Below are 72,089 nucleotides of genomic sequence, written 5' to 3' on the forward strand. Positions count from 1 at the left end.
TTCTGAATGTACTGTTTGTTCTTACTGATTTTGCCCGTTGTATCACAGCTTCAGTTTTGTGTTCTGTATTTCTAACCTTAGTAGAAAATACATGTAATGTGTTATTTTCACCACATTAGACATTGATTAGCCATGTCTCTGAGAACACAAGCTCAAGGTGTGCTAATTTGTATTTTAAGAATAGGATTTATTCTTTATAAAGAGATTTTTATCTGAGAGGAAAAATGTTTTAATTACTGCTGGGCTACATAAGGGAAATGGGCACCAGCCCAGTCTTTTGAAACTTAATACAGTCACAACAAGGTCTATTTTAACTAGGTAACCAAATTCAGCATAGACATTATCCTACATCAATACTGAGTTTGAACTAATATGAACTTGTGGCGCTCAAAGAGTTGAGCAAAGAGAATGCTACCAGGCAGTATTGTGGATGCTGTAATCAGGAGGAAACAAGCCATTTAAGTAATTTCACAAAAACTTTGCCACTTTCAGTGATTTACAGTAATTTAAAAAGTTTAAAAACCTGCTTTTTAAGCATTGCAGTTTTTGTCTTATGTAGATGTGTGTTTTGGTTTGGAAAGACAGGAGTCTGCTAAGGAAGGCAGGAGCCTCCTCTGAAATGGAGAATGTAAACTCTCTTCACTTCTCCGAATTGCTATAATTTTAAATTAAGGGGCTCTCAGGCAAAAATATGGGAGCAAGAAATAACAGTTCTTTAATAGGGAAGAAATAAAAAGAATAAAATAAACAATGCAGTCCACTAGAACAACACTGACAGAGTCAGAACCCAACCTGACACCCTGTTGGTCAGGGTGTTGGTGGTAGTCCGATTAAAAAGGTGACTGCAGTCTTCTGAAGTATCAGGTGTGGTTCTGTTGGAGAAAGGAGGATCTGTAGAGAAGGATGTATTCTTTCTTCTGGAGATCTAGTGGAGGAAGAGGCAGCTGCTGTTCTCCTGGGGAATCTCGTGGAGAAAAGCTGTGCTGGAGTTTCAGAATCTCAGAGTATATTAGGGTAGCAATGCTTGGCTCTTTTCTCTGGGCGGAGCATCTCACAATGGGATGTTATAGTTTTTATCAGTCATGCAGTGCTATTCAATAGTCTGTTATCAGCAGAGGTCCCCTCTCGAGGGAGGTGTGAATGTGGTCACTCAAAGAGAGAGATAAGGCAAACTGCTCACTTGACAAGGTAATCTGCGATACAGATGGTAATGGAAAACATCTTGCATGCAATCTTCAACAATGTGTCAAAGATCTGCAGAAACAAACCGATCATACACTCAAGAAGCCAATTAAAATATATGCTTTGTTTGATAGGATCTGTTACTAGTAACAGCAGTAAACAACGCTGTCAGAATACTTAAAGTCCATTAGGAAAGATGTTTAGCTTCTGTTTCCTCTTAAATAAGTTGGTGGCTTGTTGGTTTTTCTCCCTTCCTTTTCCCTTCCTTTTTTTTTTTTTGGTTTTTTGTTTGTTTGTTTGTTTGTTTATGTTTGGTTTGTTTTGGTTTTTACCCTGAAGATTTTAAATTACATTGAAGCACTTGAGATGAGATTAATCTAACCTAACTTCAGGTTAGTCCAGTCCCGAAGAGCCACCCAGACTCCTGCATTTCACAGAGATGGTGACAGCCATAGAGGGCAGTTCATGTCACTTGCCTGATGTCCTGGATGTGTGGCCCAGGTATCTTTATGAGCCTTGGCCCCAGCTGAGCTGTCCTCCCCTTTCTGTCGTCTCCTCTCTCACTAGGACTGGTCACTGCGGCCAGCTGCTAAATCTTGCTTCAAAGACCCTACTGAAGTAACCTACAACACAGTTGAATTGTATCTTCTCTGAAATATTTTGTGATTTTTTTACCTGAGAAGGTTCAGTGTGCTTATTGAAATTAAACATATATGACCAGGTCACAGATTTGCCCATGTGCAGCCTTGCTTTGGTTCTCCCTGCATGCGTGGTGGGTGGAAATGTGTTCCTGCAAGCAGCAGTCCTTAAATAACCACCTCAATGGTCAGCCTTGAAAGACGGTTATGAACAGTCTATGTCCTGCATCCCAATAAACACTGGAATTGTGCTGAGCTTCTGGTTTGGGTCCTACAAGAGGGGAATAAAACTTGCATGGAAATCATACACAAAATGGAACTAACCCTCTTTCTAAAATCTCAAAGGTCAGAATGGGAGGGGGGGGATCTAGAGGAAACGTCTCTCTTCTTTTGTTTCTGGACCTCCTGAAATTAAAGGGAAAACTACATCAGTGTATCCAGGATTTCTTTTGCTGTTCCTGCTGCTCATGTTAATTTTGGATCATACAATGTGTCAAAGTGCTGGACGTTGTTAATCCCACTTTAGTGCTTATCTTTCTTTGATTGAAGTTTTATTGTTGCATTTTGAATGTCCTTCAGTTTATGATTTGTGTAGTACCCCCAGAGGGAGAACCTTTGCATTATCTTTTTAAGCAGTGCTCGTTGTTGGAATTATAAATGTGTCCATCTCTCCAATGGAGTAAATCCTCTGTCTCTGGTATTGCTGGGGCTAGGGATTGACTAAAGTGTGTCTCTGTGCCATTTTCCCCTTGATGTTTGATTGCCAAAAGACTGAGATGTAATTCCAAGATTCCTTTGGGAGAAAGCAAGTGTGAGGTTTGAGGGTGTGTACTCCAGTTCCAGCCATCCATAGCCTCCAAGACGATTTTAATTATAACTTTCAACTCAGAGCCCTTGGTTTGCTTGAACTTGAGGAAACCTTTCTGAGTAGGGCTTTGATGGAAGATATCAGCTTTATTTTCTTTGTGGTTTATGCGTTTGTTTTCCCTTAGGGGAGGGAGGGACTGAGCAGTGGAGGGGAAGATTTTCTTTGGTTTCCCCTGGTTGTGCTGGCAGGGAGAGGGAGCAGCCTGATGCTGGGAGCTGCCTCCTCCCTGGGGAGGGAGCAGGGACTGCTGATGTTGGGGTAGGGAGCTGCTCATCCTCTTAGGGCACTGAAAGGATTGTTTTTCTGAAGAACAAGAGTAGTTTGAGGGATAAGGCTCCAATCTGGAGAGAAGAGCTTCTCTGCAAGGATGTGTGTATGTGGAGGGTATTTATGGCTGCCTCTTAACATATTTTTTTTGGCTACTGAATCTGAGTGCTGGCTACTGTAAGAAGTTATTTGTTTTATGTCGGTTGAAATAAAGCTTTAGGGAATAAAACAGCCCCCTATGTTGTTTTTCAGAGAATTTCTGAAGCACAGATGTGGCTCCTGGCTGTTATGCAGCATTGAGGCTATATGTGCAAGGGAACTGCGGTTCGTGATGGCTCAGGGCTCCCCTCTACCCTTTGCTACTTTGCCCCTGGATTTCTGAGACACAGCTGCAGGCAGATCTGGAGTGGAATTGGGAGTGGCTTTTTTGATTACATCTGTTACTAGTTACCTCTCTTAGTACAGCTTTGCTTCACTTTTCTCTAATGTACTGCAAATGTTTATTTTTCTTATGATCCAAGTTGTTTTTTCACAGTGAGGCAAATCTACACCTAATGTTTTACTGCTTTTTTTTTTCTGCAAGCAAATTCAGTCTGATCTGTGTGTTACGGAGTTTTTGTGCTGCAGGAGGGAGATGTACTAGTTGGGTGGGTTTGGCTCAATGTTGAAGATTCCAGTGTCATAAGGAAGATGAATACAGAGCAGCTGGGATTGCAGCCCATGCTGGATGCTCTCCCTGTTTGCAGAGGACATTTAGAAAAAGATGGGGGAAACTGTCAGGCTGAAGATTTGTGTTTCTCCTCTGTCATCGTGGTATTGATTGTTGCTCTCCAGAGCGGCACTGAGTAAAGGAGGAGGGAACCTGAGGTGTCTGTGTCCTTTGCTCAGCTTAGTGAGAGCAGGATGGCTCAGGGATAGGAGGCTGAAGGAGAGGCAGGTCCTGAAGGGAGGAGGAAAGTGGTGCTTGTGTGTGCATATATGTGTGATTCTTTCTATTTCCAGTTTGCAACAGGTTTAGCTGTAGATTTTCCTCCCTCTTGTTTGTGGAGCAGGTAAAGGACTGCCTCAAGCACTAATGCACTCCTGCTTTATACTTAGTTGGTTCTGATCTCAAGAGAAAGGTCTACCTGTTGCAGTGGGGTTGGAACTTTTTTTCTTTTTTAAACAAAGAACTGGTTCAAAAATAATTAAACCAACGAGTCTCTTCTTTGTGTGTGAGCCTTGGATGGAATAATTAAGCTGTTTTTGTTCTAAAAGAACTTATATATTGATCTGTGCTGGGAGACCGTTAATGCCATTCCCTGGTTGAAGGGGTTTGGTACCATTAGCAGATGTTTCTGCTTCTCCAGCCAGTTCTTTGGAAAAGGGGAAGCTAAATATCTCAGAATAGGGATTAAATAGGGAAAAATATCTTGTGGTATTATGCTATGGACAAGACAGGGTTAGATGTGTTAGATGTATTAGGTGCTGTAATTTATTGCAAGAACTGGCATACCTGGAAGTTCTAGAGGACACAAGAACTGGGATAGAACAGATCTCAGGAGAGGCAAGGAAGAAAGATAACAGGTATCTCTTATCTGCATTTGGCCCTGTTTATATAATGAGGCCTTAGGATATTTGAAAAAAAACCCCTATTCTTTCTGTATAACACCTTCTAGCACCTGTTAAAATAGAAATTCTTAAAATAAAAAGCTCTTCTGGTGGGTAAGGTGGATGCTTTCAGAAAATCCTAGAACACAATAAAAGGATTGTGAGCGACCATGACACAGACTCAGACTGGCAGGGAATCCGAATTGTTTGTTCAAAGAAATGAGCTGGTTTTATACACTTATTCCAGGCACAGGATTTCTGTACATGGTAATTCTCACTACCAGACCTATCTCATGTTGGCATGTCAGCAACATGTGTTCTAAATGTCCTTCTGTGGGGTGATCATGTGCTGTTCACCCACCTGTCAGCTTCCAGCAGGCTCCTTTCCCATAGGGCTCTGCCACATGCCAGGGCCCAGCAGACACAAGCCTCTCTGTGCTTCCATGTGCTCCTTTGTGCTGTCATGTGCCTCTCTGTGCTGCCATGTGCTCCTTTGTGCTGCCATGTGCCTCTCTGTGCCTCCATGTGCTCCTTTGTGCTGCCACGCGCCTCTCTGTGCTGCCACGTGCCTCTCTGTGCCGCCATGCGCCTCTTTGTGCTGCCATGTGCTCCTTTGTGCCATCACATGCTCCTTTGTGCCCCATGTGCTCCTTTGTGCTGCCATATGCTTCTGCAGGCACATCCCATGGCCTGCAGCTAAACTCCATCCCATCTCTTCCCACAAGGGACCAGCAAACTTCAGGATCTAGAATGGTGCCCAATTTAGAGGGCAATTTGTAAGAGAGAATTTGCTGTTGTGTTTGTGTCTGTGTTTTTTATTTGTTTGTTTAATGTTTCAACTCTTGTTTAGGAAGCCTTAAGGCTACCTTTCTGTTCGAACCTGTTTGCGAAATTTAAGACTGAATTACATTTGTCTCTTTAATGAGCATTCAAGAATTTGGGCAATTTCTCTCCCTTACAATCCTTGCTGGGAATCCTTCCAAGCTCTTGCCTCTGGGTTTTGTGGTTGTTGGAATTACAATGTATTCATATTTCATGCTGGAGATGTGCTAAAGTACACAATAAGTCTGAGAGCAAGGATCAAAATACTCTGTTGGTGGCATAGATAAAATTATGTTTTGCATGCCAAACTTTATAACCATAGCAGGAAAGTCTCATTTGCCTTCAGATTTGTAGTGTCTCACTATATGGAATACTCTAAGCTCACGGCAAGACACTCTGTGGGTGGTAATTTTAGTAATTTTTTTTGTGCTTAAGCCGTGTAGCAGTGTGTGTGAATCCTAGCCAATACATTCTGTAATGAATATATTTGAAGATACGTATTTTTTTAAGATACTCATGAAAAATAGTATTTGGTGTTTGTTCAATCAAGACATGGTAAATTCCACTTAAACCAACATATGTGCACTTTCTCAGGTGGGTTCAAATAAGGATAAAAAAATTTATTGTCAGAATTGCTGAATTCTTTTATTGTAATGACTTGCTGTGTGACCTCAGCTGTATTTCATTTGTCATCAAATGATGACTTAACGATCTCATTAATGACAACAACCAGAAACAGTTTCCATGCTCTTGGGAAAGCAGAGTCAGCTGCTGCTCCTGCTGTGCTGAAGCCATGAAGCACCTGGGAGCTGCTCACCTTCATCCTTTCCCACCAATATTTAGGTGCACAGGGCTGGGGGTTTGGCTGAGCTGTTAACAAGGACACTACAACCTGTCTTTTTGTCAACCCGAGCTCTAAATTATCCCTTACAGCTCAAGGAGTAGCCAAAAGGTTGTCTTTTCCAAGATGGATTTGCTTGGGAGCAATAAACATGGAGCAGGATGGGTTTCCGTGGCCACAAGATGGCAATCACAGAACAAACATCCATTCTCTCTGCAGGATGCAGCTTTTACATTAGCACTGGTCTCCTTCAGGCTGCAAAGATCCCAGTAAAATATAAATGGTCTAGGAGGTAGAGAAAGGTGCTGTGCTGTGTATATGTAAAATGTACATGTGCTTATTTAAATGGTATTTCTTCCCTAAACCCCACAAAATGCCCAGTGCAGTATGTAAATACACTGTTCACTGCTCCAGACAATTGCTGGGATAACTTTTTCTGGTTTATCTTTATCCTTTAGGGCTGTGACAAGTGAAAGGCGGCCATGTTATTTTAATATATGTATGGTGATTCCAGCATACTGTAGTTACTGTAAAGCTGTTTAATAGTGGCCTTTTTATTTCATCTCTTACCAGAAACTGCAGAAATTGTCTGGTTACTTTTATATTTCAGTCCTGAGGACAAAAAATAACTGTAAAAATTGGTTTGGAATGTTCCCTGTTAAACTATTTTCATGGGTCAGGGGCATGACATGAAATATTTCTACAGAGAAAATAAATTCTGTAGTATGTCACTGCTACAGGCTCCATTTCCACATCCTGTAAAATAGCTTCTCTCCTTTCTCCCCGTTTTTCTTCCTGCGTGAATGGATATGGAAGTGTTATTAGAGTTGTCTGCAGTGCTGTGTGCTGATTTTGATGGGGCTATTTCAGAAATAAATATTAGTGTGAGCCTCTTCTGCAGGGAAGAAGAACCCCCACAGTGTAATCGCTGCATTAAAACACTACGTTAAAACACCTCTCTGTCTCCACCTGAATCTGCTTCTCTTAATCTACAGAGGTCAAGCACCACTTCATGTGGCTGCAGCAGTGAAGAGAAGTTGAGGATGGGTTGCAGAGGATGATATCCTCTGGAGCAGAGCATGCTGATCTGGGGTGGGCATCCTTTTGGGAGAGCTTGGCTGGAAATCCTGCCTCCAGCCATCAGACTTCATGTCTGTGCAATGTCTCTTGGTGCCTGTGCTTGTGCCTATCTGTTTGGAAGTCTCTGATCAGGTCCATGGCGTTGTTGCCCCACTAGACATGGGATTGAGTGCCTTCTCCGGGGGTGAATGGTGTATCTGCTAGTCAGTGGTTGCCCTGGGCCATCTGCTAGTAGAAATGGTTGCAAAAGAAGTTTGTGAAAGCACAAAGGAATACAGGAACAACGGGCTGTGCTTTCCCCTATCATGGTGGTAAAGATAAAAGAAGATAATGTTATGAGAAAGTAATTTGGGTCCAGACTGATTTCTAGGTACAGGACTCTGAGGTCCTGATATAACTCTGAGTGTTTGATAGCACAACCATCTAATACACTTGACAAGGGGGAATAATTGGGTGCCTTTTTAAACTTGGGGAATAGCCTGAGTTACCTATGTTACTACTAAACCTCAAAGCACCCTGTAGAGTGTGTAGTTTGTTGTTGGATGGGGGCTGACACAGTGGGTAGTGAGGACATGATCAAGATGGTGCGATTAACTGGACTAGGCATGTTTTAGGCAACTGCACTTTCCTCCAGAATCAAAGGAGGGAGTGAGGGGTTTCTGCTCTCAAGCACCATGATTGCAAACATCCTCATTACCTTTTGAGGCTGGGACAGCAATTAATTATACAAATAAACAGCATCAGGAGGTGTTGCGGTGCGTGCGCGGGCTTTGTTTGTGTGAATTTTATTCGGTTTTGTGTAAAGTTAGTTGTTTTATTAAAGTTTAAAATGGTGTTTTCAGGCTCAGTTTTCAGGGCTCCCTCCCCCTTCTACCCTTGACAGATAACTGTCAATCATATATTGCCATGACAATTCCCGCCTTTTTGTTTCAAATTTTATGTCTATCTAAGTGCCCCCTCCCTAATTATATCATAATGAAGTCTTCTGCTCCCCCGTTCCCCTGGCAACCCCCCTGCCCATCACTCTCTGCCCCTTCCCCATCCCTAGAAAGTTCTCCCAGGGACAGAGGGTGATTGGGTCAGGGTGGGGAGCCGCTCCCAAGTTGTATTATGATTTGTCAGCCGGGTTTGTCTTTCAGTGTAATGTTCCTTGTCATTGGTTGTGTGTGATTTCCCCCCCTCCCCTCGGGGTTCCTATAACTGCCCCAACCGAGGGGCGGGAAATTGAGCAGTTTTCTGCACACCCTCTCCCACTCGCACCTGTCCTCCCCTCCAATAAACCCTCCCCCGCTGCAGAAGACTGCCTGCCTCACGTCTCTTCATTGCTCCGCCTGACCTAGCTGCTGCCGTGGGACTGTTTGCCTTTGCTGGGTCGCCGTCCCGTGCCTCGACGCAGGGAGGACCCAGGCAGCTGGCTGATCGCCCTGCTTGTTGCAGAAGCTATATCAGCTGGCCCATTAGGCTGCCGGCTGCTCACCTTTTCTCTCCCGCTCTGCTGTGGGAGCTGCCGGGCTGTCCTTTTATGAGCAGCTGCAAGGAGGCAGCCCAAATTCTTTCTCTGGTATTTCTACTGGCTTGAGCTTGTGCTGTGGTCTAACACCACATGAGGCTTTCTAGATTCTTTCCTTTAACTGTTGTCATGGGATTGTTATTTCTGTGGTTATGCAGGCTGCACAAGTTTAAGCTCATGCCAGACTGAAACCAGAAATAATTACATTTTCTGCTTATATGTGGAGCCTGTGTGATATTACTAGACTAAATATATGCATGTTTTAATGAGTAGCTGGAAAAAATAATCAATTGATGGTGTTGCTGGCTTTTTATTCCTCATGTGGGTCTTTTTTTCCTCTCTGCAGCCGGGAGTTTAGTGCTGCTTTCTTTTCTTGACTCACCACTTGGATGTTCTGGTCCAGTTGTAAGTGGAGAGTGGCCAGGAAGATCATGTAGGGGAGTAGGGAGACAGAGGTGGCTTTGTGGCAAGGCAGGTGTGTAATGAAGAGAATTCGAGGGAGAAATCTGAACCCAAGAGATCAGATGAAGGGATGGGATTGCAAAGAAGCCCCTCTAGGCCTAGTGGAAAAGTTGAATCTAACAATAAAATAGTAATGTACTAGCAAACATTAGCACCCCCAGTGTCAGCTCTTAATACTGATTTTTTTTTCAGTAAAAAACAGTGTACCTCTGAACACTGTAAAGCTAAATATGAACAGAAACAGTGCCAGAATCTCCATTTTGTTTTATAGATGTCTCAAGTTTAGTCCTGGAGAACAGGAGTCAAGGCATAGCAGACATGAAGGCCTTGAAAGAAATACCTTTCTCTTGGGTGATGTATAGCAAGTATGAAAGGATTAGTTTTAAAGAATTAGTCTTTTGTTTAATTTCTTTGATTAAAAGGAATTACAAGAATAAGACATTGCATTAAATCCTCTTGATCTTTTGGGATCCAAATTGTCACCAAGGTAGGGAAGCGAAAAGCTTGGATTCAAAGCTGAATGCAGAACATTCTTTATCTTTTGGCATAGCTGCTGCCCAGACCCCATCTCTATTCTGTTTCCTTTTTGACATTGAATGGAATGTGGTTTGGGATCCCTAATAGAGCTGGCACAATTTCAGGCTGATATGGCTGTCCTGGCAGTGTCAAGCCTGTCTTGAGCCATCAAGACACAGTGACTCATTACATACTCATTTTTATCACCTCCTGCCTCACTCTGCTGGAAACATGGAGCAGAGGTTAAAAACATCTTCTGCACTGGGAGTCCTCTCCAGCTGCTAGGGGCTCATCTTATCTCTGACCCTTCAAGTTACCAAAGCCAGGCTATCAAGTTACAGCCAAGCTGTCACTGGCTTGAAAGGAAACCAGTCCCTTGGCATGCTGCATCATTTATCCCTGCTTCTTTTTGATCTGTGGACTTGAAATCCACCCTACCTACCATTAATAAAGGTTCCACCAGATGCATACAGAGGAGACCTGTTGTAAACAGCAAAATATCAGGATTTTTTTCACATGTGGTGACATTGATGATTTGAAATTAATCTGCAGCTTTGTAATGCAAATGCATCATGTTGGGTGTTTTCAGTAACTGGGATAGTTGCTTATTAGCTCTGTTGGGCTGGCTTTTAATGGGCTGTGCTGTGAGCATTCTGTATTTAGGGCTGCTTGCAGTTAGTACTGGTCTACTTTTTTTTTTTTTTTTTTTGCAACAGCCACACATTTCTGTAATAAATTCCCTATTTGAAGTTGGTGGGGAGAGAGGCCTGAGGCTCATGCAGTAGAGCAAGCCTAGACATTAAAATAAGAATGGCAATAAATGTAACCATAAAAGGGTTTTTAAATCAGCAGTCACATTTCTCCACCCCCACCCCCCTGCCCTGAAAACTTTTGAAGTGTTTTCTCAGTATTCTGTCAAAACTGCTGTTCAGGTGCAGTTAAGGACTTCACCTATTCTGCAGCTTATTAATTTAAAATATAAACGTTAAATTTTGTCTGAGAGGTCTGTTGGAACTCATTGCTTCACCACAAGGACTTAATGTTTGCAATAGCAATGAGAGTTATCCTGAGGACCACTGAAAACTTGTAAAATAGGAAAATTGGCCCAAATTGGATGCTGAGCCTGTTTTTCTGTGTTAGCTCAACTTTCTTTTCTTGTTGTCCATCACGTAACCTGTGCTCATGTGGGACTCTGCTGAGCACAGCTTCCGATTTCATGTGCATTGTGCTCACTGGAGCCAATGGGATACAGCTGTGCCTCAGTTCTAGCAATACAAATATGCTCTCAAGTATTAGTTAGTGCCAAGAGTAGAGCTTTAGTCAGAAGCTAAATAAGGTACAAAAACTCCACTGAAATACAATGGGATTAAATATGTGGAAGATCTGATTTACTTCCCAAATATTACACTCTAGGTGAAGACCTCTAGCAGTGGGTGGGCTCCTCTTGTCCAGTGGTATGGGCCAGACTCTTGCAAAGTGATTTTTATTTATATTTAGAGGGAAGCTGAAGAAAAGTGAAGCTTTTTTTTTTTCAGAAGATATTGATTCTTCCATTTGAGAAACTGATCGCCTTAAAACCATAAAACCGACTTTTCAAACACTGCCAAATTTGCCCTGTGACAATGAATACAAGTAAATGGATGTTGGAGCTTTTTTCTGCTTAGGTTTTGCTGTAATGTAAATTCAGAGCATTCCTGTAGGTTTCTGGGAGAAAAATCCTAACTCTTCAATGTAATATTTCAACAACAGTGACAAAAACTTAATGTTACTAAATCACAACTTTTTACTCCAGCAATTCAAATTTCAGTTATGCTGATGAAATTAAGTGCTCTGAAGTATTGTAGTGATGTTAAAGAGCACATGTGGACTGTAGGTGATGCTTTGGAGATTAATGACATGTTGTGTACAGAAAGATATGGAAGATGTCTTGAAAGTGAGGCTTTGACACAAAGATAATTCACTTGGAGCAAATGAAACCTTCAGTGCAGCTCTTATGAAATTTGAAAAATTGTGATGTTTCAGCAGATTCTGTTTCAAAATCTGAGTAATGATATTGACAATTACACTCTCGTAGGCAGTTTAGTCCTGGTCACCTCTGCTGTGCTGGTGCAGAGCCAAAGCTTCTCCATTGTGTGTGTATCCATCAGCGTCACACATCTTCATAGGATTTCCTCATGTTGGCAGTGGCCTTATTTGAAGCAGGGCTTGATTTAGGATTTGAGCCTTTTACAGTAATTCCTTCTAGTAGCATCATATACCAAAATTTTAATGAAAATAATATGACTTTAGTCTATAGTCATAAATAAATCCATGTGTGTGACAGCGGTCACAAGGGTTTTTGGGTGAAGGAAGAGACGAGATCCTTGACTCCATGATCAGAAGGCTTGATTTATTATTTTATGATATATAAATATTACATTTTAACCATACTACAAAGAAAAAGAAGGAGAGCTTTCAGATGCTTGCTAAGCTAAGAATAGAAAAGTAAAGCATGATAACAAGGCCGCTCTCTCTGACTCTGTCTGAGAGAGTTCCCTCCCCGGATTGGCCATCAACCATAAACATCCAAGCTGGGCCAATCCAGACGGACCTGTTGCATTCCACAGCAGCAGATAACCTATTGTTTACATCTTGTTGCTGAACTTCTCAGCTTCAGCAGAAAAAATCCTGAGAGAGGATTTTTCATAAAAGAAATATCTGTGACACATGTGCTATTTTTTTTTCCTGGCTAAGGAATCAGCTTTATTTATTTTTTTTATTTCCTTTTTTTCCTTCTTCCTTTTAACAAATACAGTTAAATCATCTCATGCCAAGACTGAAGAATGTATTTAGATAGCATTACCTATTCCTGTACTACCTGGAGGAACTGTCTTAGAGGTATCAAGAGAAGTATTGTTTTATTTAAAGAAATAAGGTTGAAGCAGCAAGTATAAAATAATGTCCAACACCTGTAAATCAACCACTGAACTGATGGGCTCTGCCAGCCAAAGGGATTGCAAGTGGCAACTAGTGACAATATTAGGTGGGATCTAGTGGGATCCCTACTGCAGAAAAATTTATATGGATGCTTCTGGTCAAAACCAATAGATTTTAAGGTTGTATCTTTTCTTGGTTTACATACTTTTGTAACTGTTTATCTGCATTCCAAAATGATTGTAGTTAGAGAAAGCATGAACTTCAGTAATATCGGACCAGAGATATTACCTGACAGCAGCACTGGGCTGGGCTATAGATGAAGTGGACTCAAACTCTAGTTTGGTAATTTTAGTTCTGTGACCTTGAGCAAGTCATTTAAACTGGTGGTGCTTTACCATCTCCTGCAAGACGCGGCTGACACTTTCTTTTGTTAAGGAAATTAGTGTGAGGTTGTATTTGTGGGTACTCACGAAACACCATGGCTATTTGTGCACTGGTAGCAGGTGGCCACCTCAGGGCTTGGGTCAATAATTCAACTTTTAAAAAAGGCGGCAGGCAGGCACAGAAATGAACTTAACGAGCAGAGGAAGAGGAGCCTGGGACTGCATTGCTGCATGTTTCTTGGCACTTAAGCCAATTGCAGGGATGGCAGTCTAGCAGTGCTCGCTGTTTTTACTGAAATCTGAGCTCCTGGAACCATAGGAATCTCAGCTTTAAATAAAAGGTGGGGGGAAAAATAATCTAATCTTCATGGCTTTGCTCATGGTTTATAAATGGAGAGCTGGCTGTAATTAATTTGATGTAGCAATGTATTCTCTTGAGAATACATATTAAACAAAATTTGTTTATCTCTTGCAAGCTCTCCTGTGTTGTCACAGCATTGGGATATTTTTTTATGTGGATAGGATTAAAGTTATTTTGGGACCCTAAACTGTGAATTCCTTCTTAAAACCTGTCAGAAAAATGTAGGCAGCCTTTCTTTCTATCCTGCCAGGTGAGAAGAGCTGGGGTTTTAAAAAAAATTTGATAATTTTGTAGAAAATAGACCCTTCTCTCTTGATGGCATTGTGTGGCTTCTCTCTGGGGTGGGGAGATGTAGAGCAAGGGTTTGAAATACCACCAATTTGAGCAGTCAAATGGAGTTTTTCCTCTAGTGGTACATGTGTGCTGGGAAGAAACTCATAGATCATTTGCCTTTGTATACCTCAAAAGTTAGAGAGTGGTTATGCTTTCCTTATTGGTTTAAATTTCCTAAGGACTTTCCCACAAACATTCAGCTTCTCCTGCTCTGACCTCCTAGCAACAAGGAGAAGAAGGGAAAATAGCTCAGGAGCTCCAAGAGATGGAGAATGGACCTGCTCCAGGAGTGCTCTGGGTCTGTTTCTTCAGGCATCTGGTTGGTGCCACTCTGAGGACTGGTGGATGAAGGATGGGGAAGGGCTGCCAGCAGACTGGAAAATGGTTCTGAACTACATCAGCTCATAATCCTCTTGACAGTTACATGGAATTATATGTCAAAATTTGTGGGGTCTGAATGCTTTTGAGTTTTGGAGAAAACTCAGAACCAGCAAATATTGTGTGTTTGAAAAAGCACCCACCAAAACACGAAATGAAGTCAAACATGCAGCAGCATTAGGCTGCACAGCCAGGCAGCACAGGGAACCTGTGGTGTGTCTTTAGTGGAGGTATTGGACCCAAATCCTGTGAGGGTGACCTGTGACAAGCCTCTGTTCCTCTGTGCCAACAATCTCCTGCCTCACTGCGGAGATCAGGCAAGTTAACACTAGGAAAGCTGTCACAGTTTCCAGGTAGTTTTAGGGTTCCAAAACCTGAGGGATCACACCCTAACAGACATCTGTGACACAGGAAATGCTGAGGACTCTGCTGCTATTATGCAAGTAATTATATAGTTTGTATTTCCTTGGAGTGCCTTGCTATGGGGATCTTTAGGTGCCTTAATCCGGCTTTATCCACATGTGGTTCTGAAATTATGGAGGATTATGAAGTGTTAGAAACCTGATTATACAAGACAGGGAGACCCAAAGAGGTGCTGAGATTTGACCAGTGGGGCACAGCAAACTTCCTGAGCCATGGAAATGACTCTCCAGCTCTTGATCCCATTTCCGTCCTCTAATCCAAAGACCACAGTTGGGTTGCAAAAATAGCTTCAGCAACCTGCAAGCACAGAGATCTGCAGCTCCCCTCTATGTGTTACAGTTGCTGCTCAGTCCTGTAGATAAAAATGGCTGGGAAAGTTATTTGCTTCCCTGCAATAAATGGGCATTTTATCCATGGAATTAAGGCAGCTTCTTATTTTGACCATTTGCACAAAAAAAATGTAAAGGGAGACTGGTATGTGAAATCTGAATGTGGTAAACTTTTAACTGGGAGTAGGGAGCAATTTTCCCTGAATAAACACAAATGCTGAGGCAGGCAGTAAAACTCTGTTCTCTCAGTCTTTCTCCTTATGGGCCTGTTTGTTCTCCTGAGGGACTTCTGGATGAGGCTGGGGAAATAATTTTTGTAAGAGCAATTTCTTCTGCAGCAAAGGCTTCTGATGATCTTTAGGAGCTTCTCATGAGCTTTTCTCCTTCCACCTCTTTAACCAACAGGGATTGCCCAAAGCCATGTTATTTTTATTCAGGTATGTATTTAATATATTTATCATATCTAACACACACACACACACACACAAACACACATATATATATATATTTATACATGCACATGAGCTGTAACCATTTTTTTTACAGCAGTTAGGGACTATTAGCAGGGGTGGTCTCTTTTTCCATCATTGCTCTGCTGGTAATGTCCCCTGTTCACAACAAATATCAATATGAAAACCAAAAAATATCCAGCTGGGCATTGTCTGCATGACTTCACTCATGAGAGGAATTTCTCCTTCACAGTTTGGAAGAGTTGCAATACATCCAATTCTGCTGGGCTAACCATAAAGGAAAGCTTCATAAGAGCTGAACCTTCTGTGTTTGTAATTTGTTTGCTTAATAGATTTGTTTTGATGAGTGCAGCAATAATTATAAACCCTTTTACCAGGCATAGATTTGAGCCTCTCTTAAGGAGCTGTTTTGGTAAGCTTTTATAAAAGGTATCATCACATGATAAAAATTGAGCATTTCACAAGCTTTTATAATACTGGGAAATGAATTGGCTGCATTTCACTAGAAGTCTGGAATAGAAACACAAAATTATTTCAAGGGTTCGTATAGATTGGTAAATTCCTAGGAACATTAATAATGTCACCATTTGAAATTAGTATTACCTAGTGGCATGGCTGTTGGAAAGCCCTCAATTAAGTGGATTTTTGCTTCCCTCTTGCCCTCCTGGGGGCAGGATCAGCAGGGCTGTGTGGTGGGGAGCTGCACAAGTTCCCTGTTTGTTCCACAAACTGCATGTTTTGGCAAAGGTGAGGAATTTATGACCCTTTGAGCCAGGGGAAGTGCTAATGCAGCTCTCTATCCCAAAATCCAATCCTTTTTTGATCTGCTTCAAACTTATAGGCACTGATGCAAAATCCATCCATGCTATGCCTGCAGTACTGGATTTAACTGTGACATGAGGGAATTGTGCAGACAGAGCTGAGTTCTGTGCGATCCCCTGTGTTACCAGGGCAGAAAAATGGATGGCGAAACACACATTGTGCTGTCCTAACCCATCACAACAGAGTTCTGAGCGTACACCCAAGTCTCAAAAAGAAAAAAACACTGAGGTTTGTCTCCGTGGAGAAGGTATATAATGTTTTGAATAGACCTTCCTTTTAAATGATCAACCCCTTCAGCCTCCCTATACTAGAAATCAAGCTATATACTAGAAATCAAGCTCTGCTCTTAGAGGCAGTGCTTTTCATGATTCCTGACTTAAAATCACAACCTTGGCTCTCTTTAAAAGAAAAAGATAATCATACTTACAAGCTTTTAGCTGACAATTCTTGGTATTAAGAAGATACTTAGAATTTCTTTGTTGCTGCCCTCCACACACCTCTATCTTTTTATGCTGGTATCAAGAACCCAGACACATCTGTGAACAATGCTTCTGATGTGATTTTATTTTTCTCTTTTTAAACTTAAATTCTTTCAATTCTTATCATACTGTCAGCTTTTCTCTAGACATTACTGTGTATTGACATGTGATCCATGTTAACATAGATAATTCACAGGGGTTTGAATGTTTTTGTGATGTTTAATGGTTGTTGGTTTCTTATCAAGAGTTTTCTCTGATATGAAACCAGGAAGGGTTTTTATACTCAAATTTAGGGGCAGGAAATAAAGGATGCTTAAATAAGAGTGAAAGTGCACTCTGAAAATGAGTCCACAGAACTTGTCTTCTCTATTCATAACCTTCAATTGCTCTGAAGGGATTGATTAAAATTCAAAGCATGCTGATGTGGAATTTAGGACTGATTTTGTTTATATTTATATATAAGTGTATATCTAAAATGTATGTTTATATATATATACAAATAGAACACTAAGTATTGCAGTGCAGATTGGCCTGTGAAGCTCCATTCACTTACACTGAACTCACCAGAATAAGACTTGTATTGATACAGAATCATAAACCTGGAGAACATGGACCAACCCATTTTTAAACAAAGAGTTTCTTTAGTTTTTTAGAGCTGTTAAAAAAATATACAGACTATTTTCTGTACATGTAATAAATTGTGGTGAATGGAGCCCTCCTTCTCCTGATAGCTCCATGTGCCATGAATTGATGGAGCATGAAAAGCTATCCTATTTTTGGAAAAACAGGCTCAGAAGATATGTCGAATAGAAATACAGACTTTCAGAATTCAAGCTTTGCCAGTGGTGCTGATGAAGTAATGTTGCCATCTATCTCTAAGTATAAGAGCAAGACTGGCTTAAAACTCTGACAAAATCTTCTATTGCATCTCTGCACTAAATTCTTCCAAATGTACTCAGACATGTTCCAAAAAGAGATGGAATCTGAATCTACTGTTAAAGGGTATATTGGGAAAAAAAAGTGTTTAAAAGGCCCCATGTATTTAATAAGTCAGAGAACATGAAATAACACTGGGGATATTCTTTTTCTTGCTGGTGTAAAAGTTGTTTAATAAATCCTGATCACATTCTAAAAGTTGTGGTTCCCATCTGATGAAGATGTGGTTGAAGAGAGGTGACTGTTCATTTCATTTATTGGGTCTTAATACATTTCAGTTTCTCTCTTTTTGATTTCCATTTGAAGCAGTGTATTCTAGACTAGTAACATTTAAAGAAAACCTTAATGGAATTATGCATTAAAAAAAAAAATTACAAAGTAAGGAAGGCAAATTTTCTCCTTTAAGTTCAAAGGGGCTTAACTAACAAAGTTCTGTTCACTTCTTTTTATTACATATATCTTCCTGAGCAGGTTCACCAATTCAGGAAAATTTATGTTGCCTAAATTTTCCAGTGCACAGGAGAAGTTCATAGCACACCCCACGTGACAAGTGTAAAACTCATGCTCTGTGTATATATATATACATATATTAAAGATTTAGCTGAATTTAAAGCTCTGACTCTGAACAAGAAACTGTAAACTGGATGACAGTTGTCTGACTGTAGTTGAAACAAGCCTACAGTTAAAAAAGGGAGAAAGTTTGGGTGGCTCAGGTAATGTGCATGTATTTATGGATTTTATATTTGCCTGCCTGTGGTGGTACCAGCTGTCAGTTTCTCTGAGTCTGAATTGAAGGCACTTGAGATGGTAGTTCATGTTCGGACTCAAGTGTTTATTATTTTTTATCAGTAAAACAGTCTCACTACTGTGAGTTCGGCAGTTTTTCATTAGAAGGCACAAAATGGCCAACAAGCTCTTGTTACAAGGTCTTTTAAGACTAAACTATCCAATTAAGAACTGACACCTAGAATATCTTCTCTTTTAACCCAATAACTGATCCCAAAGAGCCCACAATGCGGACTTTTCTGCCCAATTACAAAATGCCACCCAAACCCATGAAGAAGGAAGAAGCATGAAGAAGAAATCCAGGAGGACACCCTGTGCCCTCTATCTTGCTTCCATCCACAACATACTAAAAATCCCAAAACCTAAATTTCTCACCAAGTGATACAACTACACTACTCTTTATAATCTCTTTCAAATTTCTGTGGATTCTAGTCTATCTTGAAGTCTAGGAAACTTTCTCCATGGATGAGGGTCAAAGTCAGTGCTCCCCTAGGGGTCAGGGCACCCCAGAGCAGACAGAGAAATATTCCCAGCGCCCTGGGTTTCCACACCCACCCTTAACTAAAAAGATTTGGAAGGCATTCAATTATTCTGGCCCTAATCTGCATCTGGTTTTGTTTTCTACTTTTTAAAAATTAAACTTGTGAAGAACCTTTTCAAGACAGGGGTTATGCTGCCCTCTTTTATGATAATTGAGAAATATTGGTGAAAAGTACTTTGTGCCTGAGGCATCTGCTCCTTGCAAGAGGCTGTACAGATCAAACGAATTGTTATTAAAGACAGATTCTTGACTGATAATATCCACCATCTGGGAGCAGTGATTGCAGATACAAAATTGGATTCACCACGGGAGGTGGTTGGTGCTGCTTGATGTTGAAATAGCCTTTGACAGAATAGGAAGAAGAGCCGTTTACAGGGGATAGACTTCCACAAATTTCTTGCATGAATCCATTAAAACTCTGTTTATATCCTGGGGCAGTGGATGCTAATTGAGTATTTTCTGATATCATTTCACATTGGAAGTGAGGGAAAGGGTTTATATAAAGATGTTTTTCCCTTTTCTTATGACATTTCTCTGTTATCCCCAAATCCTGGTAGAGAAGTTTGGAACAACCACCAGATTAATGACACTTAAATAGGTCTTTCTTTGTAGACAAAATCTGAATTTTTTAAAGCACTGACTACTTAGAGCTATCAACAGATGCTGAGCAAATCTTTGTCTGACTTATCCTTGTTTCCTAAGGCCACAGAAAGACTATGTAAAAAAGGATGAAAACTGGGGATCTTAGCATTCCTCTGCTGTCACTTCCAGCCCTGAAACCAATACCTTTTTCCCACTGCAGACTCTGGTAAATTTTCATTGGAATGACAAACCTCATTACTAGGAAAACAGTGAATACTTTGGTTTGTGTTTCTTTGGCTGTATTTTTATAACTTCTGCAGTTTCAATCAAACTTTTGTACAGACCAAGGGGTAATAAAACTTTTCCTGGGAGAGGCTGAACTGGACCCACCAAGCACAAGCCTATTCTCTGCATTAAATTCCTTTGTATGTAGAACTTTATTTTGTCAAAGTACTCAGTGTTTTCCACCACTGCATTCATGGAAAATAAACTTTTTGGACTTTGTGTGTCATGGTCGGGGGAGATGGAGAGATGACACAACATCGGAGTTCATGCAGCAGAGAGAGTCTTAATGGTGTGCACAGCTCTTATATAGGCTATTCAAAAGACTCTACATTTGAACCTGATTGCCTATGATTTGGTTACCACTCAGCTCACTGGCCAATAGCTACCTGCTTACGTTCTTCTCAGGGACTGGCTGGCTCACAGTCCAGCTGTTCACCTGTCATACTTGTGCAGAAATCAAGCACATCATCATTTAGTCCACATTATGAGGATCGTCTGCTTAAAGGTAGGTGATCACCTGCTTAAACGCAAAATTACCTGAACAAACACATTACCAAGACACCTCCTGACTTGGAAGATGTCGCAGACATCTTTTCATGAAAATCCTTTCCTTAGGATTTTTTCGTCTTGAGAAGCTGAGAGGCCTCAAGAACAAAATGTAAACAATGGTTATCTGCTGCTGTGGAATGCAACAGGCGCATCTGTGATTGGTCTCATGTGGTTGTTTCTAATTAATGGCCAATCACAGCCCAGCTGGCTTGGACACAGAGCCCAAGCCACAAACCTTTGTTATCATTCCTTTCTATTCTTAGCTAACCTTCTGATGAAACCTTTTCTTCTATTCTTTTAGTATAGTTTTAATGTAATATATATGATAAAATAATAAATCAAGACTTCTGAAACATGGAGTCAGATCCTTTGTCTCTTTCCTCATCCAAAAACCCCTGTGAACACCATCACAGGAAGATGATTATCATGAGTGAACTTTTTAGAAATCCAAAGCTCTTTGGGGTTGGAAGAAGGGGTGGGAGAGGTGCATGGAAAAGATGATACTATTTAAAGATGATACTTCTTCATTAAGCTTTCAAAACTCTATACAGTACTTCTGCAGGAGAGCTGTAACTCAAATAACAAAGTATTCACTATATGTCAACGAGAATAAAAGAACTTATAATCACTCCTTCACCTGCAGATTGGATGATAGCTGTCACCTCGCAGAGACTGGAGTTTTCTGACAATTCAGGCCTCCTCAAGAATGAAGTTTCTATAGAAATAGATTTGTAAAGAAATTGTTATATCTAGTGAGGGATTTTTGTTGTGATTTCACTCCTTTCTTTCATAACTATAACCATATATATATATATATATATATATATTTCTTTTCATAGCTGTCACAGTATTAAAGGCAAAGAAAGAGAGCCCATTGCCTAAGATGCACTGACAGGGGATTTGAAATACCTGGATTTCACTTTTTCTGGGCTGCAGATAACCTGTATTTTCTTAAGCAAATCATCTGGATTAGATCAGAGAGATATTCCTGTGGATATTCCAAGCAGAATCCAATGTTTAGTTATCCTTCCCCCTGACTTGGGTGTCTTGGCTCTCTAGTGCAGTGTATGGGAATGTCACCTGCTTTATGAGGAGATGTTATCCTCTGCTGCTTTGCTTTTCATAATGGCAAATAAAATCTGTAACTGCAGATGTAGACAGTGATTAAAAAAAAGGGGGAGGATCCTTTTGTAAGGATCTGAGCAAAAGTGAGGTTTAAGACCAAAACTAGTAAAGACATAGCAAAAGCACAGTGATTTCAGAAGGATGATTCTGTTAATTGCATAATTAGTAGCATATTTCAAATGTATCAGATTTCCTATTCCATGTTAGTTTGATGCCAAGATGATATTTTTGTCTTCTCTTTTATATACCTTTTATATACTTTTAAAGTATTCTCAGTGCTTTTAGCATGGATACTTGTAATTCCTTAAGTCTGATAATTTAGCATAGTCCTGGTATTCTGTTAAGCCAGAGGACCAAACATCCTAAAGGCCTCACAGCTGGAGGCTGGAAAGCCCTGCACTCTCTTGGGAAACCGAGGCCCCTCTGGTACACATCCTGTAAACTAATATTTGGCCCATCCACGGGGCAATACTTTGGAATGGGAGAATATCATGCTATTCATTCAAGCCTCTCATTGGGGCATCTTTGTTAGATATGCTAATTTGTGAGGTCTGTAAAATTTTATACAGAATCTATCAGGGGTGTGCATTTTTGTGTGCTCCAACTTGGCAAAATGTTGCAACATAAGGATCTTCATTAAATACCAAGGTAAAAACCTTTTATCCCTTAACCGGTCTGGCTCCTAATTTTAGGACCAAGGAAAAAGCATCAGTTTGATGAAAAATCTCTGTAGTTCTTCTCCCCATTAAAAGCAGCCTTTGCTGAGCTCATACCAGGATGATTATTTGATGTTATATGGGGAAAACAAATCAATCACAGTTTACTATTCAGGAGTTGCAACTTGCAAAGCCTCAAACTATCATTTAATGTTCTAAAGCAAAATGTGTTGCAACAATAATTCATGTTTTATTGCTTCTTCATGCCAGCAAGGTGCCCAAGTCTCCCATCAACATATAAACTTCTGATCTTGTGAAAATGGAGTTTATTCATTTGGTGTCCCAGAGCAGATCAAATCTGCCAAATGCTCTGTGCCCAAAATCTGATTAATTGTCAGCTCCACTGTGCACAGTGAGGCAGAGAGGGGGCAAATTTAAAGGAAGATGCTGGGGGAGGTTGTGTCTGGTCTGGGTCCAGCAGCCCTGAATTGTCACAGCAATTTTACGTGTTATTTACAGGTGACTATGGAGACCTGATATGCAAAAAGGCAGTGATGTGAAATACATTATTTTTTTGCTGGTTGTGGTGTATCAGGCTGAGCAGCTTCTTGCTTCCTTGTTTAGGAGCATTTAAAACTACTCACTACTCTCAAGTACTCTTTGGAATAATAATATATTCTAGTTCTTTACAGAATTATTTTATGTAATTTTAGTGAGCAGACCACAACGTGCAGACTTGTGTGAGCCTGAAGTTGGATTTGCAGCTTGTAACTGTGATAAATATTTGAAATACTAACAGGTCATGTAACAAACACCAGAGGACAGAGGTGGAGGGGGGCATATTCCTGACCTTCCCCTAGCTAAAATGTTTGCATGTTTCCCAAAGACTTGATTTCTCTGCATGCAGGACCAGTCTTTAGCTTGAAAACATTGTGGCATAGGAGGAAGTTGCATGCCATTATTTCAAAATGGACATTTATTATTTCAAAATCATCACATAGATACAAAGTCAAAAGCAGTTTAATCTGTAATTTCTTGCTGTAATGCTATACAAAAGAACCCTTTTAAAAAACATCTGTTAACTTTTAAATATTGAGGAGTTTTTTTTCTGTTAGAATGTTTTAGAAAATATAAAAAATTTGTAATTAAAACTACAAACACCCCCCCCCCCCTCCCCCGCCCCCATGGTTATCAAGGCTAAAACTTGGTAGATATTTACTTGGGAAGGCCACTGTTAAAAGGCTGGGATTTATATGCCTTTAGAGTGTATCTATGAAGTGGTGACAAATTGACAGCTTGACTAACAGTAACTGTATTCAGACAGGAAGATGTAGGCTGGTAAGTAAGTAAAACTATGTCCCCTCTTTGTAGTATCCCATGAACTCTCTCCCCCCAGCCAAATCCCAAGGGCATTGCCTTGGAAAGACCTACCATAGAGTTCATTCCTCCTGTGGGACAGACAAGACTCCCTCATGGACCTCCACCGTATTTCACAACCTCCCCTGGTTTCTCCTTTCCCTGTTTCCTCATTGGTTGGGTACCCCTGGCGGCTGCCCCCTTTCCCCCGGAGCCCGGAGACCAATCCCCTTTGCCCTGCCCTTAGCTCCAACCCCCCTTCCCATTCTTAAACTGTCCGCAGGATGTGCTAATCCTTTTTTCATCTGCATTTCTCTTTGGCGCACCCTGAATAAGTCTTGCTGGAACTAACCCTTACAAAAGAGGCTTCTACCTCTCTTTGCTGAGCCAGCTGTGGTGAGTGTGGTGTGTGGATATGACTGCATTGCCTGAATGCTAATCCAACCAGCTTTGCCACAGGAGATGCTTGTTGGGAACAGATAATAGGTAGCAGCACCCACCATCCAACTCTTGCTTTTTCACCTTTTCTGTTGAAATACCTTGAAGATTTTGTACTGGGAGAACAGGTTTTATCTGAGATGGAGTTACCAATTATTCCATTAAAGGTGCAGGAAATTAATATCTTAAAGGCTGTTACCCCTGTGTGACGATGTTCACAGGGGTCTTATATTGAAGGAAGAGACGGAGATCTGAGTCCATATTTCAGAATGCTTGATTTATTATTTTATGATATATATTACATTAAAACTATACTAAAAGAATAGAAGAAAAGGTTTCATCAGAAGGCTAGCTAAGCTAAGAATAGAAAGGAATGATAACAACTGGCTCTGTCTGAGCCAGCTGGGTGTGATTGGCCATTAATTATAAACATCAAAGATGGGCCAATCACAGATGCACCTGTTGCATTCCACAGCAGCAGATAACCATTGTTTACATTTTGTTCCTGAGGCCTCTCAGCTTCTCAGGAGGAAAAAATCCTAAAGAAAGGATTTTCATGAAAAGATGTCTGCAACACCCCTGTGCTGGCTTTATTAAGGCTAGACAACAAGTTAAGTCGTTATTACAATTATTGATAGACACACAGGTATAGTAATTGCTTAAACCTCATTTCATTCATGAACTAGGCCAAAAATAGAATGGAAAAGACTCTGACTGGTGAGACTTGCAGAGCTGGAGTTTTAATTTTCCACAACAAGGCCCATTATAAACAAACTGAGTATATCAGTGACTGTTCTTCCTTACAGACATACTGGTAAAATGCAGTGTTATAAATGATCAATTGAAAGCCAAATTATCAAAAATGCAAAAATATTTATTTATCTTTTTCTGTGACCAAAATACTGTCCTCAAAACCACCACAGCCAAAGATACAGCGTTGAGCCTGGGATCGGCGCTGGGTGAACTTGGATCCGACCTCTATTGCATCAGGGACCCTCCCCCATTCACAAGAGCCGCTTCTAGCGGGGACGTTTTATACAGTTTATTATGCCCGAGGCGAAGGAGTCCAAGTTTCTTTTGTAACTCTTCACATTCATAGTTGGTTCTTTCACTCTGCAGAGCTGGACAATCGCCATTTCCTGGTTGATAGCCAGCATTGATCGAATCCCAGGAAGTCACATATTCACATGTATCTTTCTGGCGACTTCGGCTGTCTTGATCAATGTTATCAACAGGGCCATGATTGCTCTTAGGCATCTTCCAATGGCTCGGGATAGTGGTGATCATTGCACTGGGTGCATCTATTCATAAGCTAACTGCCGATTGTTCTCCTACTGCCTTCAGTAATTTCGGAATTTGAATAGACGTCCGCCTCTCAGGCTGCTTGTGGTCAGAGATCTGTTTGGATTTCACAATCTTTATAAAATACATTCTTTTATAGCATGACTTATTTCCCAGCATATATTACATGCAGGTTTCTAACCCTGTTATCTTTGTACTGCCTAACTCTAAATATACAGGATTTATGAGCACCAGAGGATGTAATGAACTGGGTCTGAGCTGTTTTGCTCTGCTTCTCATTAAGGGCAATGCATAGGTAGGTACATTGGAACTGCCCACAGATGTTCAGACCTTCCTTTATGAGGAGCTTTCCTGTAGTAAAATGATAAACCTCGAGAAAGGCAAAATATGTAGCATTAATTGCTTTTGGCAATCAGCATCTACAGTCTGCTGCTTCTCATCTCTTGTCATTAAAAATGGTAATAGTCAAGGACTGTGCTTATCAAATATTCATGCAAAAAAAGATCACTTTAGGGAAATGCAGATGTGTGGTTTTAGAGCATTCCTCACTCCAACTTTACATATGAATGAAGGTAAAAAATATCTTGTGATTGCTTTGTATCTGCTTTCTTTTGGCATGAGTTGCCAAAGCCATGAAGTTCCACTGAAAATAAAGTTATTTGCTTAAATTTCTAGTGTGGCTATGAATGAAGGGATTGGAATCAGCAGCATGCTTCTATACAGACCGTTCGTTTTGCACTGGACAGGTAGTTAATGGCGTTCTAATTCACATTATTATGTAAATGCCAGAAATGACAGATGAAGTAGAATAATGCTTTGTTATAAATGAAGTTGGGCAAGTTTAGAAACCTTCTGATTAAAAGTTTCCATTTACTGTGTCTGTTTTACCAAAACCTGTTTCTTTCTCAATGTTCTGAGGGGGTGGAGTGACAAGAAAGGGTTTTTGGTCATATATTCACTTCTGAACCAGCTATGATAAATATGCTGAAATATTTGCCATTTGTTTTTCTGACATTTCCAGTGAGTGGGTTGGAAACACCATGTAGATATTATATTATTCCTGGTTCTGTTTTGCTTGAAGCTAAAGGGGTGTAGATGTGCCTAAACAAGGCAGAAGAGAAGGGAAATTCAAAAGCAGTGATATCAATGTAGAGATATTTTTCTGTCCAGGCTGGTCTTTATTGTTTATGGTCTTCTATTGCAAGGAAATAACTAGTTAAATAGGTACAATAGTGTAAGGGCTTTGATTTTAAAATAAATAAATATTTTTCTTAGCTTTCAACAATGAGATGGCCAGTAGTAAAAAAGCACTATATAGGAATTCTCAAATTGTGGTACAGAGATATCCGAACTCTTATTAGACTCTCAATGTTTCCTCATTGCTCCTAACACAATGAGCATTTTTCTTTCCCCTCCTAAAATTCAAATATTACCTTATATTTCTTTATCCTTTTTTTAATCAATACCAATGTATGGAGACTGTGGCAACCTGAGTTTCACATATTTTCTCCTTCCCTGATTCCCTGCATACTTTTATTTCTCTAAAATAAATGAGAAAAACATCTGTCACCAAAGCAAAATGAAACAAGAAAAACAGATCATTAAACATCACAATTGACAATGTCCTTTAGAGAGAATAGAATAATAGTTTATAAGTAGCAGAGGTATAGAAGGTACAAAGTATTTTGAGGCTTTCTTCCTGATCCTGTCTCTAATGCATGTTCCTTGTGTTCAGGCTTGTCAGTGTATTGTGAGTTGTCGTAGCAGATAATACCAAGAAGAAAAATGGGAGGTTTTTTTCCTATTTTTCTTTTTTACTTTCTTTTCTGCATGTAATAAAGCACACTGTGTGTTGCTTGAAGGACGCAGTATGGAAAAGGTTTTGGGCCTCACATTCTGCAGGACTTGTCCATAGTAGAAATTTGTAGGCTTTACTCAAATTTCTTTCCAGAAGTTCATGTCAGTGCAAAGTTTTACTTGTGGTGAGGAAACAATCTGACTTTGCAGGTGCATTACCTCTCCCAGTCACCAAAACCACACTCCCTTGTGTTTACTGAATAAGTAAATTGTGAGAACTTAATACTGCTCACTAAGCATTTATAAATTCCACTCCTGTGTGGCATATGGGTAAAATTGTGCCACAGCAGCTTGGACTGGCTGAAGTATGAGGGAACCGGGCCAGGAGTGCCCAGCCTCTGTTTGCTTTTGAAATGCAGCAACTTAAACCTGAAGTTGTTTTGGATAGTAAGTTTGACATTTTGATTTGGATTAATTTTTTGAAAATGTTTTCTGTTGCTTCCCACATAAGTCACCTGCATTCCAATAAGTCACAAGGATACTGAGCTGAACCTCTTTGCCACCATAAGATGTCTGTGGATCCAATGTAGCCTGTGAGGGGTTTGTCCCCTCATGGCAGAGCCAAACCTGTACTTTGCCATCCTCCCAGAAAATCCTGTTTAGGAAGAGGGCAGGCCTGTGAGGATGATGTGACCCTATTTTACAAAAACCAAAGTGTTTATTTGGGGGGAGAGGTTCCCAGGGTTTTCCTTGGGGGTCTATGTTTTGCTTTCCCATCTTGACTCAGTTCCCTGCTTGTCTGTGCCTGGAAGCTGTGTGTCTATACCTGTACCTGGTTATATAGACACAAAGCTACATCAAATTTTTTTGTTCCTTGTTTAATATCTGGTACAAAGGAACGTGTGGCTGTTGCCTGGCAACTGGTGAAGTTCAGGTGGAAACTGGGAAGAGGTTCTGCGTGTGTGGATATTGAAAGCCCCTCTTGCTTCTCCTGCTGCAGCCACCTCCTTGGAGAGGTGAATCCCTCCTTAGAGAGCTGGGGCTCCTAAAACTGGAAATTAAAAACCTTTGTGTACATTCTGACCCTCTCTGTTCTGGAGAGAGAGTGCTCATTATTCCCATTTCCTAATGGAACAAAACACTGCTTTCATGTCCCCTTTCATGCAGAAACATGGCTCTGTGGAGGGCAGCCCTGTCTCTCATGCCAGTGAAAGTGTTTGGCATTACAGATTGTATTGATGTTTAGCACCAGGCCCTGCAGCTGGGCTTACTAAAAATAGCCTTGGAGAGAATTCAGTGAGGAAAAAGTCAAACTGTATAGAAGGATTTTTTTTTTTTTAAGGGCTGAACTGATGTTAAATCCAGCCTCCCTCTCTCAGTATTGGGTATTACTGAGTGCTCTGTGTAAATAGTGTCAAGCCTCTGCGTGCTATCAGCTAATGGTTCCTACCCAGCTGTGTATCAGTCTCTTCCAACTAGGTGGGATGGTGTATTTACTGAAGTGGAGGAAAAAAAATCCTAAGACAATAGAGAAAAATTGCCATGAAAGGATCATTACTGCATCCTTAAGCGTTGTAGAGTCAGACCTTTCCCCACCTGAGGATTCCTTTGCTGTCTCAAAGCAGTCTCCTTATCCCTCTCCACCGTACTGCTGAGAGTTCTGCTCCTTTGTCCATCCCTATAGTGTGTAATCAGCAGCAACATCACCTTGTGTCCTGGTTTGAAAAGGAAGTGAGTTTTTTGGGATGCTGCCATCAAACCAATAGGTGCTCAGATTTGAATATTGGCACCTGGTGTGTTTACTGAGGACATGGATATGCCTCTGAGAACACAGGGGGTTAAAAGCAGAGAACTCCCAGGGGGAAGCTCTCTTGGGTTCTGTCGGTGAAAGAAGTCAGAGCTCCCCTGCCCGGCTGCAGACTGGGCAAGGGAGAGGAAGACGTGTGGCCAGGTGAGGTAGGCTGGAGCCTTGGACAGAGAAGGGAGGAGAAGGCCCCTGCAGGATGGAAGGGTGGAGGAGCACTGGGAGGCATCGGGCAGCCACCCCCCCACCCCCCAGGACAGAGAGAGAGAGAGCTGGTGTCTGTGCTTGTGCCACCTTGAAATTTGATAGCACGGCCAGCCAAGAAGGAGAAGGGGGCTGTGTGGCAAGAAGGTGCCCGGCAGGGCAGCGTGGGAGTTCTGGACAGGCAGAGCCTGAGATTTTTAACCCTTTTCTTGGATGATGGAAACCTTACATGTGACAGTGGTCACTGGGGTTTTCAGATGAGGGAAGAGACCACAATGTTGATTCCATGTTCAGAAGGTTTGATTTATTATTTTATTACATATATATATTACATTATAACTATACTAAAAAGAAAACAAGGAAAGGTTTCCTCAGAAGGCTAGCTAAGCTAAGAAAAGAATAGGAAAGAATGAAAACAAAAGCAGCTGGCTTGGACAGAGAGCAAGAGCCAGCTCTGCCATGACTGGTCACCAAATCCAAACATCCACAGGAGACCAATCACGGATCCACCTGTTGCATTCCACAGCAGCAGATAACCATTGTTTACATTCTGTTTCTGAGGCCTCAGCTTCTCAGAAGGGAAAATCCTAAAGAAAAGGATTTTCACAAAATATGTCTGCAACACTTACAAATGCTGATTCTCCTGGAGTTGAATGAGAAGAGAGATAGAGATAAGAGGAAATGGGCCACAAGAGAAATTGAGAAGAATCTTAAGTGAGAGGACGTGATGGAGTGGCCTTTGGCTGGACTTTCCTTGTATAGCCATGGACAGAACCATTTTTCCTGTGACACAGAGACTGCATTTAGGAGGCAATGGCTTGGAGCCAAGAAGAGTGCAGTGATGTTATGTGAAGGAGTGCGTGAACAGAGACGATGGGTGAGGAGGGTGATGATGGTGCCCTCAGTCTTCAGGGAAGAAGAAGATCTCTGTTCTCAAGACCCCTCGGCTCCAGAGGGTGAATTTGAGGGGGACTGGTGTGACAGTGTTCACAGAGGTTTTCAGGATGAGGGAAGAGACGTAGATCTGACTCCATATTTCAGAAGGCTTGATTTATTATTTTATGATATATATATTACATTATAACTATACTAAAGAATAGAAGGAAAAGTTTCATCTCAGAAGGTTAGCTAAGCTAAGAATAGAATAGACAAGAATGATAACAAAGGCAGCTGTCTCGGACTCTGTCCGAGATAGCTCGGCCTTGATTGGCCATTAATTATAAACATCAAAGATGGGCCAATCAAAAATGCACCTGTTGCATTCCACAGCAGCAGATAACCATTGTTTACATTCTGTTTCTGAGGCCTCAGCTTCTCAGAAGGGAAAATCCTAAAGAAAAGGATTTTCACAAAATATGTCTGCAACACTTACAAATGCTGATTCTCCTGGAGTTGAATGAGAAGAGAGATAGAGATAAGAGGAAATGGGCCACAAGAGAAATTGAGAAGAATCTTAAGTGAGAGGACGTGATGGAGTGGCCTTTGGCTGGACTTTCCTTGTATAGCCATGGACAGAACCATTTTTCCTGTGACACAGAGACTGCATTTAGGAGGCAATGGCTTGGAGCCAAGAAGAGTGCAGTGATGTTATGTGAAGGAGTGCGTGAACAGAGACGATGGGTGAGGAGGGTGATGATGGTGCCCTCAGTCTTCAGGGAAGAAGAAGATCTCTGTTCTCAAGACCCCTCGGCTCCAGAGGGTGAATTTGAGGGGGACTGGTGTGACAGTGTTCACAGAGGTTTTCAGGATGAGGGAAGAGACGTAGATCTGACTCCATATTTCAGAAGGCTTGATTTATTATTTTATGATATATATATTACATTATAACTATACTAAAGAATAGAAGGAAAAGTTTCATCTCAGAAGGTTAGCTAAGCTAAGAATAGAATAGACAAGAATGATAACAAAGGCAGCTGTCTCGGACTCTGTCCGAGATAGCTCGGCCTTGATTGGCCATTAATTATAAACATCAAAGATGGGCCAATCAAAAATTCACCTGATGCATTCTACAGCAGTAGATAACCATTATTTACATTTTGTTCCTGGAGCCTGTCAGCTTCTCAGGAAGAAAAAATCCTAAGAAAGGATTTTCATAAAAAGATGTCTGCGACAGGACTGGTGTCCTGAAAGTGAGAGACTATGCTTTTTTTTTTTGGAACTGGGCAAAGCATCCTTAAATGGGGAACCCTAGAAGCAGCTCTGATCCATGCGCAGTGGTGAGAGCACTGGACAGGGAAGGAAGATGTCACGATGGCAAATGATCTCCTGGCAGTGCCATGTGTGACATGGAAACACAAGAGGTTTCAACTGTGTTTCCAGGGGAAGCCTATGGCACAAGAGGGACTCCTCTCTCCTTGATGAACTGAGAATTGATTATCTAAAGGGTTGTGATGGACTGAGAGTTGATGATCTGAGGGGTGGATGTATTGGAAATTTGGTGGGGGGGAGGAGGAATGTTTTTGGAAGGTTTTCATTCTGAGTTCTGTGTGTGTTTCTTTTTATATATAGTTGTAGGTTAGTAAAGTTTTTCTTCTTTATTCCTAAGCTGGAGCCTGCTTTGCTCTATTCCTGGTCACATCTCACAGCAGACACCAGGGAGCATATGTTTTCATGGGGGCGCTGGCATTGTGCCAGTGTCAAACCGTGACACCTTGGAAAGCCCTGCTGCTGTGTGGTGCAGAGAGAACTTCAGTGGATTCTGTTTTTCCTAAACAGGAGCCACCTGGAAGATGAGTAGGTAGAATCTAAGCTTCTCCCTAAAGTTTTTCTAGCTGCTGTTAGACGGCTTTTTGTTAGCTGTTGGTGATGGGATTCAGAGAGGTTCAGCATCTAATAAGTCACTCTATTTGGTAAATGGGAGATTTCAACAGTAGCTCTGTGTTCACGTTGTGAGTACTCACAGCCTCTTCTAACATGATGCATCCAAGACAAATTATTTAGAGGGAAATGGTTCTTGCATTCCACAATACTTGTGATATTTTAAGTGTGACGACCCTACTGCTTTTGTTATGAGGGAGATCTACATTCCAATTGTAAAGCTGAATACAACAAGCTGTGGAAACAGCCCATGCTCTTTAATTCAAGGAAATGTCTCAGAATCAGACTGCAAACAACATGATTGTGTTTTTGGTGTTAAATCCTCTCTGGATCAATTGCATTGATTTCATTAAAACACAAGTCTGGCTGTTCAGTACAATATCTATTTGATAATGTTTTGTTGTTGCTCTATAGAGTTATATTGAATATTCAGACATTTCCTCAAAAGATAATGTTACTCCTCATCTTCTGTTTGATTCAAATCACTGTAGTATGTGAATTATAATTGCATGAAACATTCAGGAGGATTACTTTACCTGAAGATGTGTCATGAGCAGCCAGTAACTCTTTTCCTTTTGTCTTTTGATGAAATAGCAATTAATTTATTTGAGTATCTGAGGGAGCAATTTAGAAGTAGCATACAGAAAGAGCATATATTTCCCTCTTGACTTTTGAAGAGAATTGGCGTAAACAAGTAAGTTGGGGTGGTCTCTCAGGGTTTGTTGTACTGGTGGAATGCAAAACCAGGGTTGTGCTTTGAGCAGAAGGAAGGTTCTGTACTCATTATGTGAGAAATGTAGGATAAAGCTCAGGTTTGGGTCATAATGAAGTTCTTACTCTTGATTACATTGGACAGATACAGAGGCCAACAGGACTCTTGTTTCAGTGGGAGCAGAATTTGACATATGAATTACATTTTCAGCTCTAAGGAACTAATTCTTCAGAGTTTAAAAGCTGAGGTGAGAGCAGGCATATTCATTACAAAGGTCTATTTGTGTGGAGTCCATTAACATGGTTGGAAGACAATGATAATGCTATTAAATTAGTAGATTTGAAAAATGCTTGGGAAAATTGTCTTGTGAACAGGAACCAATGAGCTGGTAACCTGAAATTAGACCAGTGGGACTTATTATACTTTAGAGATACTTGGAACTAGGGGCAGAAGGCTCAAGATTTCAAGTACAGAAAATATGTATTTTTAAATTCCAGGTGAAATTGTGAAAGCATGATTATATATTGTCTTTTAATATGTCCCAACTTGCAAAAGTCTGTATTTCTGTGAGACCTTTGTGCCAAAATGAAAATACCAATCTTGACCCCAAAGATTTTATAGCCAAGTATATAGGAGCTTTGGCACTGGGTGATGTTGGAAAGAGATTATTGCAGGAGTTTGCTGATTATTCTTTTTTTTGGTCTATAATTTTAACTGTTGAAGGCTTTGCAGAAATGGTACCTCCATAAATGCTTTTTCCAGGAAAGATCTACTCTTTGCTGGTGGAATATTCTGCAAGTTTGTTGTTTAAAAAAAAATAAATTCAGAATTATGTGAGAAGTTGTCACTAATATATTGCACAAAGTGTTTAATGAAGAGAGAATCTTAAAAAACCTGATTTAGCTGATTTGTATTTTTTTATGAATGGCATTTCATAAATGAGTAAATTTGGCCAAGGACAAATGGAAGAAAAGCCAGCAAATCAGCAATAAATAAATTACCATTTTTGTAGGACTAGGGATGTTCAGCACTGGTTTTCTGAACAAAAATAAACAATTTTCCTAATTACAGAGAATGTTTGATGTATAATAAAAAAATCAAATAAAAGGGCCATGGATAATTTTCATTATTATATTGATAGGGTGTTATGACACACCTGAATAATGAACATATGATGCCATATACTCCTAGCTAATTAATATTCTTATTGACTTAATGAGACTTGATCTTAAATAGATAAAAACTCAAGATAATTTAACAATATTTTAATAATTTAAATGTGATTGATTTAGATTTAAATTATTAGGAAAGGGAACTTACAAACACGATGCTTCAGGCATGAAGTAGACAGGCAATACAAGGTTTAAGAGTGTGTGACTGTTTTACATTCAGCTCTGACCTGGCTGCTCATCTAAACCACAAAGGGAATTCTGGCCTCCCAAAACCTCTTCTAACATCTTGGAACAACATTGCACCTATAGGGACTTAGGCAAAATGAACTATTTTTTGACTCATGGGAAGGAATTGCCACCTGGAAGGAAATAAGACTAGAATTTCTTCTCATGGAGCTGCCTCATACCCTTCTGTGTTTTTCCTAAATCTCACCAGATAAAGCTGTAAATCTTCTCAGTGGAATTTCAGACTCTCATTTAATAACACATGCAGCAAATCTATAATTTAATTTACATATCTGTGGAAGTTGTTAAACAAGATAAACCCTTGCATATTAAAATCATAATAGAATTTATACAAATCCCATTTCCTGCCTGAAATAGTGGGTACTATTTGTCAAAACACTTTTTCTTTCCTTAACACAAGCTCTGTGTTGCTGGTGTTTTTCATTTTGTTGTTTTAAACCAAAGTAGGAATCAAAAATAATTTCAAACTGATTTGATGCTTAATTTTTCATGTAAAAAACCCTCACAAAACACCACCACCAACCCCTATGGTATGAAAACAGTAATTCTCAAAGGAACAGCCTGAGCCTCTACCTGAATTTTCAAATTTTAAATCTGAATTGTGCACTCAGGTCAAGTTCTGGTTTAGAATGTTATGTCTTCATTATACTAATGGGAGAATAATGATGTTTTGGCTGGGGAAATGCTATATGGCCTTATCCCAGGCTTTGCATCCTTCCCCTTCTCTTTGCTTATGCACATTTTAAGACTGGGTTATTTTCCCCTTTTCAGGGAGGAGGAAAACTCTTTCTCTGATGTTGTTTCCCTGCATATATTAGTAGGAATGACTTCCCAATTATCTTTTTTTTCCCTAGCTAAGTGAAAATTCAGATAGTGAGCCCAGTGGTGTAAGCTCTGTGTCATGCTGAGATCCTTCTCCCAAGGTGCCAGATCCTGGTAGTTTCTGACACATGGCCGAAATATTTGGTGAGAAGGGTCTTTTATTAACAGGGAATGCAAGGAAGAGCTTTATTTTCTGTTTCCTTACTGTGCTCTTATAGTTCTGCTTTGTGATTATCAGTCATGGCTTGTGTGAATACAATTTCTTACATCTGATTTGTGAGGTGTGGTCTCCTTAACTATGGCTAATCTCAAATACTCTTTTGTAGCATGATCTCTAAAATAATAGGATTTTTTTGTTCTAGAGATTGTCTAATTCATTATTTTCTCTGTAGCCAGGATGATGTGGGAGCTTGCTTTGGGTATTGCTTTACAGTTCTGCACTAAATTGGCATATGTGTTTCTCTTTTTTCCTCCCTGCATTTATAATCTTTTAGTCTTTAATGACTGTTCTTTTATATTTACCAAACTTTGAAGGGCTCAGTTTGAAGGTAGAAGAGTTAAGTTCATCTTTGCTGTACATAAAGGAGTTTTTAACAGGGAAATGCCCTCTGGAGTGCTGGTCTGCCTGTTTTGTTCTTGAAAAACTGTAGCTACTTTAGGGATTCTCTAAGCTTCTGATTTAATTCCTGGATTTTCATTGTAAGTGAGGGATGAATGAAACAAAAAATAGGTCAAGCTTTGGAGAAATTCAAACCTAGATTTGTTGAAGAAAATCCTGCTTTGTTCTGTGCATAGTTCCTGCTGCTCTGCCCCAGGATTTATGCCCATGTGAAGAGGGGTATAATTGGAACTCTGAAATTTTTGAGGTTTTGTTCTATTTCCATAAGCATTTCTGAAGCTCAGCCCACCTTACACTGAAATGTCAGCGATTTTTTTTTTAAATCACATTTTAAAAGGTGACTCATTGTGAATGCTTTTATTGTACATTGTGCTAGGAAGGACAGATAATGGAATTTTGATAACTAAATATCAGAAAGTAGAAGAGATCTCATTATTGAAGGAACTGAAATGTTAAATATTTATTAAAGTTCTGACAATTGTGACTGTTATCCTCGCCTGCAAATGTCCGTGCGTTATAAACTTCCATAGCTTCCTCCTTGTTTCTCAGACTCTTGTCAATCACTGCAATTATCACATAAATCATCACAACATAAACTTTCTTTACTTCCCTGCTGCATCATTTTTAGTCTTAACATATGAAGGAAGCAGTGGTTTTTTTTCCTAGAATATTTGACAGCTGCTTGCTATTAATAGAATTTTTTTTAAAGCACTGCCTTTGAACCCCGCACACTGCTCTGAATGCCCAACCACAGCAGGGCAAGCCCTTGCCTGTGTTTATTGCTCTTACTGCACCTGGATTTTAATGCAATATTGCAAACAGTACACAATCTTACATAACTGACCCAAAAAGGGAGATGCAGAAAGGAAAAAATAACCAAGAAGGGAAGAAGTTATAAGATGAAAGCTTAGAGAAGGGGGAAAAAGTTTAATGTAAAGACAAGCAAGTTGCCTTTTGGTAAAAGGTTGGACATCACAGAATTGGAGATGTTTATTTTTGTGCATCCTGGGTACCTCAGTCTGTTTTAAAGACAAATCTATTGTGCACCATGTTCTGGTTGCATTTTTCTATTCCATATTCAAAATGTTGAACAATGAGATGCTAAAGACAAAACATGCTGGGGCTTCCCCTGCATCTTCCAGCTATGGCAACAGACAGGGCTCCAGGTTCTCCATCAAAGTGTGTTTCCACTGAACAGACTATGAGTTTGGATTTTAATTTCTACTCCCCCCTCACTTTTAAACTGCCTTTTATGTCTGTGCTGACTAATGTATCTAGAAGTCTGAAATAAATGGGTTACAATAGTTGAGTTATTAAATTCCTGATGGTGCACAACTGAAGTAAATGGTGACTCACTACTTATCTCTGTGAGTGCAAGATCAAACCCTAAAGGAGGGTGTTGCTGCTAAAACAATTCCATGTGTTTTATCTGTTTTTCACAAGTATGTATCTATGTATATAAGTACACACACACACACACACACACACATACACATATAGAGAGTAGCAGGCATTCAGCTGTGTCGTTAATGGCTTTTCTGTTGCTTAATGCAATCTGATGTGTTTGCACAAATAGCTCTCAGATTTAATTCTTTTCCATTCTTTGTTTATGATTTCCAAGCTTTAAAACAAAAGTAAACATTAAGGATAGTAATTAACAAGTCATTAAGTTACTATTTCATTTTAGTGTTTGTTTAGGATATGGAAGGTTTTATGCTTTTCATAAATTGGTTTCCCAGGAAATTAGTCCTTCAGTGCTATTCTGGCAAAATCCAGCTGGCAAGGATGTCTTGAATTGGCGCTGTATCCGTCTGTTCGGAGCTCTAGCTATATTTGTATCTGGAAAGGACATGGTAATCAGACTAGTTACAAATTACCTGAATAAAGGCTTAAAAAGTCCTGTCCACTGCTTGGGTCTCTCAGGAGCTCAGTGGTGTGGCATTCCTTAGAGCAATTTCTTCCTTTGTCTTCATGTAAAGTTTGTTTCAGTCTGGCTGCAAGTAAATAATGAACGAATGGGATTTTTTGTTTGTATTTGGTTGGTTTTTTTAAAAAAATTCAAACTCATGTATCTTATAATCTCCCAAATTTAAATGTATGCAATAAGGCCTAATTTTCATGTAATAGTCATACAACTTGATTAAGGAAAGATGTTTCTTCTCATCATGACTGTGAATTATAAAAGCTTTCTCCAAAGACTGAAATGCCTTTTCCATAAATAGGTAGCCCGAATAGCATATCTGTTATAAACTGGCTTTCCCTTTTTATAGTAATTGAATTATTTTTTGGGCAATATTCTGGAAGTCATTCTTTTCCTGTTAGCAGGAAATTCAATGACAATATTTCAGATTTCTCATTATTTAGGCATCCAACATCTTGTTCAGGGCTACATGGATGCTTCCCTTGTTTTTCACAGTATGGCAGCCTTTTAACTTCTGATTTTATTGTTTTGAATTTTACCTGTTTTTTGGCTTTAAGCACTATGTACCACAAAATAAGCTTGTGTACAAAATAAGTAGCTATCAAAATGCAGATAACTAAAATAATAATTATATTTTGTGTCTAAAATAAATAAAATAGTTACTGTAGCTAACATAAATAATACACTTCCATAGGAGATTTTAATTTTGCCAACATTTTGTACTTTGTGAAGTCTAATCTTCAGTTAATTGTTTTTGTCAATGTACCTGGCATTGACAGATGCTGCAGCTTTGTCATTCACCTGCAAAATAAAGTCAAAAAAGATGGACAGCTTTTCACATCCAGTCAGTAGTAATTAACTTAAATCTTTGACTGACAACTACTTGGTCAAAACCACTCATAATATCAGTTCAGTTTGTACAAATCAAGAAAATTGTGGGTGAAGGCTTTGACTTATGAATGACAAAATTAGGCAATTTATACATCCAGTGAAAAAGCCTGAACTGTGCTGGTGTTACAGGTGACAAACATTGATATGCCATGGTCAGGATATGACCGTGGTGAAACATGGTTTGATTACAATACAGTGTGGCTGATAAGGCTGTAATTAGTGCCACCTGAATACTGACACAGTATCTGAGCTAGCCAGGAGCATTCTGCTCCAAGAGCATGTCTGCCTAACTCCTTATGCCAAGCTTCACTAATCCACTTCACTGGTTCCCCAGAGCATTGTTTTCCTTGGCACTGTAATTTCCAGCATTAGAACTGCATATCTGCAGCTGCTGTGGTGGAGTTGTGTTGGTATTTTCCTTACAAAGCCCATTCCTCTCAGCCTGCTCACTCCTGTGTGAGCAGGAACATAGCCTTTGGCCACCAGCGAGTTCACACTGGCCTTTAAAGGGTTGGCCTCTCTCTGTTTGATGGGAGACTTCTGTGATTTTGAGAATAAAAGTTAAAATCCATCCTTGCTTCAGACACAATGCCTTTCCCTTAGGTACATGCCAGTTTAAATTTCTGGCTGTGGGGAGAAATACATAGAGTGAATTAAAACCACCAGGTAGTGGTGAATTAAAACCAGCCAGTTACAAGAAAGTGGATTTTCACACTGCCATCCATGTCCTCACTGGTTCTTCTGTTCTTGCATAGGCAAATCTACAGTTGATAGAAATAATTTCTTAGGAGAGTGCTTGCTATTTATGATTTTTGCTTGATAATCAACTACTGACACCTATGACAACAGGGTACAAAATCAAGTTACTCAACTTTGTATTATTTGATCAGAAATTTCTATATTTTTGCTTGAAATTCTAAAACAGAGCAGTAATATCGGTGACATGAAAGATCTAGGTTTGATTGTCTCCTTGCTACCCTTAAGGCCCAGCTTTTCTTGCTCTTCTTTTAGTCTTACTACAAACCTGAGCAGATCCATGATGTCTGTGTTCTTTGTGAACCATCTGAAACTGTGAAATTTGGAGAATCTGGAAGTGCTGGGAAAATTAATTATCTGTAATAAATAATTCTGCTAAACTTTATGCCACTGTACTACTGATTATTTACACCTAAAATAACAAACTGATGTTTTATGAGGTGGAGGTGATTTCCAGGAAGTAGCATCACCTGACTCACCAGAAACGTGGATCTTGTTGATGCATCGTATGGGACACAGATATTCTCAAATGCTACCAAAATAAAGACTTAAATATGTCTTCCATGTTTTCTCCCATCCACTCTTATTAGTGGAGTTTTTCTTTCTTTGCTTTCTGTGTTCAGCTGAATTAATGAAGTCAGATTTCCTATTTAGAGAATATTGAGCAATTCTGCTCATACTCAGGCTCTTCTAAACCAATACACAACTTTTTTTTTCCTGCCTGGATTATTTTTTATCTTCTGTAAGTTAAACAAAATGTTAAGTGCTTTGAGAGGATGATTAAACAGACTATTTTAGTAATAAACCTTGTCATTTACTTTTAAAATCGGGTTTTACATCTAGACCATATTCTTGTTCCATTTCACTGAGGATGTTCTCAATTTGCAGGCTGTGCAGATGTTTGTTATAATATATTCCAGCAGTTTGAAAGCTGTGTGTAAATTGCTGCCTGTGGAGGAAAAAGATTTAAAAAAAAAAAAAAGAGGCAATGAATACTTTTGGGAAAGTGGATCATTGCCACAGATGCATATTGTAACAGCAGCGGAAACTGGGTGATTCTTTCCCACAATAATTTAAAATTTAATTTTCTTATTTTTATTTCTGAATCAGAATTGCACCTGTAGAGGTGAGGAAGAGGAAACGTGCACACTATCTTCAAAGCTGTTCATGTAGCTTTCTACACTTCCTGCAAGCTGTTCATACTCTGAATATTGAGCTGTTTTTCTTTATAAAGAGCTGCAATATATCTTTTAACTTTACTAATTGTATTTTGGCTTGAGATAGAATGACACATCTCCAAAATACACCATTTCTATAAATGCACAAATGAGATGTTTTTATAGTACATTTCCAATGTGATTTACCATCCCATATGTCATCTGTTAATGTGGCAGTGGCAGCATTTAGTGAATAATAGCAACAGGGTAAAAGTTTTAGGCTTTCCAGAATTTCTCAGTGTTACATCCTTTTGGTGTGTGTGTGTTTGTGTTTTGTTTTCATTTTTATTTTCCTCTTGGACTTACCACAAAACATTAGGTCATTTTGTGCTGAAGGGTTTGCTTCTCCTATGAGCCCTGGTCATTCTTGGTGTTGATCCAGGGTGTTGTTATTTATTTTCCTCAGACTTGGAGTAGTACTTTCTGTGCTATCTAATAGATCAGTAGGATCTGATTGATGAAGGAGGAGCTGCCTATGAGATCCCTGTCCTAAAGACTGTCTTTGGTGATTTAAAGGGCACTTAAAACTTGGAACAAGTGTTAAATATGTGTTCTGGGACCTTATGTAAGAGCAAGATAAGAGCAAGAAGTGGTGCCTGGCTAAGATGTAACATTATTAAACTTTGTCATTTATGCTTTTATTTTCAGTCCATATTCACTCTCCTCTATGCATTCCAAAATTTGGATTTCACAGTAAAAGTGATTGTCATGATAATCAAAAGCATGTGATATAACTGCTCATTTTTTCTTTCCTTTTTGTCTGTACTTGCTATGACTGCTGTATGAAAATGTTCTGCCTGTTAATCAGCTGGAGCTGGAAAGGAAATAGCTCCCTTTATCTGCAACTATTGTAATAATTAAAAAATAAAAGATATCTATAAAAATTAATACAATTTTTTGAACAGCACTGTAATGCATGTATCTTTAAATACTTGAAATCATATGATGGGCTCTATGTGCAGTCAAAGCCCTGAGGAAGACTTTAAAATAATGCCAAAAGGAGCATTCTATCTTCATAAAGACCTTTTTTTAATTTCTATATTTAAAATATGTGTTTTGACATAGGTTTTTCTTTTGTTGATGTAGTCTTTATTAGGCTGGCAGCCTATTTTACCTTAAAATCTGTACTGTAGATTAATACTGAACATGGAACAAGTGTAAAGAGAATTAATTACCTGTTTGTGAGTTCCCACAGGCTGAGCAAGAGTTTGGTGGATTACCGTGTGCAGAGCCGGGCCTGCATGCAGCAGGTGATTCCCCTGAGTATTTTTACCCTGTACCTGTTCTCAGTTAATCACTGCAGAGCCAGCAGGGTTTGAGAGGCTCCACTGAGGAACAACTTCCAAAGCTGTGTACAATGCTCTCATTATCTCCTGCTGTTGAAAGCACTGTCAGTGTGGAGTAAAACTTACACTTCCTAAGGACCTTAAAGCAGAGGCTTTCTGACTCTTCAGCAGTGCACGGGAATGCTGGTGTTGCTGCCACTTGCAAGCAAAATGGCAAATGTCCTGGAAGTGAGTTTCATCTGGGTGCTGCAGAACTTATCCTTTGCCCTGTCTGCATTTTTATTCATTTGTAAAGCTGACTGGAATTTTAAAGAGAGGAGAAGTCCTCATTTGAAAGAACAACTGTTTTAATTCACCCTTTATTTTTTGGAAAGCATTAGTTGCAATTAAGGACACTCCAACAAACTAAATTAAATCATCTGGCTGGAAATCCAGAGGCAACTACCACCAGTGTTTATTATTATTTTGAAAACTTCCTTCATAAATTTCTTAAAATAAAAATTACTTATTTATTTTTCTGAGGGGTTCTGATTTCTTCAGCGAGTAAACACATTATGGAAGCCTTTTGAATAAATAGTTTAATATTTTAAACTACATGGATGCTTTTAATGACACTTGCTGACCACTTCCATCAAAATTAATTAGAATTTCTTCCTGAGCCTAGAAATCTAAATGTCTTTTTTTATCCAGTTTTTGGTAACATCTTGTTCTACAGCTAAATTATAACTTAAGGTCTTAATATAATTAGCCTCATCTGAATTTAAGAATGTTGAACCATTATAAATGCTTCAATAGCTTAGAAGATTAGGTAGTGCATAAGCCAGCTGGCAAGCACTAAAAATGGAATATCTGTCGTGATGATCTTAACAAACAGCAGAGTCCCTCTCATGTATCTCATGTATTTGGGTGCATTTTTAGGATTCTGATTCCTCCACAATAAAGTGCACAAGTCATTTTAATTGAAACACTTTTTAAATTTGGAAATGTTCTTATTTTTCTGTCTTAGCATTTTGAACATTTGAGATGTGGAAAACTTCCAGCAATTGGGCCGTATTCCTCTTATGTGTTCATTTGTTTTTTTCCTGAAGATACCTCTGTATGTCCTACAGATAACTGACTGGTGTGCTGTTGCCTATTCAGGTTTTTCCTGTTGGATACACTGGGCAGAGCCAGTGTGAATGTGACTCACTTGAATTTGTGAATGAAGGATATTTGATATCACAAAACCAAGCTGGGTAGCCCTGTTCAGCTCCATTTAGGCACTTGACAGGCAGATTTTGCTCAGTGGTTCCCATAGTTCAGGGTTTGTTCATCGCCCCAGATTCTTATCCACAAAGTAATTCCTCTGAAATCAAAACCATTGCTTGTCCTGAGTGCTCCCTAATTGTGAGAACAGGTAAATTCTCAGTTCAATCCACTGCAAGAATAAAACTGTTGCTTATTTATGTGGGAGGGCTGGCAGCATTGACTGTGTATTTATTTTATCCACTTGAATTCCTCTGTGACTTATGTGTGTGAGTCTGATTATTTGTCAGTTGTGATCCTGGCACGTCATGAGCTGGTTTTGTCTTACAGTCATGCACAATCAATAATTGAGCAAGCAGCTCCTGATAAATGTGAAAAAGTTTTGGCGTCTTTCTGTTGGCAAATTGCTTGTGAACAAATAGTAGAACTTTCAGATTTAGTCAGTTTTTCCTATTCTGCCATCTGAAACAATCAGATCTGAAGCCAGCTGAGTGAGTGTATATTTACTGCCAACATGTGATGGAATAATGTATGCTCTTCAGTCTTGTAGATGACTTGAATGCATAAACATCAACTTTTCAGCAAAAGATTTTCTGAGAGTTCTCCAGCAGTGTGGTTGTTGCATTGGTTAGTTCAGCACGTGGTTTTGTGAACTTTGGTTCCTAGTTACAGTCTCATCTAGCTCCCACTGAATTAAACCATTTCTCCCACATAGAAATGGTTTATGAATAGGATGTAAAAAACAAAGATATTTATGTAAAGTTAAATTAATATTTTTACCCTGGTTCTTCTGTAAATAATAGCATTTCAACCCTGTTCTTTATCAGTGTATTTTGAGGGCTTCATTTCAGACCTTCATTTCCTCTTGCACCATCCAAATGGTTGCTCAGGGATACAAAGGATGCAGATGGAGATCCACTGCTACACGATATTTTGATGAGATTTTTTGCTGTTTTGATGAGGATTTTGAATGAGAAGAGAAACAGTTCAGGTTGAGAAGCAAACAAAACATTGGCAGGGATGATGTATTGCATGACAGCATTTGAAGGTGTTACCGGGAAATTGGCATCAGGACCTGGGTTCTGGCTGAGCTCTTTCATTCACAGTTTTGTCCAAGACAATATCCCGAAAACTTCTTCAGTGAGATGATTATAATAGCTAAGCATCTTTGTGTGGTTTTTTTGTGTGGGGGATTTTTGTTTGGGGTTTTTTTTTGTTTGTTTGTTTAATTAGTCAACGGAGTGGGAAACTTCCAAGAATATATTATTGTATAGTTAGGAGAGGAATTGAATTTAAAACCGACCAGATTTTTGCACATTTTTGCATTTACAGGGCTTTCTATCCAGGATCATTGTCTCCATTTCTGATTTATCATTGAGTATGGAGTAATTGCAAAATAAATGCAGTCACTGAGGCAAAAGTAATGCATATGACAGGTGCATTTAGATGAGACCAGACTTAAAGCTACAGGCTGCCTTGGTAAACTAAGACGCTGCTTCAGTGCTGAGGAGAAAACCAATGTGGTGATGTCAAGGGAGAGTTACACAAAGAAACTAATGATGTGCATTTCCATTCTCTCCTGTTCTTCTGTGGACTTTAAGAATCTCAGTCTTTTAAAATTCTAAGATACATCTCTGACTCTGCATGATAAATTTGTGATTATCTAATTCAATTTATATGGTAAGAGGGTAATTTCTTTATTCTCTGCATTACAATGTGTGTCCCTGACTTGGTAATTCCCTGTGGAGGACAGGTTCTTTTATAAGGCGCTTAAATCTGATTCTAATTTAACATAAAACCTAAAAGAATGAGGAAGCTTTTAAAATAATGCTTGATCACTTGCAACAACCATATGGATTGTTTTAAAGGGAATTGTAAACAAATTTTTTCTGCAACACTATAATGTAATGAACATATGATAATGAACTAATGAAAAACTGTAATTCATCAAGCCTTGATGACCGTTCCAAGTGATCTGTGCTGTGCATAGGAAGGTTGTGAGAGAGTGGTGAGTTGTGTGTTTGTAGTGGGTTGACCCTGGCTGGATGCCAGGTGCCCATTCATTTGCTATATAACTCCCTTTCCCACTGGGAGAGGGGTAAGAATAAGATGGAGTGCAACCAGCAGGGTGAGATAAGGCAGTTTTATTATAGTAAAAGAAATAAATAAGTGGAGATCTGCATGTGCAAAAGCTAAAGAGGAAAAAAGTCAGTCAGCTTTCCATCAGCAGCAATATTCAGACACTTCCTGGGAAGCAGGGCTTCAGGATGCATAACGGTTCCTCTGGAAGGCAAACACTGAAAACTCACAAATGCCCCCCCTTCTTCCTCTCTAACTTTGCTTAAATATCTGAGCCAACAGCATATGGTATGGACTATCCTTTTGGCTAATTTGGGTCAGCTGGCCTGGCAGTGTTCCGTCCCAGGATCTTGCCCACTCCTATCCACTTTGGTGGGGGAAGGAATGTCAGAGGGACAGTACTGCTCGGCAGTAGCCAAAACACTAGTCTGTTATCAACATCCATCCAGCTACCAATGCAAAGCACAGCATAGTAAGGGCTGTGAACTTAACCTTGGTCAGACCCAATACAGTGTTCTGCAACACCCAGGAATGGGCCTGGGATCTGTTTTTACAAGGAAGATTGAGAAATAAGAATAGGGCATTGGGAGGCTGAGGAAACGGAAACATATCCTGACTGAGTGGATCATCTGAAGATGTGGGCTGTGTTTGGAGAGAGAAAGTGACAATAAGGAGGAATAATGTGAGGTGAATGTTGCATCTGTGTTGACAAGACGAAGTGTTTGGGGAGGAGGTTGTAGAAGTGGTTTCATAGAATTGAAGGTGGGTGTTTTGGGGATATTGATTTGCTGTGTGGGATGTTATTGGGGGGGTTGGGTTTTTTTGGGTGTGGTTTTTTTTTGGTTTTTTTTTGCTTGGTTAGGTTTTTGTGTTTTGTCGTTGTTTTTTTAATTAACTGCTCCTAGGGCAATTCAGAGCCCTGTGTTCAAGCCTTGCTTGGAATGTGACTCTCTCTCAAGTCACAAGTACAGCCTGAAGCCAGTGTGTTTCCAGACTGGTGTTTAGAGCCTCGCTGCCCACACCAACACTGTTTCTCTCTCTACCACTGCTCGTGTTCCTTATCAGGGCATATTATTTAAGCTCTCAACTCTAAATTTCCCCTTCCCTTGCCTCTCTTCAGTTGTGCACTGGTAGATTGTACAAGATTTATATACAGGTTCTATACAATAAGATAAGGGATCTTCAGGGAATAAAGTGGTAAGACTGCTCTGTCTTTCTATGAACTCCAGAGGTGAGAAGCATGGTCATAACCAAGTACATGTATCTGGTATATCTTATGTGCAAGGAGTTTCATAAACTCCTATTATGTGGGTTTTAAAAATAATTACATAAAATAAATGAAGCCACAGAGTGAAAATAGAGGAAATAACACTATTCAGTTCTTAACACAAATTCAGAATCCTTGTAAGACTCTGTCCAAAGTTTCTCTCATCTGCCTCATGATCGTCGTTGGGCACCACTGAAGAAAAGACACTTGTCTGAAGCTTCTGGCCCTGTTGGAGCAGTTACATGCCAAGGGCCCCGAGACCTGAGCACAGTGCTAAGCTATTGTTCACAGGTGTGTTTGCTGTATGCTACACTGAACCCAATGAAAGAAGAAGGGGGCATCTTGCCTTTTTGCAACAATAGCCTTGGAAGTTGTCCCACCTCTCGGCCTGGCTGGACTTCTCCTGAGTTTTGGGTGGTCCCCCACAGAAGACCCCTCACTCGTTTACCACCCACCATGACAGACTGAGATCTAAGAAGCCTCTTCATTGAAGACTGAGACAGGCAATCCCTATGTGAAAAGGCCCCCTCACTCTTTCTAAGGACTGGGACTGAAACCCCTAACCTGGGGAAGGTGTGTAGGGGAGGCAAGCTAACCAAAGCAAGATGGATGTTGCAGGTACAAGCAGTGGACCAAGAAGACAGTGGCTCTTGCCCACTGCTGAGAGCATGGACTGTGTGTATCCTTCTCTAAATACCATTTGTTCCCCCAAAAATACAATAGACTACCTTTGATTCGGTTTCAAGATTTATCCTTCCTCCATCAAAAAATAGTATAATAAAAGTTTGGATGAACTGCAACCCTGAGATCTCCCCAGATGTGACCTGGTGAACTCCATTGGCTGGACATTGTAGGACTTCGCCAGTTCTACGTTTGGTAGCTATATACGTCAGTTCTCTTCCTCCTTCTTTTTCCTTATTTTTCCCTTTCTCCCCAGTTCCTCCCCAATGCATTTTGCTGTGGTTATTAAATAAAGGTGCATTTGTTTTGATTATCACTGCAACCCCCTGTCAAAGATTGCATGCAAGATGTTTTCCATTACCATCTGTAATGTGAGCAGTTTGCCTTATCTCTCTGAGTGACCACATTCACACCTCCCTTGGGAGGGGACCTCTGCTGATAACTGACTATTGAATAGCACTGCATGACTGATAAAAACTATAACATCCCATTGTGAGATGCTCCGCCCAGAAAAAAGAGCCAAGCATTGCTACCCTGATATACTCTGAGATTCTGAAACCCAAGCACAGCTTTTCTCCAGGAGATTCCCCAGAAGAAGAGCAGCTGCCTCTTCCTCCATTGGATCTCCAGAAGAAAAGATACATCCTTCTCTACAGATCCTCCTTGCTCCAACAGAACCACACCTGATACTTCAGAGGACTGCAGCCACATTTTCAATCGGACTACCACCAACACCCTGACCAACAGGGTGTCAGGTTGGGTTCTGACTCTGTCAGTGTTGTTCTAGTGGACTGCATTGTTTAATTTATTCTTTTTTTCTTCCCTATTAAAGAACTGTTATTTCCTGCTCCCATATTTTTGCTTGAGAGCCCCTTAATTTAAAATTACAGCAATTCGGAGGGGTGGGGAGGGTTTACATTCTACCTTTCAGGGGGGGCTCCTGCCTTAGCAGACTTCTGTCTTTCCAAACCAAGACACCCCCTGTGCCGTGTTGGTGGTTTTTTTGCACTCTGAGATCAACCCACGAACCATCACAAAACCCGTTCGTAAGGACAGATCGTGACAACACTGAAAACTGCAATAGTCTCCTGAAACTCCTCATCTGGCTCTTAAAAACCACAAGGCCTTTCAAAGTGGGCAGTGCTCTTCCTGCCGTGATTCTGACCCTTGGAGGAAGAAAGAGCCACTCTAGCATTGAACTTTTTGGGTAAGATCATGCTTCCAAATTCAAATTGACTTACACAGTTTAAGGTATTTGACTTCCAAAATCATTGCCTTGACCAGAGGAGCTGGAAAGGGCCAGGTCTGTCCTGTAGCTACAGTGGTGCTTGATAAAAGAGTAGAATGAAAAACATTTAAGTGAGGAAAAAACAAAAAAGGAAAAAAAGAGTGCTTTGTAAACAGCTTTAAATGGATTCCTTGATCATTGACACTGGACATGAGTTCCTCCTTCCTCAAATTTTTTTGCTGTGGTAAGAAAACTGAAGTTTCTTGCACTACTAAAGCAACACTTATGTATACTGACTTGAAATCTAATCTGCATGTTTTTTGTAAAACAACACGGAAAATTCTCACAGCACCCAACAGATAACTAGGCTTTGAATTACACCTAAACATTTAAATTTCCCCATGCATCAACATATTTTAACTTCCCTTGTTGTATAATCTACTTTATAAATTAATTGCTGTATTAAACTGTGCAGATTTATGAGTTTATTGGCTTGTTCTACCTGGTTTTGCTCACAAACAACAGTAAGTACACTGATTTACAAGTGCTGTTGATAACTTATCAAATACAAATGCAGGTGTGTTTTTGTGGGACCTGTTAGGATGGAAGCAAGGAAATAGTTCATTTGAATACATTGCTACAGTGCTATCAAATTCATGCCATGGCTGTGGGGATTTTTGCTGCTTATATCTCTTTTCTAACTTTTTCTTTATGTGGTGCATGTAACCTCTGGCTGTTTAGAATGAGCTAGAAAGGTATAAGCATATGCTCTTAGATGATGATTACAGACAATACTTTGGCAATTGTTATAAATGATCAGTCAGAAATCCAAATTATTAAAAATGCGAAAGATTTTATTTCCGCGACCAAATTACGGTCCTCAAAAACCTACAGCCAAAGAGACAGTGTCTAGCCTGGGATCGGTGCTGAGTGAACCTGGATCCGACCTCTATCGCATCGGATCCCCCTCCGTTCACACATGCTGTTTCTAGCGAGGCTATTTTATACAGTTTTTTATGCCTGAGGCAGAGGTGCCCCACTTTCCTTTGTAACCCCACATATGCATGAGAGTTTCTTTCACTGTGCAGGGCTGGACAGTTGCTGTTTCCTGAGTAGTGGCAGGTGCTGATCATGTCAGGGGAAGTCATATCTTTCTGGCAACTTCTGTTATCTCGATCGATGGTATCAGTCGAGCGATGATCACTCTTGAGTGTCTCCTGATTACCCCAGAGGAGACAATCATTGCTCTGGCCACCTCTATTCATAGGTAAACGGGGGTATTTTTCTCCTGCTGCCCTCAGGAATTTCGACATTCCAAAGCAGACATCTGTCCCGGGCTGCTTGTGGTCAGAGACTTGTTTGGATTTTACAATCTTATAAAATACATTCTCTCTTTAAGCATGAATTACTTCATAACATATATTACAGCAATCAATTGTTTTGGGTTCAGATGGCCATCAAAAATCCCAGCAAACTATAACACTTACTGGTTTGCAAGAATTATTTTCTAGAAACTGAAAAAGCTGCATGTGGGATCTTGTCCTTCTGGAATTCCTTACCTCAGATGCTTTTACAGAGGGTTTTTGGCCATATAGACCATGGCAGGCAGGGCACTGAGGGGAGGGAACCTGACCAGGCCACAGTGAGGAAGAGTGGAGCCATGGGAATTAGTAGTATGCTAATAGATCTATCCTGTATTTAGTGAAGTTTCAAGTTTTTGTTTCCAGTTGGCTCCATGCCTCGTTCAAATAAGGCCATATCCTGAGTTCATGTTGTGATTGGACCTGTGATATACCTGGCTATGTTTGCCCCGCCCCTGGCATCTTTGGAATCTAGTCTCTGTACCTGTGCCACGTTTGCTATTTTCATTATTAAAGATTTTATTTTCTGGGCTAGCTCCATCATTCCCATTTGTCTTTACTAGCCAGCTCCTCCTGGCTAAGCCAAGCAGGGGGACCCCAGTGGGCTTCTAAGTCCATGTCTGGTGCCCAAACAGGGACCTTACATTGAGGTACCCTCTTCAGTTCAGTTTGGCCAGCTCTTGGCAAACCTGTTGGGCTTTCTCTCTGCTGTGGATTATTTGGGTCAGGTCGGACGTCTATGAGTGACCTTCAGAGGATGTCCTGTTGCCTCAGGATGCCTGCATGAAATGCAGGGTAAGCAGAGAGTGGACAGTTTTCCCCTGTTGCTTCTTCCCCAGTGCAGGGGCATCACCTACTCCAATCCAAGTTTCACTCCTTTGCAGGATGGGATTAAAACTGTCCACACCAGAAAGGGACTTATATAGATCTTATAAAATACTTTTACCAGACCACGGGAAACAGGTTGGAAAACGCGAGCTCAAAATACTTTTAAAATGAGTAGTTTGCAATTGCCTGGCTGCTGTAGTGGGTTCCACAGCGCCAGCTAGCACCATCCCGGGCCGCACCGCACAAGACTGCACAGACTGTAAAATCTTTACCGTAGCATTTTGGGACTCAGTAGGAATTAAGCTTTATGACCTATCTACCAGAAGAGACCGTCTAGCACTGCACATCTTGCCTGGCTTTCACACGATTCTTGAGACCTTAAAAGCCAAAGAAAAATGGTGCAACTCCAAGTCTGACCCCACTCCATCCCCCCTCACCCTGCCAGCGCAGCAGGACTCTAGGGGGTCTGAGACCATCTGGCCACCGGCGACCCCTTCCCAAACCAAGATGGCTTTTAAACCCTTCATACCCCCTCCCCCTCATCCTTTGCTCTACCCCAGAGCTGAACTTGGGATCAATATTGCCAGCGTTCTCGAAGGAAATATTGGTCTGCCCTGTAAGTTCGCTGCCCCAAGTTCAGCTTTTCTTCCACCCCTTGGGGTCCAAGACTGCAACGGCCAGGCTGTCTCGGATTCCCTCCCCTCCCCCACCTCCCCTGCAATTCCATCACCTCTCCTCCCCTCCTATTCATGTAAAAATGATGCTAAATTGCCTGGTAACGACTCTGCTAACGTGTATTCAATACAAGACACTGTGTTGCTTCAGGTTTCTCCCCTCAGCCGTGCCTGCAGCCCCGCATCCGGCTGCTCCTGGTCCGGACAACAACTCTCAGCATGCCTTGGGCCACTCCCCTCCTGGGGAAACCGGAGCCACACCCACCGCAGTCCAGAAGCGCCGATCCCCATGCTGGCCACGTGGGCAGAGGTATTGGGGAACGAGCTCTGCTTTCACAATAACAACACTGCTTGCAAACTGCCCCCCCTCCTCGTTTGAAGACCTCATTTCTCCTACATCCAGCAGTTCTGTTGATCCATGGCAGAAGACCCAGCCAAGTACGGTAATGAACAGGAGGGGGAAAATTTGCCCTACGTGGAAACCTTTAGCCTGCAGGAATATAAAGGGACTGAGAAAGATTGCCAAAAACTATGGAAGGAATTCTTCTTTCTTTGAGAATCTAATGCAAGCTACTTTCTCTGTTTATCCTTTAACCCCTCATGACTTAAAACATGTGATGAATGTGCTGCTATCTCCACTTGAATTCATGCTGTGGGAGAGGGGTGGAGGAGACTGTTAATACAACCGTTGTTTGTCTATGCTGAGGACCAAGCACGGTCAGTGCACTACAACACCTAGCTGGAGAAGAGCCATATTCTCAGCCCAATGAGCAGGCTGCAAATCTCCCAAAGGCAGTGCTTGATTATATTAAAAATGCAACAAGGAAAACACTAATTCAAGTGCCTGATAATAATACACTTGCTTTAGACTTTATAGATATAAAGCAAAGGCCTAGCAAACCACGCATAAAGTCTTGGCTTCCCTTTGCCAGAATCATTCACAGACAATTGTTCATCATCATATGGATAGTATACTTATTGCAGCTAGAAATAATCCATCTTTAGATGCTACTTTAAAAGCTACCATTACAGCCATCCAACAAGCAGGACTGACCGTTACAGAGGAAAAGATACAACAAACATTGCCCAGGAAATATTTGGGACTTAAAATTCTCTCTCAGACTGTACAGCATCAACCATGGCAGCCAAATGAGAAACCAGAAACCCTCCACAATTTGCAAAGACTGTTACAAACCATTAATTGGGTTAAGCCTTTGCTAAAAATCATTAATGAAGATTCAGTCCCGTTGTTTTGTTACAAGCTTTTTAATTTGGTAACTAATTCTGCTTATTTTACAGGTACCATTGAGAGAGCTGAAAATTAATTCTAGGAAACAGTTACTAATGATGTTATATATACCCTTTGCTTAAAACTTCAATTTTTATTCTTTCTCAGAAACAGCATCTCTATTACTGTCATGCATGTAGATTCTCATACTTCTTTACTAGGATTCCTAACAAAAGGTAATAAACAAGCTAACACCCCTACACTAACACTGTCACTATATGCCCTGACTGCCAGAAATATTCTTTGTCATCTCTCAGGGCAGGAGTAAATCCTACAGGGCTTCACAGTTTACAAATTTGGCAAAGCAATGTTAATATATACATGTCTCAATAGACACTTTCTCAAAAGCAGTCACCGCCTCTGCTCACATAGGTGAAGCAGCAAGAGATGTTATTAAACATTTTCTACAAGCATTTTCAACTCTAGGCATCCCACAAGAAATAAACCAGATAATGGGCCTGCCTATGTCTCCCAGAGATACAGCATTTTTTTAAATCTGTGGGAGATCAAAAATATCACAGGCATTCCTCATTCTCCCACAGAGAACAATTGTTGAAAGTACATATGGCTCTCTTAAACACCTACTAGAACAAAAGACCTCCAGTACTAATTAAGTATCTTTAAACGAATTATAAGACCCTTTCCTCTGATTACCTGGGGGGGAAGAGTATGCTTGTATCGCTACAGGTAAAAGACCTGGGTTCCAGCAAAGAAATCAAGCTGTATCTGCAGCCTCTGCAAGATCAGGAAAGTCTACAGGAGGAACCCTGAAAAGAACCTGCAGAAAGGACACCTTCAGGCTTGCAAATAGCCATCCCTTACCTCTTGTTCAAAAACTAGAACTTATCAGGTTGGGCTTTATCTTTGCTCAAAATGGGTTTACTGATTTGTGTAGTTGTTGTTATTGTGTTTATGTGGTTACCCTACTTTGTAAGTTGTCGGTTTAGAGTTTTTCAGAAATCTTCACTCAATATTTTTCTAAAAGGCAGGGGGAATTCTGGGATCTCGTCCTGCTGGGATTCCTTACCTCAGATGCTTTTACAGAGGGTTTTGGCCATAAACCATGGCAGGCAGGGCAGTGAGGTGGGGGGACACCCGACCAGGCCACGGTGGGAAAGAGGGGAGTCATGGGAATTAGTAGCATGCTAATAAAACATCCTCAAGTTTCTGTGAGTGTTACATGGGGGGGAGTGGTGCAGGAGACAAAGACCACTCACCCCCAAGTTCATGTGGCAACAAAAAGCATTTATTCCCAAGCCCTCCCTCATAAAGAGCATTTGAAAGACCCAGTCTGGATTATTCCATTGGCTATAGCTCTATGCCCTTTCAGGTTCTGGCCAGTGAGATGCCTGCGGTCTTGGGAGTGGTGTGGCTGGGTGAGACCCCTGTCAATCATAGTAACAGTTTCCAGTTCTTGTTTCCAGTTGGCTCCATGCCTAGTTCAAATAAGGCCATATCCTGAGTTCATGTTGTGATTGGACCTGTGTCCCTATACCTGGCTGAATTTGCCCTGCCCCTGTTGACTTTGGAATCTAGTCTCTGTACCTGCGCCATGTTTGCTATTTTCGTTAATAAAGTTTTTATTTTCCAGGCTAGTTCCATCATTCCCATTCATCTTTATTAGCCAGCTCCTCCCAGCTAAGCCGAGCAGGGGGACCTTAGTGGGCTTCTAAGCTCGTAGCTGCATATTTTAAAAGAAAAAATTTAGATCTGCATAGCTATATTTGTTTAGTTTGAGAGCAGCCATATGTTTCCATGTGGAGAATCCAATGTGTCACTGCTGCAGCAGATGGAAGTGCAGCTCATCATTCACCTGGGTATGGGGAGTTCTGCAGGAAGTTGTGGTGCCCTGCTTGGTGTTCTCATTTAAGGTATCCCAGGGAGTCTAGAACTTCACTCAGACTGTGTTTGTACTGCTGAAAGGAGCTTTATGTAGATATTAGGACACACAAGTTTCATTCTTCTGTGATTCTGGGTACAATCACACTTGTGAGGTACAATCACTTCTTGTCAGGTAGTTGTTTCTTAATATGAAGATTTTCCCTCTCTGGTAGTTAAGTAATATTGCACAGTATGATACACAGAATATCTCCAGAAATTACTTCTTTTGAATACTAAATACATCTATTTTCTGCTTAGGTTGCCCTGAATTTGATCCTTCTGGCTGGTATGAGTTCTGTAAGACCACTGTAATGCAAAGTGATGGTGCACATGCAATTTCAGTTTCTGAGAACACTTCCTCAGTGACTCATTTCTTATGTCTCTATAAATATGGTCAGATGCCATGATGCACTGACCAGGGTGATGATCTGTGCATTGGGCATGTTAATTCGAGGGCGTGTTTTTAATAAGAGACTCTTAATCCCTTGCCATGCTGAACCCCATTATGGTTACTACTGGCTCTTGGAAAATTCAGAATTGTTAACAAATAGCATTCAGTTATGACTGCAGTAGGAAAACTATTTATGCTTGTTGTTTACACAGCAGAGAGTGTTTTAACAGACACCAAAACAGCAGCCACCTCCTGCCTCTTCCAGGCCACTGCTCATCTAAACATTATGTGAAAGTAGTGTTATTTTTCTTAGAGTTTTAACTGCTCAAAAAAAACCCCCCTGCTGGGTACTTTCCCATTACATTCTCCTCTAAGTAACTGATTTAGATTTATCTTGTAGTTACAAAAAAGTAAAGACTTTATCTTCAATGGAAGCTTTGAGGGGGTGATGTCCCCTATTTGAACTCAAAGAAGTAAGGATGGAAAATTGTTGGTATTGTGTGGGCTCCAAGCCCTTAAAACCTGAGAGAAACATGAAAGAAATGTGATGTGTATAGCTGAGCACCTTTACCGTCCTCAGCATAAGTCTTAAGGAGTGTGAGCCCTCATGCAGCTCTGGGTACCTCCGCATTCCCAGCAGGATGACTGATGTTTTAGCATCATCCAGGTGTGTGCAGATGGACATAAAGAAGCTACTGAAAGGGTGGCTTGGTCCTTTCAGCTTTACTGGGGATTTTCTGGCTTGTTTAAATAAGGTGATAAACCATGCTGAGCAAGTGATTTATAGCAGGTGGGAGTCCAGCAGGGTGAGTATATCTAGCACTTGAGGGAAGCAGAGGACATAGAAATAAATGTGTCAGAAATATAATAAAATGTCTTGTGTTGCTGCTGGTAGATGTATAATTACAAATACCACCAGCATTACATTCCTACAGGAGGGAACTAGGAACATTTGCGCACTTCTTGCTCTATAGAAATTGCCCAGCTTTTCTCTTCCCTCATGATCCTGCTGTTTTTCTTTGAAATTAAAAGGAATAATAAAAGGTTTTCCTCTACCACAAATGCAAAGTAAATTAAGTCAAACCTGTATGTATTTTTTTCATAAAATAGTAAAAAAGTGAAAAGACCACAAACCTAAAATCAAACTGTCAGCTGCGGTGAAGATGTAACTCACTGTCTGGAATTATTTGCCATGACTGTATAACCTGAGCAATGAATTTGGATATTAAACTTGAAAAATTCTCCTTGTTGAACGCAGATAAGATGTGGTCCTGCCCTTTTGAACCCTGACTTTGACACGAAGCCGACCAATGACCACAAAGTAAGTTGTACCTGGAAGCCCAGTCTTTTGACTCACAAATTATCTTATTCCAAGGTCTTTGTGGGAGAACAGATTGTAAGAGAATAGAGATAGTGCTGAAGGCAATCTCGTCCCTGATGAGTTGCAGCTGTACTAATTACCAAAGAGTGGACACAACCTTGCCTTTAATAGGTTGCAGCTATGTCTAATAAGGGTGGATGTTATAAAAGAGTGAGTTAGCCAGGCAAAGTTTGCTGGCTGTGCTGTGAGGAGGAAGGGTCAGGCAGTTGTGTGAGGGACGTGAAAGGTTAGGTCGTTTTGTAAGGGACAGGAGGGAGCTGGCTGGTCATGCAGTTAGATGAAGGAGAGAAAGAATCACTGTTGCCTAGTGCTGTCTGCAGGAAGTTACAGAGAAAAGATATGAAGGTTTTATTGTAAGATAATAAGGAACTGATGGTTGTGTTAGTTGTGAATCCACTGTCAGGTCTTTGCCTGAACCACAGAACTACCAAAAAAAGTTTTTATTCATAGCATAGCAGAGACAGCTACAGTCAAAATTCCAAGCGAAGAAGGATTAAGCTTTTAGGAATGTCAGTGTGTCTGTCTTTCTCTTCCTTATGAAGAGTGCATCATGTATGCTTAAAATCAGCAGCCATCCAAATCTCCGATTTGCAATTTTTTTTTTTCTGTTCTTGATTTGAGTTTTACAACATGCTGGAATAAAAGATACTCATGTGGAGTTCTGGCAAATTAAAATGCAGCCTTTGTGTAACCTAAGTTAATCCATACCCAAAATCCATCAGACTTTTTTTAAACATCTTTTTGAGGTGATAATGGACAAGAAGAAACACCAGGGAGGAGCCTTTTAATGAATCTGAGTTGGTATCCTGGGAAATCAGCCAGAGCCACCTTGCCTCTGGTATTCCAAAAACTGCCTGAATCTTCTGTGATCTGACTTTGCCATTGTGCTTGAAATCAAGATGTTTGATTACATACTGCAAAAGTGTGGGCAAAATGTATGGTTTACACTTTTTTTTTCACTTTGCTGGATGAGGCCTTCAGTAAAATTTGGATCTGATCAGTGTTTATGAAGATTTTTGAAAGAAGTATTATTTTTGTTATTCATAATTGCTGAAGAAGTGACTACTTTAGGGAATGCTGTAAAGATTTTTCAATAGATGTTTAATCCAATACAAGAATTCAGCACACACAGTCTTGATATTTAAATTATAATTTACGCTTGGCATGGTACCTTGAGTTCTGCATGAGCAGTGATTGATTATATTTTAGATTATGGTTAATTTAGGGCCTAAATTTAGGGGATGTACATATATAGTGTTTTAATGCCATATAGCAGGAGGATTTAAATTGAGGATTGAAAATTGGGCTGGTCATGCAATCACATGCTGGAATTTCTCAGTGCTTTGAGGTAGAAAAGGAATGTTGGTGCTTATCTAGTGTGGGCTTTTTTTCTGAAAAGTGTTGCCACATTTTTCTGTCTGAAAGTGAGAACAGGTGGGATAAAGGAGGTGGTTTTAGGTAGCAGTACATTGCTCATTATATTTATGTTTTACCTTCTAGCTTACCTTTTAGGACACATGGTTATTTTACTTCTTGAAGAGTGTTTCTAAAAGGGTGAAGAGATGCCCTAAATTCTCCTCCTCCATCATCTTCCCGTCGAAGAGAATTAGATCCCAGCAAACTGTTTTATTTTCTCCAGTAATCCTTTGTAGCAATACTTAGTGCTTTCAAAATATACTTGTAGAGTGTTAGTTTTGCTGCAACACCTTTTGATTCACTCTCAGCTGTATTTACTGGTTCCTTCAGTGCCCAAGAAAGGCTGCCTTCCCTATTAATTGTGTTATTGAGTATTACCTTGTATACTTACTGGTATCTTAAGCATAACAGCACTATATCATATAGTCAGACTCGTTGTACTAATAAAAAATACACTGAAGTTGTGGGGTTCTTCAGATCCTTTAGTAACAAGAGACATTGCATTTAGAATGTGAAAATTAATATCCAGTCCACATACTTTTATACCCTATGTTGTTCAGGTGTTAATAATTAATTTTAGTAATGTATGCACTGTTGGAATTGGAAGGCGGTGACCTTGCCATTATCTTTCCTATAATAAAAATATTTCTATAAGTAAATACCCTACAGCTTTAAGGTTAATGTGCTCTCTGTACTCAGCTAATCTGCTTGATGAGTAGTGTCATTTATAAAACCCTTTAATTGGCTTTTGCATTAGTGACTATTTTCCATTTGTAACTGTTAATTAGCTTTTGCATTTATAACTGTTAAATTTAGTAGTTTGAACAATTAAAAGTGTTCAAGCTAATGAGGTAAATATTATAAAATCATTCTAAAGTTATACTAGTTATTCAGTGCATTCCAATTGAATGTTTAATAATGCTGTTAAAATAGTTAACAAAATAAGAACCATACTATTTTTATAATCCTTTGTTCTTAACCTAATTACATTGTTTGTAAGTTTAATGATCTCTTTTAAGTATCACTTTCAAAGATGTGGGTGTAGTTTCCTCTCATGCAGCATGCAACATTTTACAGAAGATTTCTCACCCACTCCAGGGAATTTACAAGCTCCCTTGATACCATAGCAACTGTGCATACTAATGAGAGACCTTCCCGCCAAAAACCTCAGAGATATCATCACACCCCAATGACAGCACACTATTGGAAAGAAGATCTCACCTCACTGTCTACCAGCACCAATCACCAGAGACTATGGGGGCAGGACTGCAAGTATAGTCTGAGGGGACTGAGAATATAAAAGGGACAACCTGACCTGAAGAGCTGTCTTTTTGTGTTCCTTTGACTGTGAGCTAGCTAAAGCAGGGGACCCGACACTGCAGACTTCGGTTGATATCTCTTCTTAGAGACCTTCTTTACAGATTTGAGGGCTGACAATCTGCATTCACTGCAGTGCCATCGGGTTCTTGCTTGGCGCCAAATGCTGGTTCGGCTAGAGGTTTCCTCAATCCTTGCCCCTGGGACTTTATCTTTTTTTCTTTTTTCCCTTCTCCTTTATCCCTCACTCGTCTTTGTTTTTCCCCTTTATTTAAAGACCCTATTTTTGTTCAAATCCCCGAAGTTGTGCCTTTTTTTACCACAATTACGAATGTGGGGTTAGAATTGTTTGCTCTTCATTATATACTGAAATAACCAACCTAGCTGGATTAAATCACTCATTTTTAGCTTTCATTAAAACAAGCCTGTAACAGGGATTGTTTAGCTGCTGAATCATGGCCACACAATTAGGTGCTGCTTAATGCCTGAGATCTAAACTTCCTTAAGAAAAACCTGTATCCCCCACCATGTTTGGTATTTAAAATATACAATATAAATTTATATTATATAAATATAAACAATTTAAGTTTTTATAAGTGAAAAAAGATCATCTTCTATAGTGATAATCCCTTCTTATTCCCTAAACACCTTTTAAACTTTTGTATTTGTACCTGTAATGAAACAGTGATTTTTAGCTCAGTAGTATGAAATTAATCAATAGACTCTGCTTGGAGAGATTATGTGGCCCACTCCTCTAAAAGCAAACAAAACCAAGTGCTTACCTTGTAAAAAATTTAAAAAGTGCTTCTTTGATCGTCAAGGTTTTTTGCTGGGGAATCAAGGTTGCACCTATGGTGCTCAAACCTTAACACTAAAAAGATTATGGGCATCACGTGGAAATTGATGACATGAACTTTTCTGAAAGGGAATAGACACAGAATCAATAGGAGAAAAAGGAGATATGTGCAAAACCACAGAAGATTGAAGGTCAGCTTCATCATACTTTCAGAGTATGTAAAGGAAATGTTTAGTGGTGGAGATTTGAACTTTTCTGGAGACATAAGATTTAAAAGCTGTAATGGTAACACCGGTTTTTTGCTCTGCACAGAGAGCATGGAAATCCTTCTCATAGATGTGCGTAATATCATCAAAGAAGGAGAGATGTAGGCATCAGCAGCGGTAACTTTGTCTTGGTTTGGAAAGACAGAAGTCTGCTAAGGAAGGCAGGAGCCTCTCTTGAAATGGAGAATGTAAACTTTCCCCACTTCTCTGAATTGCTATAATTTTAAATTAAGGGGCTCTCAAGCAAAAATATGGGAGCAGGAAAAAACAGTTCTTTAATAGGGAAGAAATAAAAATAATAAACAATGCAGTCCACTAGAACAACACTGACAGAGTCAGAACCCAACCTGACACCAATCTGGGTAGTTCACATCTGGAGTGGGTTGTGGGGCAGGGTCAGGCTCTGGGGCAGCAGCATCCCTAGACTCTGGAGGCGTATTAGGTTCTGGGGTAGGTGTCATGGTAGTTATCCAGGTTAGTCTCCCCTTCTCTCTGAATGCTAAATAGAGCAGGCCTATCAGCAACACCAGCCACTGTATGATATCATTAATATTTAAAGTGGATCTGAACCCTTCAAAAACTGGTGGGGTGGACCCAAAGAAATGGCTAAAGGGTTGGGAGAAGATTTCGCCTGGGGTCATTTCCTTACAGCAGGTTCCATTATTAAAGTAACCCCAAAAACACACACTTAATGTGTGATAGCTGTGAATCCATGTGCCTGCTTTCCAGAGGAAGTTAAAAATCCATGAATTCCTCACCTTATTCACCCATAACACAAACCGGATAACAGACACAGTAGCCTTGGTTATAGGACCCATGTTTAGATAAGGGCCTATAAATGGGAGAAATACAGCCACGATCACGTGCCACCCAAACCAGGGCAAGTTGGACCACATGGTGTCGCTTAATGAGGTTTCTATAGCCACACACACAAGTTAGATTACTCAAGAACTGTTATTCCCTTTTGGTTTCTGTGCCCTCGAGCCCCACGTTGGGCGCCAAAATCTGTCTTGGTTTGGAAAGACAGGAGTCTGCTAAGGAAGGCAGGAGCCTCCCCTGAAATTGAGAATGTAAACCCTCCCCACCCCTCCGAATTGCTACAATTTTAAATTAAGGGGCTCTCAGGCAAAGATATGGGAGCAGGCAATAACAGTTCTTTAATAGGGAAGAAATAAAAAGAATAAAATAAACAATACAGTCCACTGGAACAACACTGACAGAGTCAGAACCCAACCTGACACCCTGTGGGTCCGGGTGTTGGTGGCAGTCCGATTGAAAATGTGGCTGCAGTCCTCTGAAGTATCAGGTGTGGTTCTGTTGGAGCAAGGAGGATCTGTATAGAAGGATGTATCTTTTCTTCTGGAGATCCAGTGGAGGAAGAGGCAGCTGCTGTTCTTCTGGGGAATCTCCTGGAGAAAAGCCGTGCTTGGGTTTCAGAATCTCAGAGTATACTGAGGTAGCAATGCTTGGCTCTTTTTTCTGGGCGGAGCATCTCACAATGGGATGTTATAGTTCTTATCAGTCATGCAGTGATATTCAGTAGTCTGTTATCAGCAGAGGTCCCCTCCCGAGGAAGGTGTGAATGTGGTCATTCAAAGAGAGAGATAAGGCAAACTGCTCACTTGACAAGGTAATCAGCCATACAGATGGTAAGGGAAAACATCTTGCATGCAATCTTCAACAAACTTTAAAGGAACCTTTTAACTTACTGTTTAGACACATTGATGATGGCTTAGACCAGGGCGATTTTTAACCAAAAAAAAGAGATTCAGGCAGATGTTGATCCCAGTAAACTGCCCAGCCTGGATCCTCTTCCCTTCCCGCATGGGATCAACCGCTGCTGCCATACTCACTTTCTTCCCTCAGTCCCCATACTCCCATGGACCTGTTAGCTGGCATGAGATTCAGGCCTTTAGGATGGATTTTTTTCTGTTGTTTAGAGGAAACAATTTTGGTTTTCAGCAATGTGTTCAGCATCTTCTGATCAAAATGCGTGCTTGCTGCATTTTGGGGCAGCTTCAGGCATTTTAGTTCTTGTTACAACATGTCTACCTTAAGCTGTCTAGGTTAGTAATAGACACAACCTGACATGCTTTTTCAGGTAAAACTTGCATGAAACCCTGGTGAAAAATCAGGCCTTTAGGAGTGTTCCAGAAATTATATTTCAATGCTGGGCAGGAGCCAGTGTGTGAATGGAATAATCACCATTGAATTGAATGCATTTAGCCGGAAGGAACTCACAAAGATGTGTCCACTGCTCTTGCTTCTAAACAGAAAAAGCAACAAATGATTGTCACCATGGGGTTATGATGGCCAGGAGGTTTTTTTCATAAATATTAGCAGCTGTTTATTACAAATGCAGACATCTGTGGTACAATCTGCTTTACATATGTGTAAAAGCCTATAGTGGTTAGTAGTTACATGGTAAGAAATTGTCTGTGAGGATTGTCAGACACAGACTCCGCTTATGCCAGCAAAGCAAAGCCGGTTTATTACACAGTTTACCAGTATTTATAGGTCACTATGTTCATACAAAATTTTCCACTCTGACCCCTTTGTCCCAGTCCCCTTTAGAAATACAATTTTCTGATTATTCTTCTTGCACTAGTAATGTACTTTGTTATTTGCCAGTAAAGTCCTTGTTGCATCTTCCTTCATCAAAACAGCCTTAGAGGGTCAAAGTGACCAGACTGTCACTTCTGATGATGTGACACTGATGATGTCTTCACTTCTGTTCTTGCCTTGAGTTTATCTCTCCTTTGGCTTTCACTGTACAAGGGCCAAAAGGTCTGTGGTGCTACCCAGTTCAGCTTCTGCAGCTGTCTGATCTCGGACAGTGATCCACAATAATTACAACTTTTTTTTTAACAGAGAGAGATGGGAACTGTTGAAGTCACTAGGAGGCGATAAATGTTTTTTAGAGCTGGCATTTCTTGTGGTTACTGGAAATAAAGATTAGTTTTCAAGAAGCACTTCTTTTAGTGGGCTTATTCTGCGGCTATTTCATAGAAATTGCTTATGTCTGAAAAGCTCTACCCATTCCTTTGTAAATAAATGGAAGGGAAACAGGAAGATTTGATTACATGTGAAGGCTTATCCTACAGGCCTTTAATATTGCTAAAAATTTGCATTATTAGATATCAGGATTATTAACAAATTGTGAGTGTTTTAGTGTCTTGACAAGTTTGGTTTCGATTAAATACCTAATTTGTTACTGATATATTGCTTTTATTCTTGAGGACTGGCTGACCTCTTCTCTTGATTATCTTGCACTAACACCTTCTTCTATCTGAATATCCTATTGATGTGGGTTTTACAACTCTGGTAAATTTGATATTTGGACTCTGGTTACGTTTTGCAGTCATTCTTAGTCAAAAGAGTTGGTTTGAGGAAATATCATTTAAATTTCTGTTTATTTACTGCTCTTTTTGTAGAAATTCACCCATAGTATTTTTCATTATAGTGACATCTATAATGGAGAGTTCTAAAGTACTAGTGCTAAGATACAATATTTATAATGCATAAATATGATTTTTCTATGTCATGGAACTGCATAGAAACTTATTTAATAAAATAATCAGTTGAGTTCTAGGTCCTGGACTGAAAAGCTGGATATTAGTTAAAAGACAATAGGCCATATAAAAATAATGCTTTGTTGGACAGGAACGACTAATTATACTGTAAAAGAAATAAATTTAAATGCATTGTCTCCATTGGATTTATTTATACCTTAAAGGCTAAATTATCCTTCTTATAATTTGAAAACCTTTAAATTAACTGAGGGAGAGAAAATAATTGCATGAAAGGTGACTTCTTGACAGTCTTGTCAATACATGCTTGGAACTGACAACAAGAGAAATTATGATATCAACCTAAAAAATGGAACTCCTCCTGGCTCTGAAAACATGAAGAAGATAACATCAGTATGCCAGATCTATGATATATGAATACCCTAACGATTACAGAACAATCAATGACTGCCACATATATGACACTTTGTATGTGTGTATAAAAGTGCGTAAATAAGTGTTACAATGCTCTGAGCTGCAGGGGACAGAAGAACTGATATATTTATTAACACTATTTCTTGGACAATGAGCACAAAGGTAGATGTAAGAAACTCTCACAGAGTTAAGAAAATTCTGCAGTCAATTTAAACTTAAGTGCAAGGCCATAATATAATGAGCTTTTTACAAACATGTTCGTCGTGTACTGGAGAATAGTGGGCAGAATTTTGGAAAGGTGCTTTAGTTTGATGGAATAAAGAAACACATTGCAATATAAAGGGGGAAGAAAATTTGCTACTGAAGAAATGAGTAAATGTAATTTTGCTTGCAGTGCCTAGATAAACTTCAACTATGCTGGCTCAGGGGTCTTTATGTAAGGATACAACACTTGTCTGGCTCAGGGTTTTTTTCAACAGTGGAGTGTTGTGTTCTGTAGTATAGACATATTGTGGTGGTTGATATGGGAATCTTCTGTTTCACCAAGTCTCTGAGTCTTCACACAGCTTCTGCAAAGTTTGCAGGTGCTTGAGTTTTTCTGTCTACTAAAGCATCTTGAAATAAGTTTTGGCTGACTCAGTAAAGGTGGAGAAATAAAAGTGTTTCTCTCTGTTCGTTTTTGATTTCTGCCTTTAGGACTGAAGCTTCTGCTCATCTGCTTTGCATGACAAAGTGTCAGAAAGCTGAGAAGATTCTTCCTTGTGTCCAGACAATAGGGACTGAGGATACCATGCTGATTCATCAAGATTCAGCTCCCTGCATGTAACATTGCTCATTTCAGCAGTTTTGGCATTGGGATTCATGAGGCTCTGGGGTCAAATCAGGACCCTCTTGCTGGGGATTCCACAGTGCTCTATGAATTGTGATGATTACGTTGTCATGTCTTTGCTCTTTGATCCCTTCTAAAAGAAAGGCCTGGCCTATGATTTTCCTGTACATGAATGAGACCACAGGTATCCCATGTAAATCTGTGGGAAGAAAGGGGCATCAGGTTTGAGGCATTGTCTGTAACCTAGTCACTGGGAGCACTGGCTAGTCCTGGCTTGACAGGCTTTTTATGTTTTATTCCTAAACTCAACAAGCTCTTTCATCGTCTGCCTATTTGTGATACTTTTTATATATACAAGTATTTTGAATACAAGTATTTTGCTAGCTTTGGCTCCAGTCTCAAGTGTTCAATGAGTGAACTGGAGTGAAGATCTTGCCTGACTTACTTGTCTTCCTTGTGTTAGTAGAGAAGTTGAGTGCAGAACATCTGAGTCCTTTTCCAGGTCTATGGATGTTTGTAAGGGAAGGGATATGGCAGTGCAATGCCCAGGGGATCAGCTGGTGAGGTATCAGTGATACAGGATGTATCCATGATGAGATTCTGTGTTATTTTTCATTTAACAGGAGTTCAAGAGTGACAGCAGTGCATGAGATGAGATGCATCAATTTTAGCTTGTTTCTCAAGCATTTGTAGGCACACAGGAGGTTTGTGTGTGGTGTCAGGGGCCTTGCTACCAGTTTTTGTCATTGCCATTTCCAGGTAGGCTGGGAGGGTTCTCTCACAGCCCATCTCTTATGCCCAAGTCTTGCATTTCTGTATGATCTTCCATTTTGAAGAAGCATAAAATGGTTAGAAGGGGTCTATTCCCAGTAGAATCAGTGCAGATATTCCTGGGGCGCTAGGATGCATCTGGGAGAAAGGGGCACTTCATCTACTATAAGAAAAAGAATCAAAATGCTAGGACATTGCTTAGGCAGCAGTAGTCATTGCACAGCTGCTGACAGAAAATAAACTCAAAAGCAATTATGATAGTTTGTGAGAGAAGGCTTTCTCAGTCTTGTCCAGGTGAAGAATGCAATAAATAAATTTAAAAAATCAAAGAAATGCTTAGGGTTTTGGGGAGGGATCCTACTATGCAGAGTAGGATATCTCTGTTTTAGAATTACATCATGCACATGCTGGAGAGCATTGGTTAAACAATTGTTCATGCTGAGGCACTCTTAACAAGTGTGATACTTTGTGCTTTCCTTTTGCCAGTAAGTATTGCTCTGTAATTTGTTTTTGTGCTCGTATCTTGTGTGTCCTCTGAAGTCACCATCAAAAATCAATCACTGATAAACCTGGGCCTTCAAGTGCATGCAAAAAAAATATCTGGCAATATTTGTCTCATGGCAACAGCTCTTCAGGACAGTGAAGGTTGATGCTATTTTAAACCACCACACCTGTGTATTGTGAAACACAGAAATCTCTTCTCCACAGATTTCTGTGTTTCACAATACACAGGTGTGGTGGCTTAAAATAGCTTGATTTTTGATGAGGAGGAAAAAAGCCAGCCATGGAAGTGATTTTTCTGTGAGGAGCTGATAGGAACTTCCTCCATACCTGGCAAAACCAATCTCTGTCTTGCTCTGAGAATAGGCACGCTGCTAAGCCAGCTGGAAAAGCTGGTAGCGCCCCTACGATAACATATTTAAGAAAAAAGAAACCATGGGAAGTTCTCTTTGGAGTGGTGAGGGGGCTGCCCAGTCCCTTCCTGGGGAGCCCACTGGTCCTTTTCTTGGTGATGCTGCCCCGACAACACCGCCAGGGGCCATCCCGGTGGTGTGAGCAACCATGCAGCCGGGACCAGCGCTGGGAGCAGCCCTGCAGCCAGCGCTGGGGGAGGCCCTGAGGCTGGGAGCAGCCAGGGCAAAGAGCGGCGTCACAGCTGGAACTGCACAGCTGAAATCAGCACAGCCCGGGTGCTGCTGCATGGCTGCGGCTATCTTGGCATGCCTCACAATGAACTTTATTTGCTTAACCTATTTTAGCCAGCCGTGCTGTGGGCAGAAGGACAAAAGCCGCAGCAACAGCTTTTTTTTTTTTTTCAGTGCCCTGCATAAAGAAAAGGCATGGAGTGGAGCTGGCAGCCAGCGTGGCTTGTGTAGTGCTGGTGGAGACCAGGTGACCAACAGAATGAGAAGCATAAAGAGCGATTCCCTGATTGCAGAGCCTGGACAAGATCAACCTTTTAGTACTGCAAACTCTACAAAAACTGTTTTAATTGACAGAACTTGACAACAAATGAACCTACAAGCATCAATTCTCCCCTGAGGCAGAGATAAGGAAAAAGTGAAGACACGTTTGGAAAACAACACAGCGACACTAAGATCGGTGCAAAGGAGGGGGAAGGGGAGGAGAAGGTGCTCTGGTCATAGGACTTGAGATTCTTCTGCAAGCCATGGTGAGGACTATAATACAATAAACTGTTTCCCTGTGTCACTGTCATATTTTCTGAAAAATCCTCTTTGCGCAGGATTTTTCTCCTGGGAAGCTGAGAAGCTTCAGCTTCTCCTGTTTTACTGTTTTGGAATGTGGTTTGGAGATTGTTTAGCCAACATGTGAATTGTTTTAACTTAATGGCCAATCATGGCCAGCTGTGTCAAGGCTCTGAAGCGTCACAAGCTTTCATTATCATTCTTGTCAAGCCTTCTGTCTATATCCTTTCTCTATTCTTTAGTATAGTTTTAGCATAGCATAATATAATAAATATAATATAATAAATATAATATAATAAATATAATATAATATAATATAATATAATATAATATAATATAATATAATATAATAATAAATTAGCCTTCTAAGAACATGAGTCAGATTCATCCATTCTCTTCCTTTGTCCTGGAGACCTCACAAACACCATATCCCTGTAATTCATTGAGTGCATAGGGGGATGCAGCATTCACCCACAGCCCGTGAGAAGAGGGTGTTCACGCTGGAGCGTGCAGATGCTGAGAAATTGGCGATCTAGTTAGAGGCTTGAAGAAAGAGAGTGAGTGCTTGCTTTCGGAGATAGAGGAAGAGGACCCATTCTTTTATACTAGAACAGCTCATCCTTAAAAATTTCACCCCATAAACTAAATGGCCCACAAAAAAAAAAGGCAGTTGTGGAAAAACTGGTTTTGCCTGTGAGAAGTACTCACGTTAAAGCAGGTTTTGGGCAGGACTGTGACTCAAGAAAATTAAAACCACACTGAAAAGGTTCACAGAACTGTCTCCCTTGGGAAGGACTCCATGACATAGCAAAAGAGACTCCTCTCCCTAAGTGAACTGAAGAAAGATTTTTAGAAGTGATAAACTGAGTAAAAATTCCATGCTTTGTCTTCCTGCACTGTTGGTGGGAAGGAAAGAAGGGCTGGGGGAGGGGAAAAGAGCTCTAAAGGTTTATTTTAGTTCTCATTATTCTCTTTTAATTCTGTTAATAATTTTTTCTTTATACCTTTTTAAGTTTTGAGCCTGTCTTGCCCTTAAAGTGTCTTTTCCTGATCCTTATCTCACCCATGAACTTTTTAATTGTTCTTTCCTCCTCCTCTGCTCAACTATGGCAGAGGAAAATGACTGAATGATTTTTCATAGATGCACTGGCATTCAGTGTCAAACCCACTACAACAGGCCATTCATGATCCTGTGTTTCAGTTCCCCTCAGATAAATCACCCCCAACCTCTAAAAATGTGTTAGGATTGCAGATTTTTGAAAAGTGTTAATAATTATCCTGAATCATATAACTTGGAGTGGTCTTCTTGTTAAGCATTGAATTTTTGTTCATTTTCTATTTGCTGTCAGACATTGTTAGTTCTACCCTCTCTGTACTTCGCCGGTATTCACTGTCTCACTTCAGTTATTCTGATCCATGAGATAAAAAAATTATTCCTACTGTTTTTATTTTACGATTGTTTCAATTCACTATTCTCTCTCTTTTTTTTTTTTATCCTTAACCTTACATCTTTGCTTTTAAAGTAACATTTTTCTTTTATCCTAATATTTTGTTTATCTTGCTGTTTGTGGAATTTATGCAAGTCTGTTCTGAGCACTGACGAAACAGACCTTGGGTATCTTTTTTTTTTTTCTTTAATATGTATATTTTTTTTACACAATCTGATCCTGCTCAGCAAGGTTTTCAGTGTGCTTATCTTTGTGTTCACTGTGGGGAGTGGGAAGACGCAGAGAAAAATATGCAAGGAGTGAAAGGGGTTGGGAATGGAAAATAGCAATTTGAAGGTGCAGCTTGGCCTCAGAACTTGGCATTTGGGTGGAATGACTTTTTTTTAGCAGCCCCTGTACCAGCCACTGAAGTCCACCATGGTTACACATCTAGAAAGAGTAGTGTGTCATTTTGAAGGTATCTGGAAAATTCACATAATTATCTAAATGCTAAATGTTATTATCTTAACATCACTGGCTGTCAGTTAATAGGTCAGTTCACTCTGGTCAGGCAGACTTAACAATTTCTCATGGCATGGGAAGGGGATGGGGTTTCTCTCTCCCTATGCTTGGAGGGATTGTTAAATAAACCCCAAACCACTAGAAATGGGAAATATTGCACAGTTGTGGCTGTGCCTGTGCTGCAAATCCATCCCAGACTTTATAAGGGCTTCCATTGCTGCAGCATCTGAATTGTTTATGGGGTGGTGCCTACATCAGCCCTTCCCTATTGGGCCAAGGCTTTTTTGTCTTTTCTTTAGGTGCGTAAAGAGACCTAAGGAGGGGCAGGGATTTGTCACAGATTCCAAGAGCAGCCTCTGGTGGAACAATGTCTCCCAGGCCCCCAGGCTGTGGGGAAATCCCAGAAAGCTGATTGCTACTTCCCTTGAAAGACCGTATTTCCTGCTGCAGTGCTTGTCAGCTTCTCATTTTGCAAAATTCACATTGTACATAACAGTGCAAAGGTGGAATATTTTAAAAGATGGCCTCTCTTGTTGAGCTCTCTTCTCCCGGGTAATCCTGATGGCTACTGAGAGAAGTCAGCTCTTTCAATTTTTTTAATGGATTCTTTTTCCCCTGAAGTTTTCTTTTATCAATATTTATTTTTCTAAAATATTAATCATATTTGATCTTTCTGTTGCTTCCAAGTTACCTTAAAGCTAAGAGGAAAATTATGAATATTTTCATGAGTGAATGTTTTGAATTCATGTTTTATCATTAAAAAGGGTAACAGAGGTTTAGGTTAATGTATTTATGTCTTAAGTTCGCAATGGGAGGTGTATTCTATTCCTATCTGATGGGGCAGTTATCTTCTGTTAACTGGGCAGTTTTCTTTATCTCTTCCACGATCCGTCCTCCCTCCAGGGAGATATCTTCTGTTAATAGGCCATTGAGTGTCACTGCATGACTGATAAAACTACATCATCCCATTGTGAAGAACTCCGCCCAGAGAGAGGAGCCAAACATTCCTAACTAGATATAATCAGAGATCTGGAAGACCACAGCCAGCCTTTTCCACTGAATTCTCAGAGGAGCAGCTGTCTTCTCCACTAGATCTTCAGAGGAAGACTACACCCTTCTACAGGCTCACTGCTGCGACAGAACCACATCTGCCACTCCACGAGGACTGCAGCCACCATTTCGATTAGACTGCTACCAACACCCTGACCAACAGGGTGTCAGGTCATATTCTGACTCTGTCAGCGTTATTTTGTATTACTGCATTGTTTATTTTATTTTCATTTTCTAAATAAAGCACTTTTATTCCTGCTCCCATACCTTTGCCTGAGAGCCCCCTTAATTTCAAAATTACAACAATTCAGAGGGAGGAAGTTTACATTTTCCATTTCAGAAGAGGCTCCTGCCTTCCTTAGCAGACACCTGTCTTTTCAAACCAAGACCACTTATCTGTGCATTAATGTAGCCTCAGCACTTATTTTGTCTGCAAGTGCTTCTAAGTAGCAATTAGAAAATATATTCAAAGTGAACTTGATTTCTAGTGACTGTGCGTAATAAATGTGGTAAACATAATTACATATTTAAATGCATTAAACTGCAAGAATGATTTGGAATATTTCAGCAAAGCTCAGTGAAGAAGTATGGGAACTATATGCAGTAATTGCTCTAGATTTAATTGTACCATTAAAGGCATGAGTGTTTATATTGTAACAATATAATCTGATTTAGGAAGAATTTGCAAAAACATGGCAAGTAATTGTAAGTTTTCCATAACCAGTATTATTTGTGTAGCAGCACAGTGCTAGCCCTAGCATTATAGCAAGGGGAGATGTTCCAGTAAGATATAATTTAAAAATATAAAGAACTTATTTTTTGGAGGTATAACATGCTTGAGATAGAACAGATTTCCTTTTTAAAATCTTCACATAAACAAAATGTCCTTGGGGGCTTTTCTTAAAATCATGTAGAGGAAGATGGTCACAGAAGAAAAACTCTATCTGACAAAAAAGTTGCCAAATAATCTCTGTGTAAAACTGGTGCTTTCAAAAGGTAAAATTTAGATGAAAAAGTTTCTTTTTATTTCTTCAACTACCCAGCTGAAGGGCCTAAATAATTTTCTTAGGAACACTAAGGAACACTTAGGAACATTAAGATTTCTGAGAGATTTTTTCCCCCATGGATTAGGCTGGAAAGACTGATGTCCAGAGACGACCCAATGCAGTGACACGGCAGAAGCTGCCGAGGTCACTGCCTTCCCAAGAGCGTCTCCCTTAGGGAAAGGCAGATAGCTCAGGATGAGAACCAGACGCTCTTGCCGCTAGGTGGAAAATGCAGGTTGACATAATGAAGAGGCGGGAGGGGTTCTTCAAATGATGTTCCCGTGGCAGTTTATTAACTGGCACAATAAAGAGGCTCAGGGACAGAAGAACCAAGAACAAAGAAGGGTTGAGGGGTTTTATATAGAATGAGGGAGGTGGAGCATCAGGTCTGAGGGCCAATGAGTAGAGGGATTAGGGGTGGTGCAAAGGTGGGGTCAGAGGGAAACAGCCAACAGGGATACAGGGGAGGAGTTGCAAGGAAGGGAAAGCGAGAACAGGGAACATTCTAGAACTGGGGAGGAGAACAGGGGTGATATAACTGGGACCATTAACATAAAGAAGCAAGGAACTGTGGGAGAGTGTCTCACTGTGTTGCCCTATATCTAAAATGAGTGTCCTCCCAAGGCATCCCAGTTTCTGCATCTGCCTCACTGACCTGGGATGTAACAACCCAAGACAGCAACTGCAGTGAGGTGAGAGGCTGCTGGTTGGTGAGACAGTGTTGTACATCTAGGTTGGGAGGTTATCACAGCAGAAAGAGGGATGTCAGCTCCAGGCCATGCAGGATACAGAGAACCTGCAGTGTTAGCCCTCAGAATTAGAGAGACTTGAAACCCAGCCAAATGCTACTTGAAGTATTTCAAAATACCCTTTTCTGTGTACACAGTGCTTTCAACGTGCAAACAGTCTCAGGAAGTAGATGTTGCCACTACTTGTTTTTCTAAACTAAACTTCTATCACTTTTTTTAGATTGGCTACAAAACTGGAAAGCAGAGCAGACAGAAAGACTACATAATTCTGAATTTCAGTACTATGCCACCAAGCCATCAAATAAGCAACGGGAGCTTTTTCTTGGTGTTCTTTTGTGTTTTAAAACCTACTCAAGGTCATGGTTTGAATAGAAAAGTAATTTGATTTGAGACACCGTATGTTGTGGGATGCTTATGACATCTCTAATGAATCTTATAAGGGTACTACTTCCAAAA

The sequence above is a fragment of the Geospiza fortis genome, unplaced genomic scaffold (genome assembly GCF_000277835.1).
Source record: "Geospiza fortis unplaced genomic scaffold, GeoFor_1.0 scaffold221, whole genome shotgun sequence".
NCBI lineage: Eukaryota > Metazoa > Chordata > Aves > Passeriformes > Thraupidae > Geospiza > Geospiza fortis.